Source organism: Rhinichthys klamathensis, unplaced genomic scaffold (genome assembly GCF_029890125.1).
Source record: "Rhinichthys klamathensis goyatoka isolate OS25496 unplaced genomic scaffold, OSU_Roscu_1.1 h1tg000318l_1, whole genome shotgun sequence".
Lineage (NCBI taxonomy): Eukaryota > Metazoa > Chordata > Actinopteri > Cypriniformes > Leuciscidae > Rhinichthys > Rhinichthys klamathensis.
The window spans coordinates 1,424,015-1,492,500 of record NW_026606834.1 but is presented as its reverse complement, the minus strand read 5'-3'; the positions used below and the strand labels follow the sequence as shown (position 1 = coordinate 1,492,500).

Sequence of the window (68,486 nt, the reverse complement as noted above, 5' to 3'; positions counted from 1 at the left end):
CCTCACCGTTTTGTACTGCCTTATTCTCAGCCTCGGCATTGTGGGAAACAGCGTCACCATTCACGTCGCACAGGTGCTTCAGCGAAACGGATACCTGCAGAAAAACGTGACGGATCACATGGTTAGTTTGGCTTGCTCTGATTTGCTGGTGCTGTTGATCGGGATGCCGGTTGAACTCTACAGCGCCATCTGGTTCCCGTTCTCGTCCTCGTCCGGCGACGCCGCCTGCAGGATCTACAACTTTTTGTTCGAGGCGTGCAGTTATGCCACCATTTTGAATGTGGCCACGTTGAGTTTTGAGCGTTACATGGCCATTTGCCATCCGTTCCGGTATAAAGCTTTGGGTGGAAGCCGTACGACGAAGCTCCTGTTGTCGGCGTGGCTTTGCTCGGCCCTCGTCGCTCTTCCACTTCTCATCGTTACAGGAACCGAAGGACACGTTCCCGAAGGACGCCGGATGCCGGTGCAAAACCTGACTTTCTGCACCAATCTGAGCCAGCACTGGGTCATGTATCGCACTAGCATCTTCACAGCGTTCGTGCTCTATCTTCTCGTCCTGGTTGGTGTTGCGCTCATGTGCAGAGCGATGATTGTCGTTCTTCGGGGCCCGATGGGGCCTAATGAATCCGGCACGAATGGAGCCGGACGGGACGTTCCCAAACACGAGAGCGCCCGTCTGAAAGCCTCCCGAAAACAGTCCATCCTCTTCCTCGGTAAGACACCGTGACCTCTCTTCATTAATACATTCATTGTTTGTCTCCTCTCAGGTCTGGGTCAAGCTTTATTTCTACAGCGCTTTATACAATACAGATGTTTCAAAGCAGCTTCACTGTAATAAACAGGAAAATAACACAATCAATGATGCAAACTTCATCAAATATGAGGCAAATACAAATTCAGCTGTAAAGAAGCTCTAAAAAGACAAGTGTCATTTTTCAGCTCTATTAAAAACGAGTTGTTCTCATCTGATAGTGTCTATCAGTGATTCTAATTTAAAAAGGTTTACCTTTAACCTGAGCTAACCTTACACAAACATCCACTGAGCTCATTCTCTCTGTCAATCAAGTCCACTGAGATACTATGGGAATAGTGACAGGAATTCAGACTCATTTTAGTGAGCCAGATCATTTGGCTCTTTCACTCACAAAGGGCTCTTCATTTAAATCAGACCCTAATAGCAATTTCCTTACAAAATGAGTGATTATTAGACATTTTCGAGTGCTCTGGAGTAGGACTGAAAAACACAGTGAAAAGTTGCATCAGATAATTTTTCTCGAGTAAAGATCTTTGCAAACTCAAGGGAACCTTGCCTACACTTTATTTGTAATTCTACATTTGTATTGTACCTCTCCTGGATCCTGACATTGATTCTCTTCTCACACATCAATCTGTTGTCTCTCCTCCATGTCTGTCTGTGTATGTGTATCTGTTAGTGCTGATCGTCTGCGCTCTGTTCGTGTGCTGGATGCCAAACCAGATTCGCAGGCTGATGACAGCAGCGTTGCCCAAGTCATCGTGGACCGCGAGCTACCTGAGAAACTACGTGAAGCTGCATCTGGTGGCTGACAGCTTCTTCTATCTGAGCTCGGTGTTGAATCCGCTGCTGTATAACCTCTCCTCACGCCAGTTTCGCTCTGCGTTCTGGCAGACACTCCTGTGCCGTTTGTCTCTCGAGCACGTCAACAGAAGAACACTGGAAAGCAGTCAAGCCTCAAAGAGCTCCAGTAGCACCGTACGCCCCCTGCTGAGACGATCGCTAAACCGCGTACGGACAGTCGCCAGCGACAGATCGACAACTCCATCGTCAGAAGAGAGACAAAGTACTCCGAACCCCACAGAGCGACAACCGGCCAGCTCTGAACCACAGGAGGAGGAGAGAACTCAAGCCACCACACTACCTAACACTAACTGATCAACAAACTAACTGTACAACTGAAGACTGCTGACCACTAAAGACTGCTGGAGATTGCTTTACAGCATGCTGTAGACCACTGTAGATCACTCTAGACCACTGTAGATCACTATAGACCACTGTAGATCACTATAGACTACTGTAGATCACGATAGATCACTGTAGACCACTGTAGATCACTATAGACTACTGTAGACCACTGTAGACCACCATAGACCACTGTAGACCACTGTAGACCACTGTATAACACTGTAGACCACCGTAGACCCCTGCAGACCCCTGTAGACCACCATAGACCACTGTAGACCACCATAGACCACTGTAGACCACTGTAGATCACTACAGACCACTGTAGACCACCATAGACCACTGTAGACCACCATAGACCCCTGTAGACCACTGTAGACCACTGTAGATCACTGTAGACCACTGTAGATCACTACAGACCACTGTAGACCAGTGTATTACACTGTAGACCACTGTAGATCACTATAGACCACTGTAGATCACTATAGACTACTGTAGATCACGATAGATCACTGTAGACCACTGTAGATCACTATAGACTACTGTAGACCACCATAGACCACTGTAGACCACTGTATAACACTGTAGACCACCGTAGACCCCTGCAGACCCCTGTAGACCACCATAGACCACTGTAGACCACCATAGACCACTGTAGACCACTGTAGATCACTACAGACCACTGTAGACCACCATAGACCACTGTAGACCACCATAGACCCCTGTAGACCACTGTAGACCACCATAGACCACTGTAGACCACTGTAGATCACTGTAGACCACTGTAGACCAGTGTATTACACTGTAGACCACTGTAGGTCACTGTAGATCACTGTAGACCACTGTAGACCCCTGTAGACCACTGTAGACCACTGTAGACCCATGTAGACCACTGTAGATCCCTGTAGACCACTGTTGACCCCTGTAGACCACTGTAGATCACTGTAGACCCATGTAGACCACTGTAGATCCCTGTAGACCACTGTAGACCCCTGTAGACCACTGTAGATCACTGTAGACCACTGTAGATCACTGTAGATCCCTGTAGACCCCTGTAGACCCATGTAGACCACTGTAGGTCACTGTGAACCACTGTAGGTCACTGTAGGTCACTGTGAACCACTGTAGGTCACTGTAGACCACTGTAGGTCACTGTAGACCACTGTAGACCACTGTAGGTCACTGTAGACCACTGTAGACGACTGTAGGTCACTGTGAACCACTGTAGGTCACTGTAGACCGCTGTAGGACACTGTAGACCACTGTAGACGACTGTAGGTCACTGTGAACCACTGTAGGTCACTGTGAACCACTGTAGGTCACTGTAGACCACTGTAGGTCACTGTAGACCACAGTAGAAAACGGTATACCACTATAGATCACAGCAGACAGCCGATGACCACTGCAGACCACTGTAAATCACTGCAGACCCCTGTAGACCACTGTAGACCCCTGTAGGTCACTGTAGACCACTGTAGACCACTGTAGGTCACTGTAGACCACTGTAGATCCCTGTAGACCACTGTAGACCACTGTAGGTCACTGTAGACCACTGTAGGTCACTGTAGACCACTGTCGACCCCTGTAGATCACTGTAGACCACTGTAGACCACTGTAGGTCACTGTAGACCACTGTAGATCACTGTAGACCACTGTAGACGACTGTAGGTCACGAACCACTGTAGGTCACTGTAAACCACTGTAGGTCACTGTAAACCACTGTAGGTCACTGTAGACGACTGTAGGTCACTGTAGGTCACTGTGAACCACTGTAGGTCACTGTAAACCACTGTAGGTCACTGTAGACCACTGTAGAAAACGGTATACCACTATAGATCACAGCAGACAGCCGATGACCACTGCAGACCACTGTAAATCACTGCAGACCCCTGTAGACCACTGTAGACCACTGTGGGTCACTGCAGACGACTGTAGGTCACTGTAGACCACTGTAGGTCACTGTAGACCACTGTAGAGCACTGTAGAGCACTGTAGAGCACTGTAGACGACTGTAGGTCACGAACCACTGTATGTCACTGTAGGTCACTGTAAACCACTGTAGACCACTGTAGACCACTGTAGGTCACTGTGAACCACTGTAGGTCACTGTAGATCACTGTAGACCACTGTAGACGACTGTAGGTCACGAACCACTGTAGGTCACTGTGAACCACTGTAGGTCACTGTGAACCACTGTATGTCACTGTATGTCACTGTAAACCACTGTAGGTCACTGTAGACCACTGTAGAAAACGGTATACCACTATAGATCACAGCAGACAGCCGATGACCACTGCAGACCCCTGTGAACCACTGTAGACCCCTGTAGACCACTGTAGGTCACTGTAGACCCCTGTAGACCCCTGTAGATCACTGTAGACCCCTGTAGACCCCTGTAGATCACTGTAGACCACTGTAGACCCCTGTAGACCCCTGTAGATCACTGTAGACCCCTGTAGATCACTGTAGACCACTGTAGGTCACTGTAGACCCCTGTAGATCACTGTAGACCCCTGTAGATCACTGTAGACCCCTGTAGATCACTGTAGACCCCTGTTGACAGTAGATCACTGTAGAAAACGCTATCACAGCAGACCACAGTAGATCACTGCAGACCACTGCAGATCACAGCAGACCTAGATGGTTTAGAGTTTATAAACTTATATCACAATTCAGGACATGAAGCAGTACATGGGTCAAATGTGAAATGAGAGTGAGGGACCAAGAAACTGTAACCATAATGAACCAGGAAAAGGGCAATACTCATAATACAATAATAAGAAATATTAGTGATGTTTCTTGAAAAAGTATTTTGTCAGAAAATTTGGCTATTTCTGAATAACTTTCAGTAGAGAAAGATGCAGTTTACCAGCAGAGTCTAACTGACCCATGTTAACTAGCAGCCAAACCACTCTTTTAAACCTTTGGAGTTAACTGGGAATCTCAGATTGATTGATACGATTATATATCGTATCACTTTATTTATAAAGTCCAATTAAGACACTCTACTAACAACAAGTACGTCAACTTATTCTAATAACCCCGACCCTAACCTAACACTCTACTAATACTGCAATGAAAGTTAGTTGAGATGTAGTTGCAAAGTTACTTATAGTTAGCAGAATGTCTAAAGTGGACTGACTATCCATCCATCAATCCAAAAATGATTTTTCAAAGTTGTAAATAAAGATTATTGGAGTATGACAATTGTTTTTTGTTGTTGTTTTTTTAACAAGAAAATACAATTTCAGTCTTTCTTCTTTAAATTTTGTTTCGTGGCAACCAATACAGTGAGACTATAAGACCCGGTTCTCAGGGATTCAACGGATAAAGTCCTGAAGCCGGACGCTCCGCCACATCCAGCTCCGAGGGTGGTGGAGGACTCAACAGGCTTTCACTCTGGAGAAATATAAGCACACGGTAGGACGCAGCAAGCCGACAGAGCCTATTTACCCATTTAGGGTGAGAACATGGCAGGAGATCAGCTCTACATGTAGGCTATAAAACCTAGAGAATGTGTTAGGTGTCGCCAAGCCCACAGCTCTACAGATATCTGTTAGCGAGGCGGCACGTGCCAACGCCCAGGAGGATGCAACGCCTCTCGTGGAGGATAAGCCAAGGCGATGGCATCCACTATCCAGTGGGCCAACCTCTGCTTGGAGACAGCCTTTCCCTTCTGCTGGCCTCCGTAACAGACAAAGAGCTGGTCTGAGGTCCTGAGGCTTTGAGTTCTGTCCACGTACAGTCGCAGAGCTCGGACAGGACAGAGCAAAGCCAGGGCTGGGTCTGCCTCCTCCAGGGGCAGCGCTTGCAGGTTCACCACCTGGTCCCTGAAGGGAGTGGTAGGAACCTTGGGCACATAGCAAGGCCGGGGTCTCAGTACCATGTGGTTGTCACCCGGCCCAAACTCTAGGCACTCTTGATAGAGGCCAGTGCAACCAGTAGCAAAGTCTTCATGGACAGAAGCTTTAAGTCTCCTGACTGCAGATGCTTAAAGGGAGCATCCTGAAGTGCTCGGAGCACCAGGGAAAGGTCCCAAGAGCGTAAGGAGAGGGATCGAGGAGGATTTAACTGTCTCGCCCCCCTAAGGAACCTGACAACCAGGTTGTGCTTCCCCACTGATTTGCCATCTATGTGGTCGTGATACACTGAAATGGCGGCAGCATGTACTTTGAGGGTGGAGGGAGACAGCCGGAAGGAATGCACAGACCCTATCAAACATCTTCGGTGGTCCTCTCGGTGAGAGGAACACCACTCGACAAACAGGTTCCACTTCAAGGCGTAAGTGCGTCTCGTAGATGGTGCTCACGCTGAAGCGATGGTGTTAAGTACCTAACGATGCTTAGTCACCTAGAACCTCCGCGTCCCATCCAGGGACCAGACATGGAGTTTCCAGAGGTCCGGACGCGGGTGCCATAGGGTGCCCCTTCTCTGAGAAAGAAGGTCCTTCCTCAGAGGAATGGGCCAAGGAGGGGCTGTCACAAGGAGCTTGAGTTCCGGGAACCACGTCCGGGTGGGCCAATAGGGACCTGCACCTCGTCCTCCCTGACTTTGCACAGGGTTTGTGCAAGTAGGCTCACTGGGGGAAGCTGTGTGCCAGTGCATACGTGCCGAGTGTTCCCTCGGTCAGGAAGTAAAACAGCTGGCAGTGGGAGGTCTCTGGAGAGGCAAACAGGTCTATATGAGCCTCCCCGAACTCTCTCCAGATCAGCTGAACCGCCTGGGGGTGGAGTCGCCACTCTCCCGGGAGCGCAGCTTGTGATAGCTCGTCGGCCACACGGTTACGCACACGACCTTAGACCACACGAATGGCCCGAAGCGACCTTAGATATTTCTGACTCCAGAGGAGGAGATGGCGGGCGAGTTGCGACATGCAACGGGAGCGAAGACCACCTTGCCGGTTGATGTACACAACGGTCGCAGTGTTGTCTGTACGGACCAGTACGTCCCTGCCCTGCAGCGGCCTCTTTAAGCGGCTCAGAGCGAGACGTACTGCCAGCAACTCGAGGCAGATGCATCTGTGAACACCACAGCACGCCTGGACACCTGTTCCAAAGGCACTTCTGACCACGGGCTGAAGGTCACGACTCGGCCGTGAAACCAGTGCTGAAGCAGTCTCATATGGAGCAACCCGAGCGGTGTTACCGCTGCCGTCGCTGCCACATGCCCCAGGAGCCTCTGAAAAAAAAAATCAGTGGGACCGCCGTTCTGCCTTTGAACGGGTCCTCTGTGAGGCGCTCTGTTTGTGTGACCGAATCCAATTCCACACCGAGAAATAAGATCCTCTGCACGGGGGAGAGTTTGCTCTTTTCCCAGTTGACCTGAAGAGTAAAGACCCAAGTGGCCGAGGTGACTGAGCACCAGATCCCTGTGTTCGCATAACTGATCTCGAGAGTGTGCCAGTATGAGCCAGTCGTCGAGAAAGTTGAGAAAGTGACCGACTGATATGGAACTGAAATATATATATATATATTTTAAAACAATTACATGAAATAAAATATAAAAAACGTATTTTTATTTCATCTAGTTGCCAAGACAACATTTCTCATTTTCATTTAAGTTGAAGTAGTAAAATAACCTAAACTAAAACTGAAACTCAATAAAAAACTAGACATTTTAAAAATGCAAAAACTAATATTAATAACAACTGACTAAAAAACGAACAAAACTGACTTAAAAAAATTACTAGATAAGCTTGTGTTTTGTTTACAGCTATCAATCTGTTCAATTCTCTTACCAAAGATAGTTGCAAAGTGATTAAAGACCATAACAAATATTAAAGGCTTTAAATATGGCTCATTTTCATATGGATGCCTTCATTGTTTGATCATTCCAAATCATTGGCAAAAGTGCCCAAACATCGGTTAATCATTAATGCTGCAGCCCATGTAGATAACTTTTGAATAAACTTTATTTTAATATATAGTTAAAATACAATGCTCTTGCAATGCATGATGTCATTTATTAGACACATAACCTACTTAATAAACTTCTTCTGTTCCAGTCATAAATGCATTTTAGGAAACTTAGGTTTTGTCATAATGTTATTTTAAAGAAGACAATGAGGAGATATGATTGATATAATCAGTACAATCTGAAGAAAAATCTGAAGAATCCCACAAACTTAATAACATGTATATAATAAGTAACGCTTCTCCTCACTGATTCAAAGTAAAACCTGATTGTTGGTGCAAACACTGCAAAAATTATTGTCTTTCTGTCTTGTTTTCCAGTACAAATATCTCAACATTCTTATTAATAAACATTCTTGTTTTCCCTTTGAATTAAGTTTATTTTTCTGACCCCCGTGGCAGTTATTTGTTCTAGTTTGAACCAAAAATACAGAGGAAGAGCATTATTTTTGCAGTGTACTGAAAACAACATTTGGCCCTCAGCTGGGCTTTTCAATGCCGTCCTCAGAGAAGAAAGCCGTCAGCTCCTTTCCATCAGGAACGTATTTTATATTCTCAACCTCTCCTCCATAGTTACTGGGCTTCTGGAAGTGGATTTCTAGATGGTCCTGAAGATCTTCTTCATCCATCAGCCCCTGAATTCCCCCCAGAAGTACGGTGCGATTCGGGGCCCCTGAGTACGTCTGCAATGTGACAGCAAACACCATCAATCAAATGCATGCTCTTCCTCACTGAACACCTGTTTATGATGTAGAAAATGAACGCGTATGTGTGTTGTTGAAAACATACTTGAAATTTCTTGAGCTGGTAGTCATACAGAGGAAGCACGTCCACCACCACGTCGCTGCCGGTGTCTACACAAAACTTTCCTCTGAGAGACAAATTCTCCGCGACTGAAAGTGAAACCAGAAAGACTGTCGTGAAGAACTATGAATCTGACAGATAATAAACTTCATAACTGAGCGGAAACATCCAACCACAGATACAACAGACTTGCAAAACCTACAGTGGCTGAATTATGACAAAAGTTAGTGCAGATCAGTATGGGACATGTACTGGGAATTAATTATAATTTAGTTTGAATGATGATATCCCTTCATTCTAGAGATATTCCCATTCAGGGACTGTGGAAAAACATCTTCAAATAATGTGAAAGTCTAGTTGTAAATCATCGCCATCTCCGTATGAACGACAGAGAAAAATGCACATAATGGATTACATAATCAGAGAGTAGCCTATTTCTTTTTGTTTTGAATTGTTTCGTTTAAAGAGATTTCGAGCTTTCTATATATTTCTCATGTCTGTGAGGCATACGCTGAGTTTCGGCTAATTTATGATGAGGTGCGCTCCAGTTCACGCGCAACAAGTGACTGTTATCTGCTATATTTGCTTGTTATTTATTAAATCCAGGCAATTGGTTGATAAAAAAATTATTAAAATTAAGATACAATTTATACAAAACGAAATTCACTTTAAAGAAAGGCTTTCTTCAAAACAAAAACTTAATGAAGTGGTCAAAATCATGTCTCCCGATATATTGCGCATCCATCTTACTCATGCTGTTCACTTTTCAGAATCAACATAGATGGAAAAAAAATAACATTATAATATTTTAACAAATATGAAACTAAATGCGCTTATTTAATGGCTACAACATGTATAGTAGGCCTAGACTCTCTATTTAAATTTTTGCACATTCATTTAATTCTGAATTTTGCACACAAGTTGAAAGGCATTTGTTTACGTGCATAGTAAAATATATCTGCAACATTTATCAAGTTCACGGATAATTGTGCGCGCATTTATTAATCATTATGATACTAAAATCATAATAAAGTAGGCTGTACAAAAAAATCAGATGAGCCCAGAATATGAACACAACGTGTTTAATTACACGTTAAGCATTTTCCTCCCATAGAAAACCATTATAAGAACGCTTAATTTGGCTTAATGCAGATTAGAATGTCCCCTTATTATGTCGAAATAACAAGATAAGTTTTAATTTTTTTTCTTTACCATGCGGTTCAGGACTTCCATAGAATTATTTTTGGGGGTGCTAACGGGGAGCTTTGCTCTTTCTTGGGGGCTTTCTTTCTCACCCATGCATATGCCTATCCATTAACGGGCATTTCTTCATAAATATTAAAATTTTTGATAAATGCATTATGCATTTATGGCATTATATATGGCATTATGCATAGTAGAACTTTATTTAGGCCTACACATTTAGGAACAGATATTGGGTTGTGCCCAAAGTCAAGCAACATAAAAGTAACGTAAAAGTAACTAGTAACGTAAAAAGTTACTTTCCATATGGGGTAACTAAGTAAAGAACGGATTACTTTTTTTAAGACTTAACGAGTAACGAGTTACACTACTTTTTAAAAGTAACTTCCCCAACACTGTACATTACCCAGTAGGGGTGTGCAAAGCAGCCGGTATTTGTATCTGTATTTGTATTTGTTGAGGGGGGAAAAGTATTCGTATTTGTATTCGTATTCGTGTAAAATTCAAAATAGGCCTAAAAATCTAGTTTGGAGTTGACTGGATTGTTGGGGTTGGGGGGGGGGGGGGGGGGGACTAGCTTTCATAACGCACACACGCAAGGTCTCTCGCTCTCTCCCTCTCTCTGCCATGCGCGCGCTTCACGGTTTGGAGCACAGTATGTTCTCTCTCGCATGCGCGTTAGATTCCGGGAGATTTGAACTAATTTCAGGGAGCCGCTATCAATAGAGACTTGGGATGTCTGCGTACCATATAACTCCCACAAGTGCATACAATTCGACACAACTACACAAGCATTTTTTAACCTTTTTAACCGAACGTTAACGTTACTCTGTCAACAGCCTATTGTCTAAATTACCGAGCTAACAGAGCTACGTAAACAGAGCGAACATGAGAGCATCCGACTGCAGACGTCAATAATGCAGCGTAATGGAATAATCTCCCGATCAAACTCCGCTTCCCGAAAGTTATAAACTGCCTCCGGAACCCAGTTAAGGTACAAAAATCTATTAAACAAAAATAGTGGTGCATTTAAGTGTTTTTTCGCTCAGCCGAGCCCTCTCTGTTGCTGTGTGGAGCAGCCTGTGTCAGTCACCTCTTCCTGAACGTCACTCACTCACTCACTCGTGCATGCACTGCGGTCTCGTGAGGAAACGCAGCTTTTTGATATAAAGTTTTTCTTGTTCCCGAATACAAATATTTTTTTAAGTATTTGTTCGAAATAACTATTCGTAAAAAACACGTTATTTGTACCTTTCCGAATACCGTATTCGGGTTCGGCTCCACCCCTATTACCCAGCTAACAGGGATCGTTCTCAGAACGTTCTGGCAAGGTTTAATCAAAGTTATGAACAAACTTCCAGCTTCCAGTAACATTAATAGACTGTTAGTTCAAAGTAATCTGGTCTTTAATAACGTTCTGAAAACATTAGCACAAAAACATTATTTAAGCATTATTTTGTTTTTTAAACGCTGTTTCAGAATGTTCAGAGAACTCTCCAAAGTAAACATTCTCTGAATGAAAATTATTTTTATTTTTTTTATTTAATGTTCCCTTAACGTTCGCTCTTAAAAGAATGAAGAAAAAAAAACAATAGATTTGAACGATCAGGAAACATTTAAAAAACAATTTTATAACTTAACAGGAATGTTAGCAAAACATTCCTAGAACATATTTTTGTTAGCTGGGTATGTGCTTCCCAATTTGCATACTTGTGCACTATTCTAAGCCATTTTGCAGCATAAATAGTCTCACGCAATCGCTCTCTCACTGATGCATTCATACAAATGTGTTCTTTACTGTGCTACTTTATCTGTATCTCATTTAGAACGAGACGAAATCTGTGAGAAATATAACGAGCCAAAGACAAACGAACTGATAAAAATAATCTGTTATTGGAGCACTGTGTCAAATGCCATAGCTGTGCACAAGACAACCCGTGTTCACTCTCAACTCAGGCTTATTTCTTCATTATTAACGTAATCTGCGACTATTCGACTCGACTTTAATCACATAAATGTCCAATTAAAAAAATTCAGAAGTAATTCAACCTCTAGTACATGAAGTATGAAGTGTATAGTACGGCATTCCTATCACAACTTCTATGATGAACACAAAACACACAATAATAGTATAGAAGTTCAAAACAACATCATGTGAGGATAAAGACACACCTCCAGTGTTGACGAAAGTTACGCGGCCTGTGCCGTTACTCTTGTTGTACTCCAGTTTTTCCACTTCACCTCCACCTCGACTGGCTCTAGAGAAGGACAGCTCCAGCCGGTCTCTCATTCGCTCCTCGGGTAAAGTGGGCGGGGCGTTGCGGAACTTGATGGTCTTCTTGGATACCTTGATGTGAACCTGCATGGACAGAAGTGATTCACGTCAACAAAGAACACATTATTCTGAAACAAATCTGTGATACTAAGGATATGAACATTTTGGCCAATGCCGATAACGGATAATTCTTTATATTTGAAAGCCGATAACCGATATATTGGGCGATAAATCCAAATCCAAATTTTTATATAATTTTTAAGAGCCTGATTATAAAAAAACAAAAGTCTCCATGTCCCAAGCACACAATTATAATGATGTTTTTATTATAATTTTATAGCCTATATGCAGTGATGGGAATACTAACGCCATTACTTTTTCCAGTAACGAGTAATCTAATTGATTACTCTTCTCATCTTAATAACGCCGTTCCCGTTACTGCCAAAAAATGCGGCGCGTTACTATAACTGATGAAGCTGTATTTTTTTCATCAGACCAAGTAGATCTCTGAGTGAGAGGCAAATACTTTTTTTTATTGTTCTTCCTTGGTTAGTGGGCAGAGCTCTACGAGTCAAGCACATAAATGCTGACGACTGAGGTAGAGTAAAATGTCATTGTAAGCCAATCAGAGGTAGAGTTGGGCGGGTGTTCGAAAGCACGCATAGTAGTGATGGGCATTCGGCTCTTTTGACTCAGCTCACTGAAAAGAGCCGGCTCTTTTGGCTCACAAACGGCTCTTTAAATGACTTTGACTATAATATTTCAATTTTTATTACATAATTATTTAATTTCTATAGGCTAAATTTGTAAAAATAGAGTCGGCTCTCCAGATATGCGAGCCAGCTCCCGACGTTCACCTAAAAGAGCCGGCTCATTCGCGAATGGCGAACGACCCATCAAAAGCTCATTCGCGAACGAGTCGATCCATCATCACTAACGCTCATTCGCGAACGACCCATCATCACTAACGGCTAACGCTCATGAATTGCGAACGACCCATCATAACGCATAGTCAGACAGGGTAGAGGTGGGGTCACATTTGAGCATTTAAAATTTAATTTTACTTGAAAGTAACGCAATAGTTACTTTCTTAAGTAACTAGTTACTTTTAAAATTTGTAACTGAGTAACTAATTTAGTTACTTTTTGGAAGAAGTAACTAGTAACTGTAACTAATTACTTTTTAAAAGTAACTTGCCCAACACTGCCTATATGACAGACTTGCACTGCACATGTTGTACCTAACCGTAGCAATTCCAATCATAATAATCCATTATTGGCTGTAATATATCAATTTTTTTTATGTGATATATCGATCATTTTTTTATTGGGCTGATAAGGATACCATTAAAAATGAACAGCTGATACTGATATGGTGGCCGATATATCGTGCATCCCTGTGTGATACAATCCCTCATTTCAGCTCTGATGAAAAAAACTCAAATCGCTCTACCTCAAACTTCACGGAAGGATCCAGAGATAAAGAGTACGGCTTCACATCCATCTTGGATTTGTCACAGGTCACCGAGCACTTCGCCAGTCTGAGGATCTGCTCTGCCACTGAAAGACACACAACAGAGACAGTGTGTCCACATTATGAGAAACACACACTGAACAAAATTATAAACGCAACACTTTTGTTTTTGCCCACGTATTTCATGAGCTGAACTCAAAGATCTAAGACTTTTTCTATGAACACAAAAGGCCTATTTCTCTCAAATATTTTGTTCACAAATCTAAAGGCCTTTTATTGTAGACAGCCTAAGGCACACCTGTGCAATAATCATGCTGTCTAATCAGCATGTTGATATGCCACACCTGTGAGGTGGATGGATTATCTCGGCAAAGGAGAAGTGCTCACAAACACAGATTTAAACAGATTTGTGAACAATATTTGAGAGAAATAGGCCTTTTGTGTACATAGAAAAAGTCTTCGATCTTTGAGTTCAGCTCATGAAAAATGGGGGCAAAAACAAAAGTGTTGCGTTTATATTTTTGTTCAGTGTGTATACAGTAGTGGCAAAAGTAGTATTTGTTTTTATTGACTTACAAGTTCAGTTAAACCAGTGTTTCTCAACCTCTCCTGCAGGGACCCCCTGACAGGCCATGTTTTTGTTTTAACTCTGAAATGGCACACCTGATTCAAGTAATTAAAGGCTTAATGAGTAATTAGAGTAGGAATAGTTCAATTAATCAATTAGTCAACTACTCATTAAGCCTTTAATGACTTGAATCAGGTGTGCCATTTCAGGGTTAAAACAGAAACATGGCCTGTCAGGGGGTCCCTGCAGGAGAGGTTGAGAAACACTGAGTTAAACCATCAAAATATGAGGAAAATATTAGAATTTTTCCACCCAATATTTGTAATATGAGGGAAGAACAAAACACTACACTTAGTTAATGTATTTATCTGACAAAATTATTTGGCAAAAAGGCAAATTACAGCTACAGGTTTTATTTTACTATGCATTGAAAAACATAGAAAACATAAAATCTCACAGGAAAATCAAGTAGCAATGTTAGGAAAACTTCCTACTTGCATCCCTATCTCACTAATAAATATATCACTGTTGTTGATGGATGTTCCTAGAATTGTCGTTTTCATTCATCTTTGATATATTTGTATTGTATTTGTTGTTTAAATTGTGTTTTTATGTGAAACTTTATGTCGCCATCTTGACCAGGACTCCCTGGAAGAAGAGATTTTATATTTTAAATGGGACCTTCCTGGTAAAAGAAAGGATAAATAAACATCCAGCAGAACCCACGACACCAGGATCTCTCTGTTGCAACTCTTACATAAATGGATCAAAGCAAATAAAACCAGAAAAAATGCACAGATCATGAAAAAATGTGATTTTGTCGATCTTACCCTTCTCCTCCTCAAACGTGATGAGAGCCTGGCCGCCCTTCAGGCGAAACGAGGGTCTTTGTGTGACCGTGAACACAGACGCCACGAAATCCTCTCTCTCGTCTCCCTCTTCCGCCTCAAGACCACGAGTAAACTTCACTGTTTTCACTGGGATTTTGGCTTGTATCTGCATTCAGAGAGAATGAAGAGTTATTGGTCAGTTACAGACAAGTATTCATATACATCACTTTAGATTCTGGGAAAGGACTATGGGCCCTATCTTGCACCCAGCGCAATTGACTTGGTACACCGACGCATGTATCATTCGTATTTTGCACCCGTGCAAAGCGGACTTTTCCCTCCACAGACGCACGCCGACAAACTAGGGAATGAACTTGCGCTCCCTGGGCGGTTCAGCGCAAAAAAGGAGGCGTGTTCCGGCGCAAACAATCCCTGGTGCTATTTTGCAGTTCCAGAAAACGATTGCGCCACTGACCAGAAAAACCCTAGTCTAAAGTCAGTGGCGCGTTGCGCGTACATTCAGATGCTATTTTAAGCGCGCATGCTTGGCCATAATACAGAGTGTGAACAATGCGCATACACTGTAGATGATTCTCGCATCTACACAGATGCATTTTACTTTTTGCAAATGATATATTATTATAAGGAAAAATATTAAAACACGAGGGAAATCATTGTTGTGTCCATGACGATGGGAAAAATAGGCATAAAGCTTACACATTTACCCAAATTATTATATACATGTTTAACCGAAGCTAATTTGGGTGGGTTTGTCCCGTCCCCAATGTCACTTCTCTTTCTTTTACGGCCCCGACGAGAACATCGATCTCCTCGGCTGTGAACCGATTCTGGTAAATACGCCGTTATAATAGTATTGCGCCATGGAACAAGCGCACCTCGTTCATCATGCTCTTAAAGGGAATGTTATATGACGCTCTTATTGGTTTGTTTCCCGTTACGCCCAAACCACACCTATGAATAATGAAGCTACTTCAGACCAACTCGTTTTAGATTTGCGTCGAGCGCAAGACTCATTTTTTTCCCGCCAGTTAAATAGCAACAGCGCCGAGATCCGCCCACAAAGTTACTTGCGCTTTGCGCTTGACACGTGCGTTTTAGATCGTTAAAATAGGGCCCTATGTCTGAGTTGAGTACGCTTAGAGTTTTAGGCTAAAAAAATGTATTAAAGAAAGATGTGACATGGCAATGAGGCACTACATGTATCACTACACTTCCATGAAGAACCTTTAACATCCATGGAACCACTAAGGTTCTGTCCGCAGTTTTCCCTCTTTGTCGCCATCTCTGTTCGAAATCTGCAATTGCAGTTATTATCTGAATCATCAACTTTATGTCAAGTCAAGTCATCCTCATTTATATAGCGCTTTTAACAATGTGGATTGTTTCAAAGCAGCTTTACAGAGATAAACATATAATTTAAGGTAAGGTTTTATAGCGGTTCTTGAATAATGTTATTTTCCAGCTAGAGTTAGTTTTGATTGATTCACTTCCGTCGAAATGATCATTTGTTATTAAATTAGCGGCCGCTAAGACGACACCGTTCTCTCTAAACAGACTATAAACTGAACCTGTGATAAACGCTGATGGCGTTCACATGCGCATTAAGAGTTGATTCTATAGTTATGTGCGTTTGAATATATGTGCGCAGGATTGTAATTTCCTACAAACCATGCCTAAACAAACTACTTGTCTTGCCTATAAATTTTGATACAGAATTTTATTTTATTTTATCACTTCGGGGTACGCAAACCGAAATTTCTTACTTACTTCTTGTACTTGTTCAGATTACATTTTCCGGTACAAATTCTTATGTTGGTCATACTTCCGAAAAGTAGAACATGAGTTGTGCTTCGGCACGGCACAGCGAGGATGAATCCGATGTTTTGAGGAGAGTGTGAGGCTGTCAGTCGCCGCGCCGGTGTGGATCATAAACTGTGGATACTGGCATTCAGAATCACAGATTATACTTTTTGGAAGTATGACCAACATAAGAATTTGTACCGGAAAATGTAATCTGAACAAGTAAGTAACATCCACTTTTGTTCTGACCAACTAAGGGGAAAAAGCATAGCAGTAAATCGCGCTGATTAAATATAACGATCGCTTATCTTATCACGTCAAACCGTGCAAATTATACTTTGTTCTCAAATTGTTAATATTCAACGTCAGCATTGCGTGACTACATGTAATGCCCTTCCGATATTATCCTTGTCTTCGCATGGGTCCGGTTGCAGTCTCTTTTCTTCTGTAGCCGATCTGAAGTCTGAACGAAGTCTTTAGCATTTTACAGCGGGTGAATCTGTTGTCGCTGGTGATCGTCGTTTGAACCTTTCTGGATCCGCCATCAAATTGATGTTTAATTATATCAAGTGCTGTGAGAAAAGGCTATAAATCTCCACCTCCAGCATCCTCACACTCAACATAGCTTATACTAGCCGAGACTCTTCTTTATGTGTACAGATGTGTGTGTGCAGATGTGTGTGTGCAGATGTGTGTGTGCAGATGTGTGTGTACAGATGTGTGTGAACAGATGTGTGTGTACTGATGTGTGTGTACTGATGTGTGTGTACTGATGTGTGTGTACAGATGTGTGTGTGTACAGATGTGTGTGAACAGATGTGTGTGTGTACAGATGTGTGTGTACAGATGTGTGTGTACAGATGTGTGTACAGATGTGTGTGTGTACAGATGTGTGTGTGTACAGATGTGTGTGAACAGATGTGTGTGTACTGATGTGTGTGTACTGATGTGTGTGTACTGATGTGTGTGTACAGATGTGTGTGTGTACAGATGTGTGTGTGTACAGATGTGTGTGTGTACAGATGTGTGTGTACAGATGTGTGTGTACAGATGTGTGTACAGATGTGTGTGTGTACAGATGTATGTGTACAGATGTGTGTGTACAGATATGTGTGTGTACAGATGTGTGTGTGTGTACAGATGTGTGTGAACAGATGTGTGTGTACTGATGTGTGTGTACTGATGTGTGTGTACTGATGTGTGTGTACAGATGTGTGTGTGTACAGATGTGTGTGTGTACAGATGTGTGTGTGTACAGATGTGTGTGTACAGATGTGTGTGTACAGATGTGTGTGTACAGATGTGTGTGTACTGATGTGTGTGTACTGATGTGTGTGTACAGATGTGTGTGTACAGATGTGTGTGAACAGATGTGTGTGTACTGATGTGTGTGTACTGATGTGTGTGTACAGATGTGTGTGTGTACAGATGTGTGTGTGTACAGATGTGTGTGTGTACAGATGTGTGTGTGTACAGATGTGTGTGTACAGATGTGTGTGTACAGATGTGTGTGTGTACAGATGTGTGTGTGTACAGATGTGTGTGTACAGATGTGTGTACAGATGTGTGTGTACAGATGTGTGTGTACATATGTGTGTGTACAGATGTGTGTGTGTACAGATTTGTGTGTGTGTGTACAGATGTGTGTGTGTACAGATGTGTGTGTGTACAGATGTATGTGTACATATGTGTGTGTACAGATGTGTGTGTGTGTACAGATGTGTGTGTACATATGTGTGTGTACAGATTTGTGTGTACATATGTGTGTGTACAGATGTGTGTGTGTACAGATTTGTGTGTGTGTGTACAGATGTGTGTGTGTACAGATGTGTGTGTGTACAGATGTATGTGTACAGATGTGTGTGTACAGATGTGTGTTTACAGATGTGTGTGTGTACAGATGTGTGTGTACAGATGTGTGTGTACAGATGTGTGTGTACAGATGTGTGTGTGTGTACAGATGTGTGTGTACAGATTTGTGTGTGTGTGTACAGATTTGTGTGTGTGTGTACAGATTTGTGTGTGTGTGTGCAGATGTGTGTGTGTGTGTGCAGATGTGTGTGTGTACAGATGTGTGTGTGTGTACAGATGTGTGTGTACAGATGTGTGTGTGTACAGATGTGTGTGTACAGATGTGTGTGTACAGATGTGTGTGTGTACAGATGTGTGTGTGTACAGATGTGTGTGTGTACAGATGTGTGTGTGTACAGATGTGACGTAATGATGCAAAGACATGCTCGAATCTCCCGTGGAAATCCACCAGTCCCACTGGAATTAAAAACATTATTACAAGCTTACCGTTTTGAGTCGAGCTACGGCAAGCAGAGAGTTTTGAACACTGGCTGGATATGTATTTAAAATTAAAAATTTATTTTGGATAATTTTTAACCCAAAAAAGCTACGGACTACAGCTTTAAATTATCAAGACGTTAATTAATTAATAAATAATCCCATCTAGGGCAACAGTAAAAAAATAAATGTGCACATTGTAACCCAACCTTGAATTTGCGTTGCAGAGAGTCACTTTCGTCCCTCTTGAGTTGAAGCTTATTTCGAAAATCATCACGTTCTCTCTTCAGATCCTGATTGACCCGATCAAGACTCTTCATCTCCTCCTAAAATGATGAAGGATAAACATAAATTCTCATCAGCTGCTTTCAGTTAAGTGTGCTTACCCAGCTAACAATAATACAGGTGAAACTCGAAAAATTTGAATATGGTGCAAAAGTTCATTTATTTCAGTAATTCAACTTAAAAGGTGAAACTAATATTTATTTGTTATAAATTTGATGATTATGACTTACAGTTATGAAAACCTTTTCACAATATACTAATTTTGAATTTGGGGTTTTCATAACTGTAAGCCATCATCACAATTATAACAAATAAAGGCTTGAAATATCTCACTTTGCATGTAATGAGTCTATATAATATATTAGTTTCACCTTTTAAGTTGAATTACTGAAATAAATGAACTTTTGCACGATATTCACATTTTTCAAGTTTCACCTGTATAATTAAATAATGTTTTTGTGCTAACATTTAAATATCATTTTTAAAGGCCTGATAGCTCTGAACGTTGGTTCCTAACTTTGAGAGAACCTTGCCAAGTAGGGTAACATGAGGGATGATGACCCCCGGGGCAAGATGAGCCACCCACCCACTTTATTTTTTCTCCTCACCATAGATGACAAAATCTCATCTCAGCACTTTTAATAAATGTCTATGCTATTTAAAATTTTGACTTTTCATCTCAGTGTTTCCCCTACCATTGTTTTAGGGGGGCGGCCCGCCCCCCCAAAACGACCCCCCGCCCCCCTAAAATGCTGACGAAATCCAGTCATAAAAAAGGAATTTACGCGGAATTTCACGGAATTTGTCAATCTTTTGAGGAATAAATAGAAAGCAGTTCAGTACACTTGAAATCAAATCGCGATGTAGACTAGTGTCTGTGAATATTAAACCACAAAGACAATTTAAATATGAATCCTGCTTGTTCTCTGTGAATGAATGGTGCAGCCGACGCGCAGTTTCATTTACCGCACACACACACACACACACACTGGAGCACATGTGACGCTTGCGCTGTTTTTTTTGCCTATATAAAGACACAAATGCATAAACTTCCTCTCCAGGCTCTAGATCCACTCCGAAAGTCACTTCGTGATCATTTTACCGCTTCATTTGAGAAAAACTATCATTATGACATAAACACACACAAACTCAAAAGGTCTTCACGGCAACTCGTCAAAATAAAAGTTCGGTTTAACTTGACAGAAATATATTACCGTTGTACAGTAGAATTTAGATATGTCCCAATGTAATAATACTAACACTAATCCAAATAAATTATCATCAAAACTGAATTTTTTAAGGAATAATCCATGCTTTAATTTTAACAGTAAAGCTCATTGTGCAGCACGTTATTTGACAAAAAGTTTATTTAATTTCATATGATTAAAATTGATGATAAATGATAAAAATTTGTGTTTTATTTCTTCATTTTATTACCAGAAAAAACACAACACAGAGTTAGTGTGAATTTTTTTTCATATATATTTTTTTAAATGTTGTATAAGTTTAATGATTCATAATACATTATTTCACTCAATTAGACACTCTTTTTGATTGCTAAAAAAATGACACAACGTATCCGTAACACGCCCGCTCAGCAACACTAGCAGCCCAACCTCAAACCCCCCCAAAAAAAATCCTAGGGGAAACACTGCTGAATATCAACATTTGTGAGATTTAGTCAGCTGAAACAGTTTTGAGGGCAATTGATCAAACAAAAAAATTTCTGGAAAATAGTGTTTTATGGCATTGTATTATGTTGAATGTCAAAGTCTTTTGTGTCTATTTGTTAATTAGGGATTTGAGGACATATTAATGTTTATAGATCTGTGGAGTAAAAGTTATAGTGTTTAGTTTGAAGTAAAGAGATCAAATTAGGCCCTTGGGGTAAGATGGGTCATCCAGAATTGGCGCAGAAGGCAACAGGTTGTTTTTAGTGTTATTTTTCAATGTAATACTTATTGTAACTATTGGTGTTATTATTCAGCATTTCTATGAATTACCGTAGATGTACATTTCAGACATCTTTATTTCAACTTTCATTAAAACCTATATGTTAATTGAGTGAAATCATTTAATTAGATCTCTCAGTGTTTATGACATATTTTTTATTAAAATATAGGCAATTAAATAAGTAAATATTCATATGCCTGTATATAAGTAATATCATTTACCTTTTTTAGATAAATCTCTTTTACTGGTATTCTGCTTTGTCTGTCATCGGTTATTCAACTAAATTGTCAAAATAAAACTTTAAATACAATAGCTGATTTAGAATTTTACATTAATGACACTTTAAAAATATATAAATATTAATAAGAATTATATCAAAAGTAATTTATACACTGTGTAAAATTGTATCCAGTAGGGGCAGGCTTACCTCTTTTAATATTTGACATGTTGTGCTATAACAACTAGGCTAAATTAGCAAATATTTCAATTTATATTTATTTCCTTTAATAACTCATGGTCTGATGCATCATCATCCTGCACATGCTAAACTTATATCTGAATATGTTGCTGTTTAAAAGTAAACCCACATAGTTCTTGAGGGAGTTATCTTCCCCCATGTTACCCTAAGTTTTGAGAAAGTTCCATGTTATTGGTTATTATAGCATCGAAATTCACCTGTACTTCTTGAAAATCTCTCTTAAATTGCTCTCCCAGTTCTTCTTCAGAATCCATAAACGCCTTAAGTTCTGCCTCGGCTTTTCTCTTTTCGTCATCAGCTGCAGCTTTTTCCAGCAGCAATCTGGATCTTTCATTATCAGCAGACTCAACGAGATCCTGTGTGGACATAATTAATAATGCAAATGTTCGATATAGATAATTTATGATGAATTGTTCGTGAAGTTTGTGTGTGTTTTTAACCTTGTATTTCTGTAGCTCCGCCTCAGCAGCGATCATCTCGTCGTCCAGGCTGCGAAGCTGTTCGTTTTGAACACGATTTTAGACAAGTTTTTCACTAAAGCATTATAAAATGTTAAACTGAATTCACATCAAAAAAGTGTGTGAAACGGACGTACCTCGCCGTTTAGGTCTTCTGGGTTGTCAGACATGTCTCAAGCGAAATCGAAATAGGCTAACTTATCTGAAGAAAAAAGAAGAAGAGACGATGAAATACTTGTCCAATGACTAAATTATCATATATATATTCAGTGAATATTATTCACCATCACCACGTATTATTTACCTCCCAACTTCCTGATTGCCTTGTAGCTACTTGATCAGAAGTCACGTGAGCGAAAGTGAAAGTATCTGAGGTAAAAAGACGAATCAAACCACCAAATACTTGTCCAGTGACTAAATGATCAGATTTATATTCAGTAAATATTATTAGCCGCTTATTATTTACCTCCCAACTTCCTGATCCCAAACTTGCCTCGTATTGATAAGAAGTCACGTGAGCGATCTGAAGTAAAAGCGAAAGGACCGGTTGAATCGACTCGGTGCTTTCTTGAAATTCTTCATTTATGAATTGTTGTGAGTGTCTCCGTGTGACAATATGCCTGACAGTTTACTTTTGAGCGTTTTTGTCACAGTTTTGTGACTTTAAAAGAAAGTTAGACTACTTCTCAACTCTTTGGTGCGCAAATATGGAAGAGAAAAGTCTGATTCTCGAGGGTTTGCCGGATGATTTTGACCGTGTGAAATCAAAGGTTGAGCTTTATTTTAAAAATAAAAGAAGATCTGGAGGAGAAATCGAGCAGATTCGAGAACACCAAGACGACAAACGAAAAGCACTTCTTATTTATATGAGGGAAGAAGGTGAGTCTATATAGCAACATCATAATTGATAGCTAAAACAAAAACTAACACTGATACACTTAAAGGAAGCTTAGGCTATTTACTGAACTGGAAGCTTAATTATTTCCTCCACGGAAAAAATAAATAAAAATAAAGGTAATTGCCATGGTTTATCTGACTTTTCTACAACACTGAGAAAATTCAGAATTACGAAATATTATAAACTCGCATGTTTTTTTAATTTATCTGTAATGTATTTCTATGTGTGTTTACTTATTTTTATTGTATTGTAGCCTACTTTATTATTAGCCTATTATTATTATTATTATTATTATTTTTAATTGTTATTGCAGCCTAAACCTACCTTTTCCTACGCCACATAACGCTTTTCCCGAATTATGTGAGTAACTTCCGTTAAAATGTAAACAATCAGTGAAAGTTTCGCTCTATAAGCATTTTCAAAACCTGGGTAGCCTACAATGATATGAAATTATTCTACTCATTTGGGTAGAAAAACGAGAGATTCGTATTGCATTCCAGTCAATTAAATCGGGCCACAAATGCGCAATTATTGTATTTTTTCATACAGCGGAATAAGGAAGGAGAGAAAGAATGCAGCGTCTGAAAAGAGCTTGTCATACATCTTGGCATGTCACATTTAAACACCAAGTATCACGTTATTCTATGTATCTAGGCTATATGACAATAGTAGATGAAGTAAATTTGTAGTTACGTTAATTCAGTCAAACTGATTGACAAGTAGGGTAGTATTTGTAGCCTTATGATTTTAAATGATTGTTTTCTTTTTGAGTGGAACTTCCCCAAACCGGAAGTCCCTCCCATAATCTGAAATGCAGTAGGCTCGTTTTAAGAATTTTCCTTTTTTTTTAATGTTACATAGAGGATTTACTTTATATTTGTTATGAATGCTAAAGAAAGTGAGATATAAACTCGCAATTCTGAAGAAAAATATGAGAATTCTGAGATTTGGAATTGTGAGATCAAAACACGCAGTTGTTAGAAAAGAGCATTGTGAGATAAAAAGTCACAATTATATATTTTTTGTTCAGTAGCACAAACAACCTTCCAGCTTCCAGCTCAAAACAAACCTTCCACAACGTTACATAACATACATGATTAAAAAAGAACTGAAATAGTTTGGGAAATGAAAGAGTTTTACAGAGAATTCCCCTGTTTTCCAGATCTGAAGAAGGTGCTTGACAAAAGAATCCATAAAGTTGATTTCAAATCTAAGGGAACAGTTGAAGTGACAGTGAAACTACCAGAAGACACGAAAAGCAAAAAGATCAAACCACAAGTTCTGCCAAAGCCCAAGCTGGAGAAAAGCGCTCTCCTCAAGTCACTGCCCGCTCCTGCAAACCAGGTGATTCTGTTTTCTGTTATTAGGCTATTTATGAATTATCATCATTAATACATTTGCATTACATTTAATCACTTAGCAGACGCTTTCATCTAAAGCGACTTACAACTGAGCAGAGCAATTGAAGCAATAATTTGGAGCAAATTATGTGCCATAATTAAACAAACAAATCCAGCATTTTGCAAACAAACTCGATCTGCTTTGCAAAGGAAAACTCGACTCGCAAACAAACAGAAAGCAATTTGCAAAAACAAAGGTCAATTTGTACGGAAGCGTTAATTATCTCAGAATTACGAGATCATTTTTCATGGAAAAAAGTTTTTGCTCTGTTTTTCTGAATTAATGACTTAATTATTTCAAAATTATGAGTAACTCATTAATTCATAAAAACAGAGTGAAAAAATGTTTTTCAAGAAAAATGTATCTCGTAATTCTGAGATAATTAACTCGTAATTTCAGAAAAACAGAGCAAAAACTTTTTTTCCATGAAAAATTATCTCGTAATTCTGAGATAATTAACTCGTTAATTCAGAAAAACAGAGTAGATTTTTTTTCTTCAAGTGAATGCAAAACGCTTCCGTAAATTTGAGTGAAAATGCAGTGGAGTAACCAATATGTTTTACAAATATAAATAAATGAGCCTAGATAATATTTCACAAATAAATACAAAACATCCTACAAATTGCATGTAACCTTTGAACAAATACCAAATCTAGGACAAATGCCTGGACACATTTGTGAGAAAATCAAGCCGAGAGATCTCACAATCGTAACAGACAGATATGCATTTGTATGCACTAGATTTGGTATTTGTTCAAAGGTTACATGCAATTTGTTGGATGGTTTGTATTTATTTGTGAAATAGCCTGTTATCTAGGCTAATTTATTTATATTTGTAAAACAAAATATTGGTTATTCCACTGCATTTTCGCTCAAATTGACCTTTATTTTAGCAAATTGCTTTCTGTTTGTTCGCGAGTCGAGTTTTCCTTTCCAAAGCAGATCGAGTTTGTTTGGAAAATGCTGGATTTGTTTGTTTAATTATGGCACATAATTCGCTCCATACCAATCAAACCAACAATAGGGCAACAATATGTAAGTACTGTGACTAGTCCCAATTAGTCTTTACATTTTTTTTAATAGATATATAGAATAGTAATTCTGGCTGGGATGAGAGGTAGAGTGTGTTAGTGTAGCAATTAAATGAAAAACCATGTTTCTGAGTGACAGATCCATGTAGATGAAGAAAAGAAGTGGTCCAAGCACTGAGCCCTGATGCACTCCAGTAGCTATATGATGCGATTTAGACTCACACATTAGACTACGAGTTTCAAAATATCATGATTTATGCCTCTTTTGAAAGACAAGGACCCAATGGTACATTTACGCAACACTCCAGCTTAATATGGGTCCCAATCTTGATTTAAAATATCAAAGAAACATAAGAGAAATACAGTTAGGGGTGTAACAATACCCTCATGTCACAATTCGATACATATCACGATACTGAACTCACGATATTATTGCGATACACCAAGACATGGTAAAAAGTTAACAAAAAATGCAGTTGATTAAAATGCTAAATTGTATATTACATTGGTGTGTAAGTGAATTGGCTTGGACTTGGTGCTGGAAACCCAAAGCACAGGGCAATAGAGACGCCAGAATAACAATATTCATGATTCTGAAGCTGAAAATAGTTATTTTAGACGAATATGCTTGCATTGTTTCACGACTAGATATATTTAAAATAATGAAGGCTAATTTTTACTTGTAACATGAGACATTTGGCATTATCAGGACCCACAAATATCCCCCCTGTAATTTAAAACTAGGTCAGATGAATGTTCATATGCTCACACACTTCCTCCTTATTGTACAAAGGTCTCTGCAGTAGGACAGCCTGCAACAGAAATTAAAGATCATAAAGGTTTGACTATAATGCTTTTACTTTTAGTGTTTAAAAATATTCACAGATTTCAAAACATTAACAATAAGACCTTGGTCACATGTATATATTTGTTCATAATACAGACAATGAGGAGGATTCAGAAATACCAGATCTTCTAATTACCACCCCTTCATTAACTTCGGTTGATAAGGAAACACTTCAGATGTATTTTGAGCAATTTACAGAGCAATTTGAGCTAGCAAAGCACGGAAATAACAGCTGGATCCTGAAACTCTACAGCCAGTCAGGTATGATTTAAGACCAATGTTGCACTGGGAGTTTGTTTACTAGCCACTCATAATGTAACATGAAACCAGTTTTGCAAGTCTATTTTTGGTGCTTTACTTACACACGATGTAGGCCTAATTCTGTTTCATAGAAACTATCATTAAACAACTAGCACTAGCTTAGTCAGACTCAGAGCTTACCTTAAAGAACATTAACAAAGCAAATCATGATGATTAGTTGTCATTTTTTAGATCAAAATTAACAATGTTGACCCTTTTCTCAGACTTCAAGGAGATTTTTGGCAAGGAAGAACATGATATTGGTGTATCTTTACAAGTGTATAATGAGGGAAGTCTGGGAGAGAAGTCAGACCCCCGTCGCTTCATCTTGACGGGGTTTGATGGCGACACAGACTGCAAGAAAATCTCAGTGTTCATTGGCAGCTGTAGCAAGACACCAGAATACACTTGGGAGACACTTGATGATGATGATAGGATTGTTGTCACCTTCAAACAAGATATTGGTGGGTTTGGAAGTCATTATGGGTGTCTGTTATTGTCACTCTCTGCAATGTTTTGTCCTCTTTCTGGGACGCCTGCTTATTTTCCTTTGTCTTTGGGGTCTACTATGTAGCAAATTAGCTCTATGAAATATTAATAATCAATCATAACTTGTTATAATTGATTATGAATATTTGGATCAGTTAGTCGGGTTAACTTGATGTAGCTACATTAACATTACAACCAATTACTCGGTTAATCCCGTGAACACTCAATATTGGTTATTAATTAATGAATAGAAATGTACATTTCCGGGTCATGAGAAATGTCTTTCTAAGTACTACTAAGAGCAAGTAGCCAAGATCGACATGTACAATACACTGTGTTACATGGAAATAAAGTCACCTAAGCATATAATCTGAGCCGTCATTAATATTCACAATAATGCTCTTCAGTTAAAGCCTTTTGCAAATGAGTAAAACAGAAATCAGAATCAGAAAAAAGACTTAATATCTTAAGTCATTTTGCTTCTCCAGTAAATGTATCTTGATTTAAGAACGTCTAGACATTTGTAATAGAAAACAAGACAAAAATACAGAGGAAGAAAATCATAGTTTTGCAGCTCATTTTAATAGTAATTCACGATTTTAATACATGACAGATTTTCAGATCTAACCTCTACAGTTTGTGCTAAATCTTACCACCTTTCATCATTGCAAATAATCTGAAAATGAATCATTAATGACATTAAAACCAGAGGACATTGAGGAATAAAAGCAAAGATTTATCACTATACACTCTCTCTTAAAAATAAAGGATCTTTATGGTTCAGTGAAGAACCTTTAACATTTATGAACCACTAAAGGTTCGTTAAAGTGGAAAAACGATTGCAAAAATAATTCTGTAAATGTTCTGTTTTTAATCAATAGGAAGAAAAGTGACCTACATTTGACACCATCTTCTGTCTCCACGCTCCACCGTTGTGTTTTATATTCTCATGAAACGCTTGTTTACGATTCAGCAACTTTGATCAATACAAGTAATGTTAGACAGACTGGAATCAATTAATAAATAATCTCATCCAGGGCACCAGTAAATATATAAATGTTCACATTGTCAACAGATGTTCACACTTCACTGTTTTACACTCTTAAAAATAAAGGTTATTTATTGTCATTGATGGTCCCATGGAACATTTCCAATGCACAAAAGGTTCTTTATAGTGTAAAAAGGTTCTTTAGATTATTAAAGTGTTCTTCACACGAAAAAAATAAATAAATACATAAAATAAAATTCTTTGGTGAACCAAAAATAGCTCTTCTATGGCTCTGCTGTGACAAAAACAAACACTTTCGCAACCTTTATTTATAAGAGTGAAATCTCAGAGTCAAAATAAGATACACCGGTGTTTTGCCAGATGAGAAGTTTATTCTATGTATCATCTTTTTACTATTTTAATTCATTTTACTCTAATTAACTGTATCATTTATCTCCTTTAATTCCTTTTATAACTGCTTTAATTCCCCCTGCTTTTATTTTGTGTCTATTTTCTATGAATTGCTATAGTGTGATTATTATAATTCCTTTCTATGTAAAGCTGTTTGAATTTTCCTTGCTTTTATTTTGGGATTATTTCCTCTCTATGTAAAGCACTTTGAATTACCATAGTGTATGAAATGTGCTATATAAATAAACTTGCCTTTAACTGGAGAAAATGAATGACTGCCGGCTGTGGTCAACATTCAAATAAGAAATAAAACTGAGTTAATGACGACATACTTGTGAATTTCACATTTCAAAAGAACATGTAAAGCCTAGATAATTTTTTTTCCTTTTTCATTTTATCAACAGACGTGAAATCATTTATAAGAAAATGCACCTCAAAGCAACTGCAGGGCCGAGACATCGGAGTGACGCGCATGGAGCGGACGGACTCGGTCCTGGTCCAGGGAGATCTGGAGAAGATCAGTGAAGACATTCTCACCCTTTACTTCAGCAACAAGAAGAAGAGCAGAGGAGGAGATATCCAGAACTTCATATGGATCAACAGACGAATGAGCGCCGTCATCACCTTTGGGAACTGTGACGGTAGGTTTTCAGATTAGCTGCAATAATGAAATCTTCGTTTAACACAGTACACCGCAAAAAAATATATAGGGATGCACGGTATATCGGTACAGGCCGATCTATGTTCATTTTTAATGTTATCCTTCTCGGCGCAATAAAAAAATGTGGCCGAATCCGATATATTATTATATATACAGTGCCTTGAGAAAGTATTCGGCACCCTTGAACTTTTCGACCTTTTGCCACATTTCAGGCTTCAAACATAAAGATATAAAACTGTAATTTTTTGTGAAAGAATCAACAACAGGTGGGACACAATCATGAAGTGGAACGAAATTTATTGGATATTGCAAACTTTTTTAACAAATAAAAAACTGAAAAATTGGGCGAGCAAAATTATTCAGCCCCTTTACTTTCAGTGCAGCAAACTCTCCAGAAGTTCAGTGAGGATCTCTGAATGATCCAATGTTGACCTAAATGACTAATGATGATAAATAGAATCCACCTGTGTGTAATCAAGTCTCCGTATAAATGCACCTTCTCTGTGATAGTCTCAGAGGTCCGTTTAAAGCACAGAGAGCATCATGAAGAACAAGGAACACACCAGGCAGGTCCGAGATACTGTTGTGGAGAAGTTTAAAGCCGGATTTGGATACAGAAAGATTTCCCAAGCTTTAAACATCCCAAGGAGCACTGTGCAAGCGATAATATTGAAATGGAAGGAGTATCAGACCACTGCAAATCTACCAAGACTTGGCCTTCCCTCTAAACTTTCAGCTCATACAAGGAGAAGACTGATCAGAGATTCAGCCAAGAGGCCAATGATCACTCTGGATGAACTGCAGAGATCTACAGCTGAGGTGGGAGACTCTGTCCATAGGACAACAATCAGTCGTATACTGCACAAATCTGGCCTTTATGGAAGAGTGGCAAGAAGAAAGCCATTTCTTAAAGATATCCATAAAAAGTGTCGTTTAAAGTTTGCCACAAGCCACCTGGGAGACACACCAAACATGTGGAAGAAGGTGCTCTGGTCAGATGAAACCAAAATCGAACTTTTTGGCAACATTGCAAAACGTTATGTTTGGCGTAAAAGCAACACAGCTCATCACCCTGAACACACCATCCCCACTGTCAAACATGGTGGTGGCAGCATCATGGTTTGGGCCTGCTTTTCTTCAGCAGGGACAGGGAAGATGGTTAAAATTGATGGGAAGATGGATGGAGCCAAATACAGGACCATTCTGGAAGAAAACCTGATGGAGTCTGCAAAAGACCTGAGACTGGGACGGAGATTTGTCTTCCAACAAGACAATGATCCAAAACATAAAGCAAAATCTACAATGGAATGGTTCACAAATAAACACATCCAGGTGTTAGAATGGCCAAGTCAAAGTCCAGACCTGAATCCAATCTAGAATCTGTGGAAAGAACTGAAAACTGCTGTTCACAAACGCTCTCCATCCAACCTCACTGAGCTCGAGCTGTTTTGCAAGGAGGAATGGGCAAAAATTTCAGTCTCTCGATGTGCAAAACTGATAGAGACATACCCCAAGTGACTTACAGCTGTAATCGCAGCAAAAGGTGGCGCTACAAAGTATTAACTTAAGGGGGCTGAATAATTTTGCACGCCCAATTTTTCAGTTTTTTATTTGTTAAAAAAGTTTGAAATATCCAATAAATTTCGTTCCACTTCATGATTGTGTCCCACTTGTTGTTGATTCTTTACAAAAAATTACAGTTTTATATCTTTATGTTTGAAGCCTGAAATGTGGCAAAAAGTCGAAAAGTTCAAGGGTGCCGAATACTTTCACAAGGCACTGTATATTAAAGCCGATAAATAATGGATTATTTCCTTCAGCTGAGACACTTCAGATGCACACTGTTCGACGTGATGGTTTTGAATTGCTTGAAATATGATTGGAATCACTATAAAAAAGGAAAATACTGTTAAGTGCTGTTAGGGGTAAACCGTTAAAGACCCAGAACCAGATATGATGAATCAAGACCCGGAGTCATAATTATAATAAATTAAAGAAAAGTTTTACTGAAGATAGTTTGATTCAGCAGAAGTCAGCTTCAAGACTCACACGGGAGTTCGTAGGTTCGTAGGATCATAGCAGTTATACTCTTCACCACACACACACACACACACACACACACACACACACACACACACACAGTAGTTATACCCTTCACCAAGGTCTAAGCTACGTCCTTGCTTCAGGTTGAATGATTCTCATTGGCTAAGAAATAGATAAACATAGTAATTTTCCACACATATACAGATAGACTGAAGCATATCTCCATGGATTATGCAGCGGACACTCGGACCCTGAAGTTAGGCACGTCGTGACCTTCCAGGCCACAGATTTGGGTTGCTGGACGCCAGCATGTCCAGAACAACAACTCAGTCAATCTCCCATAATGCCAGTGGTTCCTTAACCTGTAACCAAAAGGACTGTTCACACACACCGACACACAGCTTTTCCAAGGTTGGATTTGGCCAGGCTCTAACTATAAACAGGAGAGTTTTCTCAAAACATCAAGATAATACGTTCTTTCTCTCAAGGAGAGCTACACTGTAGTCTAACTGGAAAGTAAGGCGTAAAGACAAAGAGATGGTCCCTTAAACTATTGGCTTCAATGACCCCTATATGTTTTAACACTTTGAAGACCTTTCTCAAACACAAAACAAGTCCATATTTCATTATTGGAAGCCGGGCTAAATGAGCGAGCACTGATACTGCATTCATATCAAATGCAGACAATAGAGAATACATGAAAAGAACATTTCAGTGATCACACTGGTAACTTCTATAACAAAGTAAAATCTCACAAGCGTAGAGAAGTCATTCAACTCATTTGATATTTAGAAGGAAAAATATTGATTAATACCTTGATTATAATCACTCATTCATTACATATACATTGAAGCAGCAGTTAATTCCAATCAGGGCAACAAGCGCATCACAAATCTGTCATATATGCTATAAAACTAACTACAATATAAAAGAACATCATTATAATTGTGTGCTTGGGACATGGATTTTAATGATGAGACTTTTTTTTTTTTTTAATCAGGCTCTCAAAAAATATATAAAAACTTGGATTTAGATTTATCGGCCAATATATCGGTTATAGGCTTTCAAATATAAATAATTACTGTATTGGTATCGGCCAAAATGTTCATTTCGGTGCATAACCTAAAAAAAATAATTTTACTTGTATTCCATACAGATATCTAAACATTCTTAAATCAAGATACAAGCAAAATGACATAATATATTAAGTCTTGTTTTCTGAATAATGTGTCAAAATGAAGTGAGTTTTTGCTTAAAACAAGAAAAAATATCTGCAAATGGGGTTAGAAAAATAATCTTAATTTAAAGGGAAAACAAGATTTTTCTGACCAAATTGGCAGATATTTGTTCTTGTTTTAAGCATAAAGTCCCTTAATTTTGATACATTCTTCAGAAAACAAGACTTAATATCGTATGCATTTTGCTTGTATCTTGATTTCTACTGGAAAAGAAGACAAAAATACTGAGGAAATAAACAAGCCTAATTAGAGTAATTGGTAACACTTTACAATATGGTTTATTAGTTAACATGAACTAAGAATGAACAATACATTTATTAATCTTAGTTAATATTAATTTCAACATTTACTAATACGTTATTAAAATCAAAGGTATTATATGTTAACATTCGTTAATGCGCTGTGAACTAACAATGAACAGCTGTATTTTTATTAACTAACATTAAGAAAGATTTATAAATACTGTAACAAATGTATTTCTCGTTGTTAACTAATGAACCTTATTGTAAAATGTTATCGAATAATTTGATTGTCTCTTCTGTTTTAATAGATGCACATGCAGCGGTGGAACAGAAACACAGTGTTTGCGGCACAGATGTTCACGCTTCACTGTTTTACTCAAGTTTGCAAAAGGCTTTAACTGGAGAAAAACACACCCCGACTGACATCGCCACAAAAGTCAACATTTCGGTCAGCGAAGATTTACTCCTATTCTTTGAAACCAATAAGCGATGTAGAAAACAACTGGAGAGCGATGCCAAACTGCTTCATGCTAAGGTTTTCATTGACAGCACTGCTTTAGCAAGTGAAATAATTCTAGAGATGGACGTCAATAAAGAGTCTCTGACCGCCAAGCAAATCGCACCAACTTGGGAGTCGAAGATAATGAGAGGAGTTCAGTCGTTTTTGAGTGGATTCGACACAGAAGAGCTGAAAGTGGAGGAGGACGTCTGGAGGAGAGTTGAAAAGGACTGTGACGTTCTTGTCACGGTTGATACAGCGTTCTCCTTTAAGGAGCGCAACTCTAAAGTTGTAATTTCTGGAGTGAAAGAGCATGTCAGGATCCTTTCGGATAAAATCAGGATTCTCCTGAAGAACGCTGCGTTTGAGGTCGAAGTGGAAAGAAACACGATCGAAGCAACAATTCAACTAGACTGCAGAGAGACATTCGATCTAATAAAAGAGCGCGTACAGTCCAAGCTAGGAGAGGTGAGTTTATCCCATGATGAGAAACGGTATATTATTTCCCTCAAAGGTTTGAAGGAGAAAGTAAATCCGGTGGAGATGCTCATCAGAAACGCACAGAAGAACATAATCACGCACCAGCTGAAGCTTTCTTCTCATCTGATTGACTTTCTAAAGTCGCTGGATCTTTTAAAGTTTGAGCAGGACAACCACATCCCAGCGAGATTCCTAAACCGAAAGGATTTTTTGGGGATTTTGGTTGAGAAGGAAAACCTGAAGGGAGCTGAAGATAAAATCGGTGAGATTCTCAAAGAGGAGGTTATACAGATTTCTCCCAATCAAACCGGTGTGATGACGCGCTTTCTCGGGAATCTTCAGGATGAAATCGAGAAAGCGAACGACATCAGGATCGCACAATCAAACATGCAGGTTATAATATGCGGGCTTTCTAACGCAGTTGCGGATGTTACAGGAAAAGTGAGGAGATATCTAGAAAACAAGGAACCAACGACTGAAAACGTCATTCTTAAATCTGTGCGAGAGCTCGAGTTCGTGGACTCCTGCCTGAATCTGTCCGATCTCCCTGAACTCAAGCGGCTTGGCGCGTCGATACTTGCTTGCAAAGCGGCGAATTCTCCTTGTCTGAAGGTCACAGCGCCGAAAGACAACATTAAAGATGCCGTGGATGTCGTCCGGCACAAGCTGTCATCCATAGTCGTGGAGAAGCACAAGTATCGCAAAGCAGGAGAAGCCAAGGTTCTGGAAAAGCACGAAGACAACCTGAAGACCAAAGCCAGAGAGAAGCAGTGCAACCTGTATTTATCACAACAAGAACACACAGTTGCTCTTCCGAAGAGCTTCACACACAAAATAGGCGATTTCGCGACTCTGAGCATCGTTGAGGGAGACCTGCACCACTTTACAGCCGACGCTTTGATATGCACGATGAATGGAAATCTCGATTTTAATAACCCCGTGGCTCGGCGCTTTCTCACGTTTGGAGGCGACGCGATTTCAGAAGTGTGTAAAACTCCCAAGAAGGAAAAGCAGAGTCTGTTACCTGGAGATGTGCTGCTCAGCGACGCTGGGAAACTCAACGCCGAGACGCTAATCTACGCCGTGCTTCCGCAGAAGGGTCAAGCGCTGGACTCGAACTACCTCCAGGCGTCCGTGAGAAACTGTCTCCTGAAAGCCGCGGGAAAGGGATGCGTCTCCATCGCAATGCCAGCTATTGGTTGTGAAACCTTTGGATTCTCCGTCAAAGAAAGTTGCATGGCGATCCGAGCCGCCGTACTGCAGTTCTGCTCCGAGCATCAGGATTCACATCGAAACATTAGAAATATCAGCGTTGTGGATTCAGACGAGAAGATCGTTGAGGAGTACAACGCTCTGATCCAGGAACTGGTATGATCCCCTGCTAGTTTACAAACCTTAAATGTTTAACAACACTGCAAAAAACAATGGTGCTTCCTCAGTGTTTCTACACAAATATCTAAACAATCTTAAATCAAGATATAGCTACAGATGAAACTCGAAAAATTAGAATATGGTGCAAAAGTTCATTTATTTCAGTAATTCAACTTAAAAGGTGAAACTAATATATTATATAGACTCATTACATGCAAAGTGAGATATTTCAAGCCTTTATTTGTTATGATTTTGATGATTATGACTTACAGCTTATGAAAACCCCAAATTGTGTAAAGGTTTTCATAAGCTGTACACCATAATCATCAAAATTATAACAAATAAAGGCTTGAAATATCTCACTTTGCATGTAATGAGTCTATATAATATATTAGTTTCACCTTTTAAGTTGAATTACTGAAATAAATGAACTTTTGCACCATATTCTAATTTTTCGAGTTTTACCTGTATTTACTGGAGAAGGAAAATGATTGAAGATATTAAGTGAGTTTATGCTTAAAACAAGAACAAATACTGTATCTGAAGTCAGAAAATAAACTTAATTTAAAGAGAAAACAAAATTATTTTTCTGACTCCATTGGCAGATATTTGTTCTTGTTTTAAGCTCAAGTATGATGATTATTATTTAAGTAAACAAGACTTAATATCTTCAGTCATTTTGCATCTCAAGTAAATGTATTTTGATTTAAGAATGTTTGGATATTTGTACTGGAAAACAAGATTTATTTATTCATCATTTTACGCCATATCATCGCAAACTCAAAAGTAATAACATTTAAAATACTGGAAAATATTGATAAAATATTGCAATCATTTAAGAATATTATCTCAACAAACAAATAAAACAAAAATATAATAACAATAATAACAATATAAATATATTTTAATTTGATATTTAATAAAAATTCTAATATTTTGCCAGGAGAAACCTTTTTAAAAATGGCCATTAATGTACTTTCAGAAAATAAAAATGGCCTAATATCATTTAAAGCAGGAAATTCCAATAAAATATGCAAGGAACACTTACAAAAATCATATAACGGCTTTCAATAAATATACATGGACTCGCCGATGTATATTTATTGAAAGCCGTTATGATTTTTGTAAGTGTTCCTTTCTATGGGAATTCTTATTGTGTGACCAATTTGACATCTCGCATGTCTGGTCATTTCTATTTTCTAAATGTAAACAATGGTAAGGACTTTCATTTATAACTGGATTCACTTCATATAATTTGTTATGGACACTTTTTGGAAATGTACAAACTCGGTATGGGTTTAATCCTGGAAAACAAGACTAAAATACTGAGGAAGAGAATCTTTTGTTTGTTTGTTTGGTAACACTTTATTTGAAGGGGTGTGCATAAGACTGACATGACACTGTCATAAACATGACATAACACCTGTCATGAACATGGAGTCTTTATGAATGTTTATGACTGTTGTCATAAAGAAGTTATTTAGCTTTGCGTTAACATTACATTACCCTGTCATACTGTATGTTAAAGCATTTGTCATATGTCATATGTTAAAGCATTTGGCAGTGTAATAACCCTTAATGACATCTTTATAACTAGTACAATGTGTTCCACTTTACTTGAGGACAAGTAAAATATTCATGACACAGTTATAATGGTGTCATGACGGCCAAAGTCAAAACCAACCACATATGACAGGTTAATGTAATGTTAACGCAAAGCTAAATAACTTCTTTAAGTTTGATAATTAGACCTGTTATGACATATTTGTGACAGGTTGACAGGTTATGATTTCTTGGTTAATGTCAAGTTGTCATAACAAAGACATTTTAAACAATGTCAACTTTGCATTAAAAGTGTCATAATTTACCGAATGACACTTAATGACAACAGTCATAAACATTCATAAAGACTCCTTCATGTTCATGACCGGTGTTATGTCATGTTTATGACAGTGTCATGTCAGTCTTATGCACACCCCTTCAAATAAAGTGTCACCGTTTGTTTTTTGCAGTGCATCTTTTTTTTTTATTGATCACCTATATTTTATTATTAACAGGGATTTCCTGACATGTCAACAAAAATCCCCCTTCAATCCCGGAAGGTTAAACACGGATCAGACAAAAGAGGTACCATATATATATATATATTTATGCCTTCCTGTAGCTCAAATATTAACATCAAGGTCATGGGTTCGATTGCAGGAACTAATACAATGTATACCTTAAACGCTTTGGATAAAAGCATCTGCCAAATGCATAAATGTAAATGTAATTTCACGACTCCTGGACTTGGAATTGCTTATGTACTTTTCTTTTCACATGACTGGGAATTCAATCAGTGCGGATCAATGGTGTGCCAATATCCCTGAAAAAGGGTGACATCACCAAAGAAACGGTGGATGTCATAGTGAATTCATCCAACCAAAGTTTAGATCTTAACACCGGTAAGTGTTTCTTTGCTATACACTGCAAAAAAAATGCTTTTCTCAGTATTTTAGTCTTGTTTCCAGTCCAAATATCTAAAAATTCTTAAATCAAGATGCATTTGCTATATGAGTAAAATGCCATAAGATATTATATCCAGTTTTCTGGGGGAATTTGTTCAAATTAAGTGAGTTGATGCTTTAAAAAAAGCAAAATTTTCTGCCAATGGGGTCAGAAAATTAATCATAATTCAAACAGAAACAAGATTATTTTTCTGACCCCATTGGCAGATAATTTTGCTTGTTTTAAGCAAAAACTCACTTAATTTTGATTAATTCCCCCAGAAAACAAGACTTAATATCTTATGTCATTTTAAAACTTTAGTAAATGCATCTTGATTTAAGAAATATTTGATATTTGGACTGGAAACAAGAAAAAATACTAAGTAAGAAAAGCATTTTTTGCAGTGTAGCATCAATACTAAACAGACTTCCATCATCATCATCATCATCACACTTTTACCTTTCATGCAGTGTTTTCCACTCTTGTTTCCATCTAATCATCATCATTTTACAGGCGTTTCTGGTGCCATCTTAAAAGCTGCAGGAAAATCTGTTGTTGATGAGTGCAAAAAGCTAGGTATCATCATCATAATGGCAGTGAATATTGAGCAATGCTTGTATTATAATGGCAGTGCTGAGTGACGTGTGTTTGCACTGTAGCTCCTCTGAAAGCAGGTTCAGCCGTGATGACGAGTGCTGGAGCGCTTCAGTGTAAGAACATCGCTCAGATGGTCGGGCCGGTCAACATCGCAGACATCACAGCCTCTCTGGGAAAGGTTTTGAACCTCTGTGAGGGAAAGATGGCCACAACTCTGGCCATTCCTGCCATTGGAACAGGCATGACAAAAAACATAATGTTTGATATCTACACATATTCTTTTTTAGAGCAATTATGAAAGCCCATTTCTGCCACGTAGGGAAAAAAAATCATGCTTTGGTAAATCATAATTATGACAAAAAAAAGTCATGAAAATGTCATAAAAAGTTGAAATTATGACATATTAAGTGTAATAATTGACATTATGATGCATGTACTAAGTTATAATTTTGGCTTTTTATCTCATAATTGACAAAATGTCATAATTATGACATTACTGTCATATATTCTAATATTTTGCCAGGAGAAACCTTTTTAAAAATGTCCATTAATGTACTTTCTGAAAATAAAAAATTGCCTAATATCATTTAAAGCAGGAAATTCCAATAAAACATGCAAGGAACACTTACAAAAATCATATAATGTCTGTCAATAAATATACATGGGTGAGTCTTGTGTGACCAATTTGACATCTCGCATATCTGGTAATTTCTATTATTATTATTTCATAATTATGAGATAAAAAGTTGAAATTATGACATACGTCATTATGATATATAGTCATAATTATGACATACTAAGATATAATTATAAGATAAAAAGTCGAAATTATGACATTAAGTCATAACTATGTACTAAGTCATAATTTTTACACTTTAAAAATTAAAAATTATTACAAAAAGTCAAAATTATTACAAAAAGTCAAAATTATGACATACTGACAATATGACTCAAAACTGACATAAAAAGTCATACTAATGAGTCATAATTATGGTGTACTAAGTACTACCTTTATCTCAAAATTATGAAAGAAATCATAATAATGACATGCTTTTATACTGTAATTACGAGATAATAATGACAGTCAAAATTATGACTTGTCATTATGAGATATAAAGTCATAATTATGGCAGGCTAAGTCATAATTATGAGATAAAAAGTAAAAATTAAGACAAAGTAAAAGCTGACATAAAAAGTCATAATTATGATGGCCAAATTAAGACATTAAGTCATAATCCTAATGTAATAAGTCAACATTTTGACTGTTTATCTCATTATGACAAAAAGTCATTATGATAGTCAGAATTATGACAAAAAGTTCAAATTGACAAAGTCATCATGAGATGAAGATTAAAATAAGACATAAGTCATAACTATGATGTACTAAGTAATTTTTTTTGATAAAAAGTCAAAATTATGACATTCTATTTAATACTAGTTTTTCCTTTTTTTTTATAATTATGACTAATGATATTTTAAATGCCATAATAATAATTTACGAAAGCATGTATTTTTTTCTTATGAGGGGCTTCCATAAGAAATATGAAGTTCTGAGCAATAATCCTGTTTTCCGCAGGACGAGGCGGCTTTGAACCGAAGGAATCCATCAAAGCCATTCTCACAGCGATCGAGAAACATTTGAAGGAGCCGAACTCCTCCTGCTTCCGGAGCATCACTATCGTGGCGTACGAGCAGAATCAGAAGGCCTTTGATGACTTTCGGGAATACTTTAAACAGTGGAACAAGGTTAATACCAATGATTTAACAAAAATAGTTTCCAGATTTGTTTTCATCATATTCAATTTGTTCAATTTGTTTTCCTACAGCCTGCATGCAACAAGATGCCCGAAAATCAAGGTTTTCACAACCTCCTCATGCTTACTTAGCAAATAAATATGGTTTCAATGTAATAGTTCTGGCATTTCCAGGAGTGAATATTTTAAATCTTTCTCGTTCGTCTATAGTCAAAATCGGGGGCGTCAGAATTGAGGTGAAGAAAGGGGACATCACTACAGAAACTGTCCGAGGGATCGTAAACACCACCAACAGAGACATGAGCCTGAGAGGAGGTCTGTATGATCAGATATAACTCAAAATACACAACACTTTCACATGAACACATCATTTACTCTGAAATAAGCCATAGATCTATTAGGGTTTGATAGATAGATCTATTACTCTTTATTACACTGTGCCTCGTTTACAAAACAATCGACAGTCAAATGCTCCGAACAAACTTATAATCCTCTTAAAATAATATCAAAATGAGCCGTTTTTGGAGCTTGATTAAATAAATGCTTTGTTTATAACGAGGACGACGTTGTGGACTATGAAACTTGCATGTTTTAATGGTACAAAGACCTCTGATATGTCAAAAGAACAAGGCATATTTAATTTATCATGTCATGACTCATATCTAAAAATTCTTAAATCAAGATGCATTTACTAGATGAGTAAAATTACATAAGATATTATGTCCTGTTTTCTGGGGGAATTAATCAAAATTAAGTGAGTTGATGCTTAAAAAAAGCTAAATTATCTGCCAAAAAACAACAACAATTCAAACAGAAACAAAACATTATTTTTCTGACCCCATTGGCAGATCATTTTGCTTGTTTTAAGCATCAACTCACTTAATTTGTATTCGTTTCCCCATAAAACAAGACTTAATATCTTATGGCATTTTACTACTTCAGTAAATGCATCTTGATTTAAGAAATGTTTGATATTTGGACTGGAAACAAGACCAAAATACTAAGTAAGAAAAGTATTTTTTGCAGTGTAGCATCGAAATATGATGTTTTAAACATGATGTTCAGTGTGTGAAGCTGAAAAGCTCGTTGTTCTTCAGGTGTATCGGGTGCCATATTTAAAGCAGCGGGAGCGTCTGTGGAGCAGGAGTGTCAAAAACACGGTGAGAGAACGTTACACAACACATAATCAAACCTGGATAATAATCGATCACATGAGCAAGAGATGTCAGGTGTGATTGGGCCGAACTGAGACTGAATGACAGGGACTGGTTATGTTAAACACATTGAAGTGGGAAACTTTCAATCCATTTTTAATGTCTTGATGACTAACAGTATGTAAATAATTCAATCATAGACACACACACACACAGACACACACACAGACACACACACACACACAGACACACACAGAGACACACACACAGAGACACACACACAGAGACACACACACAGAGACACACACACAGAGACACACACACACAGACACACACACACAGACACACACACACAGAGACACAGACACACACAGAGACACACACACACAGACAGACACACACACACACACACACACACACAGACAGACACACACACACACAGAGACACACACACAGAGACACACACACAGAGACACACACACAGAGACACACACACAGAGACACACACACAGAGACACACACACAGAGACACACACACAGAGACACACACACAGAGACACACACACAGAGACACACACACAGAGACACACACACAGAGACACACACACAGAGACACACACAGAGACACACACAGAGACACACACAGAGACACACACAGACACACACACACACAGACACAGACACACACACACACAGAGACACACACAGAGAGAGACACACACAGAGAGAGACACACACAGAGAGAGAGACACACACACACAGACACACACACAGACACACACACAGACACACACACAGACACACACACAGACACACACAGAGACAAACACACAGACACACACAGAGACACACACAGAGACACACACACACACACACAGAGACACACACAGAGACACACACAGAGACACACACAGAGACACACACAGAGACACACACAGAGACACACACAGAGACACACACAGAGACACACACAGAGACACACACAGAGACACACACAGAGACACACACAGAGACACACACAGAGACACACACAGAGACACACACAGAGACACACACAGAGACACACACAGAGACACACACAGAGAGACACACACACACACACAGAGACACACACACACACACACACACACACACACACACAGACACACACAGACACACACAGACACACACAGACACAGACAGACACACACAGACACACACACACACACACACACACACACACACACACACACACACAGACACACACACACAGACACACACACCAAAAAGTCAATTCACCTTTATTTCTACAGCGCTTTATAATACAGATTGTTTCAAAGCAGCTTCACGGTGATAAACAGAATAATAACAGAATCGATGATGCAAACTTCATCAAATATGAGGCAAATTCAAATTCTACAGCTCTAAAAAGACAATAGTGTCACTATACAGCTCAATTCAGTTCAGTTCAATAAGTGTAGTTCAATTAGAAACAAATGAGTTAAATTCCACTATAAGCATATCTTCAGAAGACAAGAGTGTCATTATTCAGCTCATTGAAGTCAGTGCAGCCAAATCAATAATATTACTTAATATTAATTGAAAAGTATTTGTATATTTCAGTTACAAAAAAGTATCAAATAAAATATAAAAAGTATTTTAATGCATTAATTATGCACCTTATAATGCATGAATGGATAATTGTACCCACAGTTATAATACATTAAAACACTTTGATATGCATTTAGAAAGTATAATGCATTTAAACATACGACAAACAACCAATTTCAGATGTAACAAGGAATCTGCAAAGATTATGAAAATATATAATGCATTTTAACATACATAATGAATGCCGTCATAATGCATTACACATAAAGGCTTTAAGTAAACTGTTACCGGAAGACTAAATGTCATTAGATATCACAGCAAGAGTTATGATGAAAGATGCACAAACACACTTTACAATCATGCAGAAGTTTGTTGGTTCCACTAAAAGTCCTCAAAACACACTGAGATCTAGTGGTGATGTTGTGAACTGCACCCAACAGAAGTTACGGTGGCCGACAGGAAGTGATGTCGTCGTCTGAGACAGCAGAGAGTAGCCAGTTCAGCAATGAGGTTTCTTTACAAAGATAAAATAAAACGTAACACATTAACAGTTATTCAGCTACACAATAGCATTAAGCACACCTGGGGCTGGGAGGCTGAAAAGGCTAAATTAACATAAGCCAGCGAGTCCAACAAGCAAGTTACCGGTAACCGTATATCCATAATAAAGGCTAGATGTCCCGTCCGCGCTGCTGGCCAATGGAGGTCGACGTCTGCACTGGCGGCCATCTTGCCACAGGCAGCTCGCACACTCGTAACATTGTGTTTTAATGGTGCATGTACTTTTTAAATAACCATAACTTGCTCAATTTTCTACCGATTTTTAAACGGTTTGGTTTGTTATAAACGTCAGAGATGTAGTTATGACACTGCGCACGTATGAATAATAAGTGTATAAATAAATAATAATCCAGAATTATAGCCACATTAATAACGTTTGTAAGAAACCAAACCGTTTGTAAATCCGTCAAGATTTCAACGAGATAAGAGTATTTGTGTTCGTGCTGATCACTCATCTCACGTCAGGCACCACAGAGCCCGCCAGAAAGCTTGCCTGTGACAAGATGGCCGCCGGTGATGACGATAGAGACTCCGCCGTAAGACATCTAGCCTTTATTATGGATATCTATGCCGGTAACAGAGAATGTCTAATATGGGGAGAACTTTCACTCTCAGTAAACTTCCGGGTTCTGAACTGGTTGCAGTTCCACTCTGGGTCCACATGAGGGCGCTCACAGGACGAGTGCAGAATGAATGGAGGTCTATGGAGCTATACCCCTCAAAATCCACTTCTCTCAGGTTCTCATTTTTTGTCTAGTAATTTGAATGTTGTTTTCGAAAGGAGATTACAGATTACTGGGTGTTAGATTTTTTTAGAGTCAAGTCAAGTCAAGTCAAGTCACATTTATTTATATAGCGCTTTTCACAATACAGATTGCATCAAAGCAGCTTCACAGTGATAACATGAAAGTAGTACAACACAGTTCAATAATATTGTTGAATATTAAATATCCCCAACTAAGCAAGCCAAAAGCAAGGCGACAGTGGCAAGGAACCAAAACTCCATCAGATTGGATGGAGAAAAAAACCTTGGGAGAACCCAGGCTAGTCAGGGGCCAGTTCTCCTCTGGCTAACAATCATAGGGTTTTAAAGAAGCTTTACAGTAAGTCCATATCAGAGAGTACCTGGAAAAAATACATTTAGTTAATCATGTAATATTTAGGGGATAACATATCGCCGGCGTTGAGTCGTCTCTTCGCAGGCGTTGAGTCGTCTCTTCACAGGCGTTGGTCTTCTCATCACAGGCGTTGAGGCATCCGAAATCCCCGTGAGAGGCAGGATACCAAACTGGAGCCTACGAACGCCATTTTTCTCGGGACAAGTGTCCCGAGATAACAGCAGAAAGGCAGATGGGAAATAATTAGCATAGCTGATGTTCATAATGATTTCCATTACACGGGAGTAGGTGTTAGAAAACCATAATCTCACAACTCTCCGCAACCCAAACTCTCCGCAACCCAACCGAAAAGCAAAGCAAAAAAGTCACTTATTTGCTTTAAAAATTCTTTTAAAATGTCAATGACGTCATACACATCGTACGACCAGAGATACTGCTTTATGGCAATCCTTCAGTCACTTTGGTGCGTTCGCGCTCTGCACTTTCCTTTCTCTCGAGGCATCAACAACACAGCTGACACGGGTAAATACACGTGCTAGAAGAGTTAAGTCCGCCTTAACATTCTGCTCCGGATGCCACGATCCCATCAAGCGATGTCTCTGGTCGTAATCAGTCCTTCACTGACCAATCAGCGTCCATTAGCAGAATGCTAGCGTGTTATGGGCAACAACAACTCAACCCGTAAGAAATCGAAAGGACATAAGTACTCGTTCATTCAACTTTCGACCTATAACCCATGTTGAACTTGCAAAACTTACAATCAAATCTGAGATTTCTCAACGGCAATCGGGTGAAAGAGACAAATTTAGCCGTCTAGCTCCATAGACTCCCATTCATTTTGCACTCGGACGATCGCCCCCAGTGGAACTCTGGTGGAACTACAACCAAAATTCAGTACAATAGGACTTAAAGGGGTTGTTCAAAATTTTGGACATCGGGCCTCATTTCCAAGTTAGCCTTAGTGTTATTTATCAGTGGAGACAGTTTTCAGAAATGTTCATCCAGTCGTTCCAGTTGCATAGTTCGCCGGTGCTAGGCTAGCGCGAGTCAACGGTAACTGCTAGCCTGCCATTAAAAACAGTTTTACCCACTCCACAGTACAGCAAAAGCGAATAAATGATAACGCCAGACTATAATTTTAATGGAAGGCTAGCAGTTACCGTTGACTCGCGCTAGCCTAGCACCGGCGAACTATGCAACTGGAATGACTGGATGAACATTTTTGAAAACTGTCTCCACTGATAAATAACACTAAGGCTAACTTGGAAATGAGGCCCGATGTCCAAAATTTTGAACAACCCCTTTAATAGGGAGTGGCCAGGCTTTCCGTAGACGGGCTTTGCCGGTAAGCAAGTTCACCAAGCGCTCTCGATCTCATTCCACATCACTGAATCCATTGAGTTCATCATCCTCGGTGTCGCTTCTGAACAACTCCGCCAACTAGAGCGCACTCTCGCGGCTGGAGACGCTAATGTTTTCTCTTGGTTCATCTCCGTCTGAATTAAATTTTATGTATAAGTCGCAGGACCAGCCAAACTATGAAAAAAAGTGTGACTTATAGTCCGGAAAATACGGTAATAAAAACATAACGGTTCATTAAGTAAGGTCTTTATACACCACTGAAGACATAGTTATGTATATGATATTGCGTTTCTGTCAACAGATCCTCCTAAATATTACACAATGCACCTTTAAACAAGCATCTGACGTTCTGGTTTCTTTATCTGTGAAGGTCCGTTGCAGAACGACGTCGCAGCCGTGACCAGCGGCGGGAACCTGCAGTGTGATGTCATCATCCACATGGTGGGCCCGCACACGGCGGCAGAGACCAGATCCCGCGTGAAGAAGGTTCTGGAGCGCTGCGAGGAGAAGCAGATCACCACGCTCTCCTTCCCTGCCGTCGGCACCGGTACGAGCGCCGGCTGTCAGAGGCCCACTGAAATCAAAATTTAAGTTTTTTAGCTCTTAGTATGAATATGATAGCCTTAAAGGGGTCATCGGATGCAAAATTCCCTTTTTATATGGTGTTTGCATATAAACGCGTCTTTCCACACAACCACCATACAATGAAAAAAATCCATTCACTCCTTTTTTTTATCCTCAAAAAGCCTAAACACTCTCAATAATCAAGCCGTTTGGATTTTCTGAGCACTATGATGTCATATTGCTCATGCTCCGCCCACGACCGCTGACGGACTGTCCCGTATTAGCATATTTAGCATATTGCCTCGAGTGAGTTCACGTAGTGTAACAGCGCAGCGCTTCTGTGTTGTACGTCACACACAGGCTCACTATTGGCCGACGCTGGTCATGTGTGTGATGCGTGTGACGTACAACCCAGAAGCGCTGCGCTGTTACACTACGTGAACTCACTCGAGGCCCACAGAGAAGGAAATGAAGAGTTGAATAAAGTCGTTATTTTTGTTTGTTTTTTGCGCACAAAAAGTATTCTCGTCGCTTGATAAACTTAAGGTTGAGCCACTGTAGTCACTCGGACTACAACCCGAATTACCGGAAAAGTTGGGACGTTTTTTAAATTTGAAAAAAAAAGAAAACTATAAGACTTTCAAATCACATGAGCCAATATTTTATTCACAATAGAACATAGATAACATAACAAATGTTTAAACGGAGAAATTTTACACTTTTATCCACTAAATGAGCTCATTTCAAATTTGATGCCTGCTACAGGTCTCAAAATAGTTGGGACGGTGGCAACAGATGGTTGAAAAAGCAAAAAATTTAGAAAGGATTCGGGTGGGAGAACATCTAGCAATTAATTAAGTTCATTTATATCAGGTCTGTAACATGATTAGCTATAAAAGGGATGTCTTAGAGAGGTAGAGTCTCTCAGAAGTAAAGATGGGCAGAGGCTCTCCAATCTGTGAAAGAGTGCGTAAAAAGATTGTGGAACACTTTAAAAACAATGTTCCTCAACGTCAAATTGCAAAGGCTTTGCAAATCTCATCATCTACAGTGCACAACATCATCAAAAGATTCAGAGAAACTGGAGAAATCTCTGTGCGTAAGGGACAAGGCCGAAGACCTTTATTGGATGCCCGTGGTCTTCGGGCCCTCAGACGACACTGCATCACTCATCGGCATGATTGTGTGAATGACATTACTAATGGCGCTTTTCCATTACCAGTACCAGCTCGACTCGACTCGACTCGACTCGGCTCGCTTTTCGCTCCGTTTTCCATTGCAGAAAGTACCGCCACAAATAGTACCCGGTCGTCATAGCGACGCATTTCGTTCCTCGTTGCCCCATCAAGCTCTCGCTGGATCCTCTCTTCGGCAACCAAACAAAGGAATGTCTGCACCTCCTCGTTTGACCACGGCGTATTCTTCCGAGTTGCCATAATAATAGTAGTAAGTTTAGTAACTATCTCTGGCCAAACTATTTAAAAATGGCGGGGTTATTCTCTGGATACTCCATCTGGCGCGTGCAATGATGACGCAGATTCTCTGTGACCAATCAGCAGTCGGCATTGTTTTCACGTCACATTTTAGTATCAGCTTAGCTCGCCTCAGCTCGCTTAGAACCTCGCCGGAGGTGGTACGAAAAAAAGTACCCGAAAGCAGGTACAGGTACAACTTTTACACAGTGGAAAACCAAACAAAGGCGAGTCGAGTCGAGTCGAGCCGAGCCGAGCTGGTACTGTGTAGTGGAAAAGCGCCATAAATGGGCCCAGGAATACTTCCAGAAACCACTGTCGGTAAACACAATCCGCTGTGCCATCTCCAGATGCCAACTAAAGCTCTATCATGCAAAAAGGAAGCCATATGTGAATATGGTCCAGAAGCGCCGTCGTGTCCTGTGGGCCAAGGCTCATTTAAAATGGACTATTTCAAAGTGGACAAGTATTCTATGGTCCGACGAGTCCAAATTTGACATTCTTGTTGGAAATCACGGACACCGTGTCCTCCGGGCAAAAGAAGAGGGAGACCTTCCATCGTGTTATCAGCGTTCAGTTCAAAAGCCAGCATCTCTGATGGTATGGGAGTGCATACAGTATGGGCAGCTTGCATGTTTTGGAAGGCACTATGAATGCTATATAAAGGTTGTAGAGCAACATATGCTCCCCTCCAGACGACGTCCATTTCAGGGAAGGCCTTGTGTATTTCAGCAGGACAATGCAAAACCACATACTGCAGCTATTACAACTGCATGGCTACATCGTAGAAGAGTCCGGGTGTTGAATTGGCCTGCCTGCAGTCCAGATCTTTCCCCTATAGAGAACATTTGGCGCATCATTAAACGACAAATGCATCAAAGACGACCACGAACACTTCAGCAGCTGGAAACCTATAAGGCAAGAATGGGACCAAATTCCAACACCAAAACTCCAGACACTCATAAACTCGATGCCCAGACGTCTTCAAACTGTTTTGAAAAGAAGAGGAGATGTTACACCATGGTAAACGTGCCACCGTCCCAACTATTTTGAGACCTGTAGCAGGCATCAAATTTGAAATAGGCTCATTTATTGGATAAAAGTGTAAAATTTCTCAGTTTAAACATTTGTTATGTTATCTATGTTCTATTGTGAATAAAATATTGGCTCATGTGATTTGAAAGTCCTATAGTTTTCATTTTATTCAAATTTAAAAAACGTGCCAACTTTTCCGGAATTCGGGTTGTATTTTAACAATGTCTTTAATAACTTTTCTGGGCCGGCCAGTTTCGATCCCTTAGAAGCCTATATGGAGGAGTGAGACAGCTCTCAGATTTAATAAAAAATATCTTAATTTGTGTTCTGAAGATGAATGAAAGTCTTACAGGCAGAGCCGGCCCGAGCCTTTTGGGAGCCCTAAGCAGAATTTGATTTGGGGGCCCCCTCCCAATACGCGGAGTCACATGTGCTTGACAATTATTGACACAAATATCACGCAATAATGATACATTATAAATGAATACAGTGAGGTTATGTAGCCTATTAATACAAAATAAATACTTAATAAAAAATAGATAGCCGAATACTTAAATAAAAAAGTTTTAACTTTTACTTGACTCTTTTTCTAACTCTTTGAAACTTCTTAAAACAAACTGTCTCAAAACATATCAAATAATTTATTTGCTAAAATAATGATAAAACTGAGAAATCAACATAATAAGAGGGTTCAACAATGACAATTATTGTTGAAAACTGTAAAAATATTATTATTTCTCAACTGTCTCAATACATTGTAAGTTTTTTTTTTTAATTATTATTGTAACAGACTTGGTTGGATTGTACATGACAGAATCCAACAAAGTCTGTTACTATAATACCGGTAATGATGTACTGGCGCTCGTTGTATGTGCGTATGCAATGTATTTTTCCCCTCGGGGCTTGCCGTAGATAGGAATGGTCTGCACAAAACATACTGTAAATAATCATGCAAATATAGTTTTATCTTGCTCTTTTTTTCTCCTCCTCTGGCCTTTTCTTCTTTCTATTTTCGGCACCAGAGGGATACGTCCTTTTTTGTTACATGACTTAACATTACCGTGACTATACGCAGTTGCGCACGAATTGTCTATGCACGTGCGAGGTGTTTAGATTATGCGCATGACTTAAACGCTGGCAGACGCAGCAGCAGTTGTAGGGAGGTGATATTGATCATGAAATCAGAATTCTCTTGTCTCGAAATATTCATTCATTCATATTCATTCATTCATTCATTCATTTTTGTCACTTGTTTAAGTCATCTAAAAAATATTTTTCGGTTTTTCGACTCGATTGGGGGGCCCCCTGGTGGCCAAGGGGCCCCAAGCAGCCGCTTAGTTCGCTTATGCCTCGGGCCGGCCCTGCTTACAGGGAACAACATGAGGGAGAGTAATTACTGACAGAGTTTTCATTTTTGGGTGAACTAACCCTTTAATCTGATTCTGTTCAGTCATTCATTCATTGATTCACTCATAAAGGTGGTGGAGGAGTTCAGGCTGCGGATGCCATCGCTGCCATGCTGGAGGCCTTTGAGGATCATCTGACTCCAAACATCTCAACTGTGATCAAGCTCATCTACATTGTGATTAACCAGGATAACATTCTACAAGAGTTTCAGAAAGGTCTCAAAACATGGGCTGCAAATGCACAGGTAGTGATGCCAACCATAACCATAACCATAACTATAACCAAGATGATTGAAAAAAGGAATTTTTTTCAGAAAACAAGACTCCAGTAAATGTATCTTGATTTAAGAATGTTTTGTACTGGAAAAACGAGACAAAAATACTGAGGAACAACATTATTTTTGCAGTTCAGTGTAAATGCTTTTGTGCACTTTTAATTAACATCAACCCACAACTAGGAAAGTGAGGATGATGATGAAGATGAAGACGGTGAAGATGGTGATGATGAGTGGGAGGATTTTAGCTCAACGGAAGAAAGCTCGTCGTCTGACCAAGAAGCTGATGCCAGCGGTAATGTGGCTTTTGAAGACTTAACCTTTTGTAAATGTGCTGCTATACTGTAGATGTTTCATATTTGCTTAAAATATTTACCAGGAAACCCAATGGAGATGATAATTGGCCCAATTAAAGTCAAGGTGTTTTCTGGTGACATCACCAAAGAGACTGTTGAGGCTATTGTTAACAGCACGAACACAAGCCTCAATCTGAACTCGGGTGAGTTTGTTTTTAATTAACATGATTATTGAACTGAACTGAATCAACATTGAACTGAACTGATTTAACATTGAACTGAATTAACATCGAACTGAACTGAATTAACATCGAACTGAACTGAATTAACATCGAACTGAACTGAATCAACATTGAACTGAACTGAACTGAATCAACCGAACTGAACTAAATCAACATTGAACTGGACTGAATCAACATTGAACTGAACTGAATCAACATCAAACTGAACTGAATCAACATTGAATCAACATTAAACTGAACTGAATCAACATCAAACGGAATCAACATTGAACTGAATGGAATCAACATTGAACTGAACTGAATCAACATTGAATCAACATTAAACTGAACTGAATCAACATCAAACGGAATTAACATTGAACTGAACTGAATCAACATTGAACTGAACTAAATCAACATCAAACTGAACTAAATCAACATTGAATTGAACTGAATCAACATTGAACTGAACTGAATCAACATTGAATCAACATTAAACTGAACTGAATCAACATCAAACGGAATCAACATTGAACTGAATCAACATTGAACTGAACTGAATCAACATCAAACTGAACTAAATCAACATCGAATTGAACTGAATCAACATTGAACTGAACTGAATCAACATTGAATCAACATTAAACTGAACTGAATCAACATCAAACGGAATCAACATTGAACTGAACTGAATCAACATTGAACTGAACTGAATCAACATCAAACTGAACTAAATCAACATTGAATTGAACTGAATCAACATTGAACTGAACTGAATCAACATTGAATCAACATTAAACTGAACTGAATCAACATCAAACGGAATCAACATTGAACTGAACTGAATCAACATTGAACTGAACTGAATCAACATCAAACTGAACTAAATCAACATCGAATTGAACTGAATCAACATTGAACTGAACTGAATCAACATTGAATCAACATTAAACTGAACTGAATCAACATCAAACTGAATCAACATTGAAGTGAACGGAATCAAAATTGAACTGAACGGAATCAAAATTGAACTGAACTGAATCAACATTGAACTGAATGGAATCAACATTGAACTGAACGGAATCAACATTGAACTGAACTGAATCAACATTGAACTGAATTGAACTGAACTGAATCAACATTGAACTGAACGGAATCAAAATTGAACTGAACTGAATCAACATTGAACTGAACTGAATCAACATTGAACTGAACTGAATTAACATCGAACTGAACTGAATCAACATCGAACTGAATAATGATACTGTTTGTCTTTTTAGAGCTGCAGAATTTGAATTGGTCTCATATTTGAAGAAGTTTGCATTATTAATTCTGTTATTTTCCTGTAAAGCTGCTTTGAAACGATCTGAACTGTTTAAAGGGCAATAAAAATAATGCTGACCATTGTATGTCTTTACACACGCACAGGTGTATCAGGAGCCATTCTCAAAGCTTCAGGACCAACAGTGGTGAACGAGTGCAAAACAAAAGGTACAGCTTTAAAAAATATGGCCATTTCTGGCCCATTATAACCTCTAAGAGAATAACGGCTCATTCTTTCTCTCCTAAATAAAGCGCCTCAGCCGGCCGACGGTGTGATCTTGACCAAAGCGGGAAATCTTTCAAATATCAAACACATCGTTCAAATGGTTGGGCAGACGAGTGAGAAAGGCATCAGCAGCTCCATGTATAAAGTTCTGACGATGTGTGAAGAAAATCACATTCAGTCGGTTTCATTCCCAGCTCTTGGAACGGGTAAGGTCATGCATTCAGAAATACAGATGAGCAAAGTCAAACCAAGAGGTCTGGATGAAAACACAACGTTGAATGTCCTTTAGGAGCTGGAAACTTGGTGGCATCAGGAGTCGCCAATGCAATGACTGAAGCTCTGCTGACGTTCGTAAAGGACTCGCCGAAACATCTGAAGGTCGTCCACATCGTGATCTTCCAAGCCAAACTCCTGCCTGACTTTCAGGAAGCTGTCAAAAAGTGCAAGAAGATTTCTCGGAAGGCTTCTGGTACGTTTCAGTGCATGAAATAGCGTGCGCACATTAGAGGTTTGCGATGTATTTTGTCTATAATAATTAGGGCTGTCACTTTTGTGAAAAACTGTTAGATTTTTGAGACATAAGATGATTGTAAAATCGATTTTCCATGTCTAAAGACATTTCCATTTTCAACACCAAATATAGGCAAATCCACGGACACCTAACAGGCATTAGGACGAGCGTAAAGAGGGCGCTTGAGACGCACAACTAGGGCTGTGTTGAAAAAATCGATTCACCAATCCTGAATCGATTTTCATATTAATTTCTAAAGATCGATCCGTAACTCAGAGGATCGATTTAATAATAGGAACTTTAACTTGCCGCGACTGGGAGATCCCTGTATGCGCATTGAAAGGCTTTCACTCAGCGCGCACACTGTTCCAACAACGGGCTTTGAGTGAGTCATTCGTTCATTCAACGAACACGTTCAAAAAAGCTGATTCATTAAAAGAGATGTAATGAAACAAGGTGTTAATTATTTTTAACTTTGAGTTCCACTTTTCAAGGCTCAGCTGAGCAGCAATGCGTCGCATGGGTAACGCTGAAGCTGATGCTTCACTTATTAGAGACCAATATGGCATTGATTCAATGCGTGACTCGCTGATTTTATTTCCCCGCGGCTTCCTCGCGCTGTGGAATGCTGACCAGCGCTGCTCCTGACGCGCATTTATGGTAAATACCCGTGACGTGAACGCTAAAAGGATGATACGACAAATATTTCGCTTTCCTTTGACACGGCAACCTTTTTCACGAATACATATGACTTCAAAGACAGACGCAGGTAATCCGCACGCGCTCTGCCGATCTCTCTCATTCACTGTCTGTGCGAAGCCTCTGTAGGCTACACATCACCACGATAAACAGTCTTGTTTGCTATCATTATGAACTTGTTTAACATTCAATACACATGCATGAAGTACAAAACAAGCAGTTAAATGTCTATAATAGCCTAATAGTATCAATATGTTGCATAACTACAGTCCTGTAATTCAGGTAACAGCTGGAAAAAAACAAAAAAACTCATATCTAAATCTCGAAAATCGGATCAGATCGGATCGGATCGAATCGAATAATGATAATCGATTCAAGATCTTGAGAATCGGAATCGAATCGATTCTTGAAATTTGAATCGAAACCCAGCTCTACGCACAAGTCAGCAATATTCCTGATGATTTATTGGCGTGAAGTTTCAGCACAATGACAAACAGGAGCGCAACATTCAGGGATTGAGATTAACACCATCGACCCGCCAAATGCGGTAAAAATGAACTTTGGCGGGAAACGCTGTCAAATCACGAGCCAATCTGGCGTGTTTCTGTTTACTCACTTTGCTGGGGAAGTTCGTGTAAGACAAATCTGCGTGGCTTTAGCGCAAATACGCAACTCGTGATCCTCATGATATATTAAATACAGCGTATTGTAGAATCTGCTCATTTCTGGCTTACTTGAACACACACGTCACTACGCAACACATAACGGCGCGCTTGTTCAGTTGCATTGAAGTAATAGCGAATATTAAAAAGCATTTGGTTAACAGAAAAGACATTGTTATTTTCCAACATCCGACATGTTCTGTGTGCTGTATTGATCTGTCCACCAAATGCCAGAAGCTCATTCATGTTTATTTCGCGCTGTAACTGGTATTATTAAGGCAGAAGAGGAGATCATACGTGCTTCTCTTGAGCGGCGCCAGAGCGATCTCACGCCACAGCGCCAAAACGCTATTTATGTTTTTGAATTTCGTAAGAAAAGGGACATAATTTGAAATTTGAGACTTTATTTCATAATAATAGTAACAAAGCACAAAGATTATTGCGATTTATTGGATGGGATGCGCGCTACAATGTTCCATTCATTCATCAAATGAAAACAGGATGACTAATCGATTCTTGAGATTTAAGAATCGATATCGGTTCGTAAAAATGAGAATCTATTAATATCGAGAAATCAATATTTTTTACTCAGCCCTAGTAAAAATCCATTTAAACTTATCGGAAAAGTCATTTATGTCACTGACCAACAAATAGAATATGAAGAATATCAAAAACGTGCTGTCCGCAGCAATCCTTAAGATACCAGCACAATAACACACTCAGCAAAATATTGTTTAACTATCGTTTTTGAGAAGATCCCAGAAAATATTGAGGGATGCAGCGATTACCGGATTTCACAATTAACCGCGCTTTAAAACGTCACGGTTAATTAATCGTAAAGACTATGCTACACCGCGGACGGCACGGAACGGAACTTTTGCACCTAACACAAAACGAAAACAAAGTTACACCAGCGGTGCACCAGCTTAAAGTGTCGTGCTCGTCAACCACTGAGGGACTAAGCAGCGACGCTCTATTTCCACCGAAAAAACGCCTTAAGGGCCTGTTCACAGATCGCGTCTTTTGCGCGCTCAAGTTCATTTCAAATGTAGGCGCACGGACGGTATCCGCGCTCATAATGGAAGCGACGCGCTCGTTTTTTCCAAGCGCGTCCGCGCTGCATCGAGATAAAAACAATCTCAACTTTTCATAATGCCGCAAGCGCACCGTGGGTCAAGTGACAAGAACTAACAGAGCAACGACAGACGCCTGCGGAGCGCAACCGCCCTAGCGCTTTGGAAAAAGGAGAACGCGGCGTGCAACTTTCAGCTTCCAGTGCAACGTAAAAAAAACAACAACAAAAAAACAGCGGAATGTTTTGGTTACGCAAGTCTGTGGAAAACAGAATGTGACGTGCTCTCAAGAGTTTCAGTCAGTGAACATTTAACTTAATATCCTATTGCTTTCTCCTGTCTGTTTTGAGTAAATGTTAGGCTTTGTAGTTTTAATATGCCCACACTAACATAAGATCAGGGCCGTGTAGACTTCTAGGACTACCAATTAACTGCATTTCAGTTATTAATAACACTGCATGAGAGATGTTCTCAGTTTCTTTCTATAATTTGTACTCAAACTTCAAACAAACAAACCAAAATAATGAGATTATAATAGATGATTTCCTAAAGGCACATGTACAATTTGGATTAATAATTAAAAAAAGAGTATTAAAAATAAGTACAATAATATTGGTGGATAACATTTGGACTATATTTGTTTTCTTTTAAAAGAAATACATAGGCCTAATATTTAGCTTGCATTTAATTCAATAGAGCCAAATACTTTGTTTATTCTTATTTTCATTGGGATTTATTATCCCTTTATAGTATTATTTATGTTTTATGTCAAATACCAATAAGATATTGTTTTCATGTTTTCAAGTTTTCTACCTCGGGTTGAAAATAAATTTAGAACAAACTAAACACTTAATAATTTTGTGATCTATTTCAATCAAAGAGTCCTGCAGCCTTTGACTTAATTTGTTATTTTTAAAAGAAAAATGCTGGATGTTTACAAAGCACTTCTCTTTAATTCCAAAGGAAGAGATTGATTATTGTTTGTCATTTTCTAATTTTGTACTGTGTTGTGGCAGCAATAAATAACACATTAAAATCTAGTGTTGAGTGTTCATGTGATATTATACATTAGTAGTGTTGTGAAATTAAGTGATGCATAATAATCGTGATAACCGTTAAATCGTGATTATTTCTCAGACAATAATCGTACTTACAAAATCTGTAATCGTTGCATCCCTAATTGAGATATAATTTTTTTGTCAATATCGCACACCCAGACTTAAAAAAAAAAAAAAAAAAAAAAAAATCAAAGAAATGAAAACCTGCACTGTGCTTTATCTGCTGCAAAACTAATTATTATTTAGTATTTTTGTCTGATTTTCTAGTACAAATATCTAAACATTCTTAAATCAAGATACATTTACTGGAGACGCAAAATGACTGACGATATTAAGTCTTGTTTTCTGAAAGAAATTGATTAAAAAAAAAAGTGACTTTATTCTCAAAACAAGAAAAAAAGTATTTGCAAATGGGGTCAGAAAAATAACCTTAATTTAAAGGGGAAATAAGTTTATTTCTCAGACCCCATTGGCAGATATTTCTCCTTGTTTTAAAGGGGACATATCATGCTAAATCCACTTTTTTAGCCCGTAAATGCATTTTGTTGTATATTTGGAGTGTTTATAAGTACAGAAAAGTTGAAATTAGTCTCTTCAGGTGCTTCGTTGGTATCTTTATATTCTGTTTTGGTCATATTTTGCAACCTGTTCTGATTTTTCTATTCTCTATGACGTTTTTTGAATAATTACGTCACAGTATTTGCAGCGTAACTGCCAAATATTTTTCTAGCACATCGACTCCCAGCCCAACACTTCAAGCAATCCGCCATTTTTATTTCTCGCTGCGATTTTGTAGTCCAAGCTCAAGGATGCATGACAATGGTCATTTAGCTGCTGTGTTTTCTGATGCTTTTCTAAACGTAGCATATTATCAATACAGATTGATGGACAAGTCTTGTTGACATTTTGTGTTAGATAATCGTATCTCTGCTATCAAACTACAAAAATGGCCGAACGGGGTGGAGTTGAACCGAGTGTCACCTCTGCAAACTGGAGAGGGGGCGGGGAATGAAGTGTCTCATTTGCATTTAAAGAGATAGCACCAAAATGAGTTGCTCTCAGACGCACATCAGAAAAGGGGTAGAAAAGAGGCCTGTGGAGCTATAATAATAATGAGGATGCATTGCAGTTACGCTTTATATAGACCACAAATGTATGATTTATATGTAAAAAGGAACGATTTAAAAGCATGATATGTCCCCTTTAAGCAAATTAAGACAATCCAAATTAGGCAAGAACAAATATCTGCTAATGGGGTCAGAAAAATAATCTTGTTTCCTCTTTAAATTAAGTGTTTTTGGCAGATATTTGGCAGATTACCATTGGCAGATATTTGTTCTTGTTTCCAGAAAAAACAGAAAAAATACTTGATATCTGAAGTAATTTTGCTTCTTGCTACCTTGATTTAAGAATGTTTAGTATTTTTGTCATGTTTTCCAGTACAAATATCTATATTTGTGACGACATACAGTGTGAACTAACCTGGTTTCTTGTGTATTCCCAACAGTACGTCAGCAGACACCAGTGAGCCGAACTCGACAACCAACGCTTTGTCTAGCCAGAGAAACGGCCTCGGTCTCGTTCCCCGTCATGTCCGTTGACGTTTACGGGACGTCCCATGCAAACCTCGCCGAGGTCAAGAGAATCCTAGACGAGCTGATCTCTGATGAGTGCGTGAGTAAAGACATCCAGTCAAGACACATCGCTGATCTTCCCGAAACCGACAAGAAGAGCATCGTGGGCCTCAGCCGAGCCAATCGGGTCAGCGTTCTGGTGACCGGTCTGGATAAGCTAACAGTATCAGGGAAGAAAGATGACGTTTTGGACGCCGTGCTGAAGATAAACGGCTTCATCCAAGCGGCGCGAGACCGAGAGACGCGAGCGGGTGAGGTGAAGCGTCTGCGGGACATGTTGTGTTGGGAACGGGCCAGAGGAGAGCGATGGGAGCCGCTGGATAACGCCGTTAGCTACGACATCGAGCTCGCGTTCCACCGTAAGCTAAAGAGCTTTCAGTACCAGGAGAACGGAGAGAGCTACACCGTGGACTTCAGCGAGATGACGCTCACTAACAGCAAGCAGGAGTCCTGCAGGATCAAGAGGACTCTGCTGGGAGACTCGGAAACCGGTACGAGTTAAACATACAAAGGTTTTACAAGAGAATCAGAAGCATTGGTCTCTGTATCACTGCAAACATGCTTTTCTTATGTTTTGTTTTCAGTCCAAATATCTAAAATTCTTAAATCAAGATGCATTTACTAGATTAGTAAAATGCCGTAAGATATTATATCCTGTTTTCCGGGGGAATTAATCAAAATTAAGTGAGTTGGTGCTTAGAAAAAGCAAAATTATCTGCCAATGGGGTCAGAAAAATAATCATAATTCAAACAGAAACAAGATTATTTTTCTGACCCCATTGGCAGATAATTTTGCTTTTTCTAAGCAACAACTCGCTTAATTTTGATTTATTTCCCCAGAAAACAAGACTTAATATCTTATGGCATTTTTTCTTATCTAGTAAATGCATCTTCTTGATTTAAGATTTGTTTTATTTAATATATATATATTTGGACTGGAAACAAGACAAAAATACTAAGTAAGAAAATCATTTTTTGCAGTGGGAAGATATGTATATATCACTACAAATGTATATAAATTTGCACTGGAAAACAAGACACAAAATACTTAAATCAAGATACATTTACTTGAGAAACAAAATTATCTAGTTTTCTGAAAAATGTGTCAAAATTAAGTGAGTTTTTGCTGAAAACAAGAACAAATATTTGTCAATGGGGTCCGAAAAATAAACTTAATTCGAAGGGAAAACAAGATTATTTTTTCTAACTCCAATGGCAGATATTTCTCATTGTTTTAAGCATAAAGTCACTTAATTTTGGATAATTTTTCAGCATACAAAACTTAATATCTTCAGTCATTTTGCTTCTCCAGTAAATGTATCTTGATTTAAGAATGTTTAGATATTTGTACTGGAAAAGAAAAAAAATCTTTAATCAAGATACACTTACTGTAGAAGCAAAATTACCTTGTTTTTTGAAAAATGTGTCAAAATTAAGTGAGTTTTTGATGAAACCAATAATTTTTTTTAAAAAAAGCCAATGGGGTCAGAAAAATAATCATAATTCAAACAGAAACAAGATTATTTTTCTGACCCCATTGGCAGATCATTTTGCTTTTTATAAGCAACAACTCACTTCATTTTGATTTATTTCCCCAGAAAACAAGACTTAAAATCTTTTGGCATTTTTTCTCATCTAGTAAATCTTGATTTAAGAAATGTTTGATATTTGGACTGGAAACAAGACAAAAATACTAAGTAAGAAAATCATTTTTTGCAGTGTGAAGATATATATATCATTGCCAATATAGATACATTTGCACTGGAAAACAAGACACAAAATACTTAAATCAAGATACATTTACTTGAGAAACAAAATTATCTAGTTTTCTGAAAAATGTGTCAAAATTAAGTGAGTTTTTGCTGAAAACAAGAACAAATATTCATCAATGGGGTCAGAAAAATAAACTTAATTCAAATGGAAAACAAGATTATTTGTCTTACTCCACTGGCAGATATTTGTTCTTGTTTTAAGCATAGAGTCCTTGGTTAATTTACTAAACTTAATATCTTCAGTCATGTTGCTTCTCCAGTAAATATATCTTGATTTAAGTATGTTTAGATATTTGTGCTGGAAAAGACAAAAAATCTTTAATCAAGATACACTTACTGTAGAAGCAAAATTACCTTGTTTTTTTTTTTTAAAATGTGTCAAAATTAAGTGAGTTTTTGCTGATAAGAAGGACAAATATTCGTCAATGGGGTCAGAAAAATAAACTTAATTCAAAGGGAAAACAAGATTATTTTCTCTAACTCCAATGGCAGATATTTCTCATTGTTTTAAGCATAAAGTCACTTAATTTTGGTTAATTTTTCAGCATACAAAACTTAATATCTTCAGTAATTTTGCTTCTCCAGTAAATGTATCTTGATTTAAGAATGTTTAGATATTTGTACTGGAAAACAAGACAGAAATACAGAGGAAGAACTTTTTTTGCAGTGTTGTTGTATGTCATGAATGATGGCAGAAACTGTTCTTTTAACTTCACTTGTTTGTTTCTCAGCGATCATTCATCCTCCTCCAACATGGACCAAAATGGATGGACGGGATTTAGAAATAATCACCTTACAATCAGATTCATCAGAGTACAAGAAGATAGAAACAGACTTTCTGAGCTCCAGTGTACACCCCGATGTCTTGCCCGTACAGGTTCAGCAGGTAAAATGATGAGTGAAAAGACCTTATTTCCCAATAAAAACACGTAAACTTTCTTAAATCAAGATACATTTACCTGAGAAGAAAAATGACTGAAGATATTAAGTCCTGTTTTCTGAAACATTGCTCAAAATGATTCGTTTTTGCTTTTTATCAAGAAAAATATTTGCCAATGGGGTCATAAGACTCACGTTACGTCTTTATTGGGACAGGGCTTGACGGATTACATGAGTTGGTCTCTATTTTTTTATTATCAAGCGTTTATGTAAGATATCATTTGAGCATTAATGGCTGTTATGTTAAATAAAGCCTTAATAAATGCCTTATTAACATTTTAAATACATTCTCTCAGTTTTCCTCTGGCCTGAAAACAGCCGGCCAATCAACGAACAGAGGGCGGGCTGAGAGCCGTGACGTAGACGCTAAGCGCCGAGTTTAAGATTGTATTTTAGGTTAGGGAAATCGAAAACGACCGCGGATTTGGAGATACGGGACGCAATTCGCTCAGTTGTGGAGAATATTCCCGGCATTTGCAAACTGAAGCCCGAAAAAGAAGAGTGTTTGTTAAACATTTTGAATGGAGGTGATGTTTAAGTTGGAGAGAGAGGTGATTGCGTTATGTGATTGGCTTACGGGTAACCAATGATTTTATACTTCAGCCCCCCCCTCCCCCCCCCGCGAGAAAGAAAACCCTTTTCAATTATGCCATTCCAGACTCTGTCTACGAAGTAAAGCGAAGTAGCAGAGTTTGGTATTACCAGGCTAGTAGTCACTTGGACTATTTTAAACATTGTCTTTACCAACGTTTCTGGACCAGCAAGTTTCAATCCCATAGAAGCCTATGAAGGAGTGATCCAGCTCTCAGATTTAATCAAAAATATCTTAATTTGTGTTCTGAAGATGAACAAAAGTCTTACGGGGAATAACATGACGGCGAGTAATTACTGACAGAGTTTTCATTTTTGGGTGAACTAACCCTTTAAATATCAGTAAAACACATTATCATTCGATCTTCTCCAGTAAATGTATCTTGATTTAAAGCAACACTAAGTAAGATTTTTTTACCTTAAAATAATGTTTCCAAAATGGTTTCAGTGGTTCATTAAGTCGTAACAGGGTGAAAGGCACTTCTGGATTGGCTTTGCGCTCCTATATCTGCTATAGCCACGCTGTGTGAGATTGCCAGATCGGGTCGCGTTTCTGTAGTTCTAATGAGACATAAGAAAACTACAAATTTGACTTGCTTTACGTCAAGCGTTACAATAGTCATTATTTTGTTTTTCTTCGTTTCTGATGTCGCAATACATCATACTTTCATGAAATCATGCAACATACTCTAGCTTGTCTGTGGACATCGTTCATTCCAAAGCCGGCGCTGGATAAACAGCGAGTGTGTGTGCGACAGTAGCTGCGCTAGGCTAAAGTATTTACCACAGCGGTAATGGACAATTCCGCTTCCAACCTGTAGGGCGACCGCAGAGGAAAAGTCACTTGGTGTTGCTTTAACGAACGTTTAGATATTTCTTCTAGAAAACAAGACAGAAACACTGTGGAAGGACATTATTTTTGCAGTGTGTGACTCTAGTTTCACTTTGATCGCCTGTGTTTATTAACATCTGAAATGGTTTGTCAGATTGACAGGATTCAGAGTCAGTCGCAGTGGCAGAGATACTGTGTGCTGAAACAGGCCGTGGATAAGAAATATCCCAAACAGACAAACGAGCGCATGCTTTATCACGGGACTACCAAAGATATCTGCCAAAAAATCAACAAGAACGGCTTCAACCGAAGCTTCTGCGGGAGAAACGGTAGGTTGTGTCTCAGGTCCCTTTCTTTTTCTTTTATCAGAGAATATAAAGACATACAGAATGACAGTATGTTACTGTATATGCCAGGGAGCAAGAAAATAATATACCTTTTGAAATGATTTGCACAGTCTTTATTGAAGAATCAGAAGTCAGATACATGTAGAGTCTTCAAGAAAAAGATGAATCTTACTAAATTTACACTTGTGGATAAAATATTTAGCCTAAAACAAGATTACACTGCAAAATATGCTTTTCTTACTTAGTATTTTTGTCTTGTTTCCAGTTCAAATATCTCAAAATTATTAAATCAAGATCCATTTACTAGATTAGTAAAATGCCATAAGATATTATGTCCTGTTTTCCGGGGAATTAATCAAAATTAAGTGAGTTTTTGCTTTAAAAAAAAGCTAAATGATCTGCCAAAGGGGTCAGAAAAATAATCATAATTCAAAAAGAAACAAAACATTATTTTTCTGACCCCATTGGCAGATCATTTTGCTTTTTTTTAAAGCAAAAACTCACTTAATTTGTATTTATTTCCCCATAAAACAAGACTTAAAATCTTGTCATTTTACAACTTTAGTAAATGCATCTTGATTTGAGAAATGTTTGATATTTTGACTGGAAACAAGACAAAAATACTAAGTAAGAAAAGCATTTTTTTGCAATGTAATTAAATTAAATTAATATCAGACTCTTCCCTCTCATAATTATGGAAGCTTGGTTCCAGCATGGAATAAAGAAAATATAGAGAATTGTAACTTTTTACACCACAAAATATGTTCTTCCTTAGTATTTTTGTCTAGTTTTCCAGTACAAATATCTAAACATTCTTAAATCAAGATACATTTACTGGAGAAGCAAAATGACTGACGATATTAAGTCTTGTTTTAATCCAAATTAACCGAGTTTATGCTTAAAACTAGAACAAATATCTGCCAGTGGTAAAAGAAAAATTACGTTGATTCAAAGGGAAAACTTTTTTCAGACCCCATTGGCAGATATTTGTTCTTGTTTTAAGTATAAACTTACTTGATCTTGTTTTCTGGAAAAATCATAAAAATTAATTTACTTGAGAAGCAAAATTACTTGGATATTAAGAATTTGTAGACATTTGTACTGGAAAACAAGACAAAAATACTGAGTAAGAAAATAATTTCTTGCAGTGCATAGTAATAATAATATCTAAAAATTCTTAAATCAAGATGCATTTACTAAAGTTGTAAAATGACATAAGATTTTAAGTCTTGTTTTCTAGGGAAATTAATCAAAATAAAGTGAGTTTTTGCTTTAAAAAAAGCAAAATGATCTGCCAATGGGGTCAGAAAAATAATCTAGTTTCTGTTTGAATTAACATTATTTTTCAGACCCCATTGGCAGATCATTTTGCTTTTTTTAAGCAAAAACTCTCTTAATTTTGATTAATTCCCCCGGAAAACAGGACAGGGCATTTTACTAATCTAGTGAATGCATCTTGATTTAATAATTTTTAGATATTTGGACAAAAATACTACGTAAGAAAAGCATTCTTTGCAGTGCATCTCACAATTCAGACTTCTGAGATTTAAAAGTCACATTACCTTTATTATTGCGTGTTGAAAACGAGCTTTCTTCACAACACTGACCTCTGACCTTGTTTCCAGCGGTCGTTCACGGTGACGGCACGTACTTCGCCAGAGAGGCCTGGTACTCCTGTCAGGACCAGTACTCCAGCGCCGACGACAAAGGGCTGAAGTACATGTACCGAGCGCGAGTGGTGACAGGCTCCCTGTGTAAGAGCCGGCACGGGATGAAGGAGCCGGATCCCATCAGGCCCGGTGACCCGCGGGCCGGCCTGCACGACTGCGCCGTGGACAGCCTACAGAACCCCTTCATCTTCGTGGTGTTCTGTGATGCCGGAGCGTATCCAGAGTACCTCATCACCTTCAAATCTATATAGTCTGCGCATCTCTATCTCACAAGCACACGGTCAAGTTTACAACAGAACACTGCAAAAACTGAAAACTAAGAAAGTAAAAAAAAAAAAACTTATTTCTAGAAAAAAAATGTCCTGTTTGGATAAAAAAACTCTTATAAAATGCATTGCACACTAGACTATAAATCTTAATTTAAGGAAATTGGTCTTCTTCAGTCTTGGCAAGAAGTGAATTTTAGCTCATTTTGAAGCAAGATGCACTTAAATCTAGGTAAAGTGTCCTAAAATTATGAATTTATTGGGATGTTTTAAGAATTTTCATCTATTTTCAGGTTATTGTGTATCTTTAACAAATTTAAATAAGGTGAATTTAAGGTTAAATATTCTAGTTTTAATGCAACCTTCACTAAAATTACAAGTGTAAAAAAATTACAAATAAAAAGTAAAAACTGCAATTTTAAGCATTTTTGTCTAGTTTTAAGATCCAATAGCATTTACAGGTGAAACTCGAAAAATTTGAATATGGTGCAAAAGTTCATTTATTTCAGTAATTCAACTTAAAAGGTGACACTAATATATTATATAGACTCATTACATGCAAAGTGAGATATTTCAAGCCTTTATTTGTTATAATTGTGATGATTATGGCTTACAGTTATGAAAACCTTTTCACAATATTCTAATTTTGAATTTGGGGTTTTCATAAGCTGTAATCCATAATCATCACAATTATAACAAATAAAGGCTTGAAATATCTCACTTTGCATGTAATGAGTCTATATTAGTTTCACCTTTTAAGTTGAATTACGGAAATAAATTAACTTTTGCACCATTTTTCTAATTTTTCGAGTTTCACCTGGATTAGTGACTAGATAATTTTGCTATTTTCAAGAGTTCTTATCAAGATTCTTATTTTGCGTGATTTTAGTGCACTTTACCTGGATTTAAGTTCATCCAGCATCCAGACAGATGCGAGAGTCTAGATGACTTTACACTGGCCTTGTCACAATGACAAACACATGAACAAATGTTTTCAGACGCAACTTTTATCACCAAAAAAAAAAAAAATCACTAAATTAATTGGTAACACCTTACAATACGTCAAATTTGTTAGCACTAGTTAATGCATTAACTAGCATGAACTAACAATAAGTGAGCAATAAATTTAGTATAGCATTTATTAATCTGTTTAATATTCATGTTTGTTCACAGTGCTGATGCCAACAATACAACTTTTGATCTTAATCTCAACATTTACAGATGGATTTTCAAGATTAATAAATCCTGTAGAAGTATTGTTCATTGTTAGTTCATGTTAGCTTATTAAATATTAACAGATACAACTTTTGCTCTTTAAAATGTAATAGTAATAGTAAATGTTAGGATTAACATCAGGATTAATAGATGCTTTAGAAGCATGTTAACTAATGTTGAAACCTATTGTAAACTGTTACCAGTTAATTACATGATAAGCTAATTTGAGTCTAAAGTCCAATTCTCACTTTTAACTATGACTTTTGCCTCATTAAACTCTTAATTACTGCTTATTAATAGTTGATAAGGTAGTTGTTGAGTTTAGGTATTGGGTGATTAAGGGATGTAGAATATGATCATGCAGAATAAGCCATTAATATGTGCTTTATAAGCACTAATAAACAGACAATATCCTAGTAATATGCATGATAATAAGCAACTAGTTCAAAGTGAGAATTAAACCGTAAACTAAAGTGTAATTTAATAATTGCATTCATCAATATTTACTGAATAAAGCTCCCAAATGAAGATAATTCAAAGACCATAATGTGACAGATGTGTAAATAAGTGAATATGGTGCCACTTTACAATGCATAAACTAACAATGAGCAATACAGCATTTATTAATCTTTCTTAATGGTATTAATAAAAATACGGCTGTTCATTGTTAGTTCATGTGAGCTCAGGTCCATTTAATAACAGATACAACTATAATAATGTATTAATAAATGATACCATTAGGATTAATACATGCTGTAAAAGTGTTTTTAACAACAACGACAACAAAAAACAATATTTTAAAGTGTTAAGCTGAATATATGATTATAATATATATAATTCAGATAATCAGTGACCTCTGATCCGTTCTCGTGTCTGGGTGTTTTTAAGACTTTGTGATCATCACTAAGTTTGCTATATTGAATCCCTCTAAGGTGAAATCGCAGTGTTTTAATCATTCTGAATGTGTGAAACATTGACTTAGTCTGTATGTGAACATTTTGAACAAAAATAAACATTTTTGTGATTTTCCGTGCCCTGTATTGTGATCTCTGTGAGATGATGCGTCATAACTGGAGAAACACAGAAACTGATGATACAGTGAAAGACGTGAAAGCAATGAAAACTCAAAATATGTTTACCTTTAATATGAATTACAAAACATGATCACACTGAGTACAACAGATAATAGTAACTGCAAATTATTGTCAGGTAATTAATCAATTTGAGTTTAACATTTTTACACATTAATGAATTTCTTAAGACAGTTCTACACTGTAAAAAAAAGAAAGAAAAGTTGCTGCCTTAAATTTTTAAGTACAAAGTACTTTCGACTTACATTTAAACTGACTTAAAAAATTAGTTGAATCTTGCATAAGAATTTTTTTTTACTTATTTTGATGAGTTAAAGCAATGGAAAAACAACTTATTGATCATACAGGTGAAACTCGAAAAATTTGAATATCGTTCAAAAGTTCATTTATTTCAGTAATTCAACTTAAAATGTGAAACTAATATATTATATAGACTCATTACATGCAAAGTGAGATATTCCAAGCCTTGTGATGATTATGGCTTACAGTTATGAAAACCTTTTCACAATATTCTAATTTTGAATTTGGGGTTTTCATAAGCTGTAAGCCATAATCATCAAAATTATAACAAATAAAGGCTTGAAATATCTCACTTTGCATGTAATGAGTCTATATAATTTATTAGTTTCACCTTTTAAGTTGAATTACTGAACTTTTGCACCATATTCTAATTTTTCAAGTTTCACCTGTGTGTTTTACAGTGCAGAGGATTAAACCACAACGAAACCAAAAGAGAAGAATGACTTCAGTCGAAGTGTTTCATTGAAAAACATCTTTTATTCTATGGTTAAAGGATCAAGTAGCATGTGTGCTGAACTAGTAGAAAGACATTCTATTGCCGAGGCATTTTATGATGCTGTGGGGGTCAAAACCGCCGTATAAAACGCCACAAAGCCCTCAGGAATTCACAGCTTTATTATTAAATACTGTAACTGTATTAAATCAACCCTGGCAATAACAGAACATCATCCGTGAACCAGTGTGTTTGTCAAGCCTGGAGTCGTCCTGGTTAAAGTAGTCGGCACGCAGAAGCGAGTTACGCTAACCTGATTTGATTTACCCATGCGGGATGGAGCGGGAGGGACGGGGAAATGGAAACCATAAAACCCACCGTGTTAAGACTGAAACACACTCAAATCAAACCGCTTGGGACCGCATCTCTACATCTGCTGCGTGGAGTTGCCGTTCCAGGTGTTGTTGTCGTCCTCGCTGTCTTCTTGAGTCCGTAGTCGGTATATTTTCCCGTCTTTCTTGAAGTCCTCCGGCCTCTTCTCAAGAACCCTCTTACGAACTGCATCTCTGGAGCGGAAAACGAGTAGAACTGAGTAGAAATTCCCTGACACATGATAGTCCAGTCATTTTATGATATTAAAGCTGCGAGCAGCATTTAGCGGGGTTCAAGCATTTAACGCCTTTAAGCACATAAGCATTAAAGACATTAAGTTTTATTTAGCAAGCATTTAACCACTGACATTATAGACGGAAAAGAGCTTTTATA

The 68,486-nt window shown here is 38.2% G+C and overlaps 5 protein-coding genes across 6 annotated transcripts in view; 3 read left to right on the top strand and 2 right to left on the bottom strand.

Annotated features, from left to right (window-relative positions):
* The window catches only part of gpr39 (G protein-coupled receptor 39), a 2,477-nt gene extending 427 nt beyond the window's left edge, over nucleotides 1–2,050 (top strand). The window contains exons 1-2 of the mRNA XM_056271352.1: nucleotides 1–713; nucleotides 1,434–2,050. The exon at nucleotides 1–713 is cut by the window's left edge and continues 427 nt beyond it. Coding sequence (XP_056127327.1) covers nucleotides 1–713; nucleotides 1,434–1,912 — 1,192 coding nt within the window. The 3' untranslated portion in view covers nucleotides 1,913–2,050. The remainder of the gene's footprint in view (nucleotides 714–1,433) is intronic.
* Nucleotides 2,051–8,280: 6,230 nt separating this feature from the next.
* nmi (N-myc (and STAT) interactor) lies at nucleotides 8,281–22,529 on the bottom strand. The gene is made up of 9 exons (XM_056271354.1): nucleotides 22,426–22,529; nucleotides 22,271–22,327; nucleotides 22,028–22,186; nucleotides 19,324–19,440; nucleotides 15,005–15,170; nucleotides 13,586–13,692; nucleotides 12,031–12,217; nucleotides 8,641–8,744; nucleotides 8,281–8,534 (listed from the first exon to the last, which is right to left on the bottom strand). Exons 1-9 carry the CDS (start codon nucleotides 22,456–22,458, stop codon nucleotides 8,331–8,333), a joined length of 1,134 nt encoding a protein of 377 aa, XP_056127329.1. The 5' UTR covers nucleotides 22,459–22,529; the 3' UTR covers nucleotides 8,281–8,330.
* Nucleotides 22,530–22,891: 362 nt separating this feature from the next.
* Nucleotides 22,892–26,597, top strand: LOC130105398 (protein mono-ADP-ribosyltransferase PARP14). The gene is made up of 3 exons (XM_056271387.1): nucleotides 22,892–23,167; nucleotides 24,349–24,530; nucleotides 26,412–26,597. The coding sequence occupies exons 1-3, from the start codon at nucleotides 22,996–22,998 to the stop codon at nucleotides 26,595–26,597; spliced, it is 540 nt and encodes a 179-aa protein (XP_056127362.1). The 5' UTR covers nucleotides 22,892–22,995.
* parp14rs3 (poly(ADP-ribose) polymerase family member 14-related sequence 3) lies at nucleotides 26,548–64,682 on the top strand. The gene is made up of 23 exons (XM_056271345.1): nucleotides 26,548–26,726; nucleotides 26,990–27,229; nucleotides 29,058–29,294; nucleotides 33,146–35,184; nucleotides 37,245–37,314; nucleotides 37,527–37,631; nucleotides 38,188–38,250; nucleotides 38,334–38,510; nucleotides 39,848–40,017; nucleotides 40,098–40,128; nucleotides 40,236–40,340; nucleotides 41,123–41,185; nucleotides 46,181–46,357; nucleotides 50,360–50,532; nucleotides 50,746–50,857; nucleotides 50,942–51,061; nucleotides 52,508–52,570; nucleotides 52,655–52,834; nucleotides 52,918–53,097; nucleotides 58,139–58,756; nucleotides 60,769–60,923; nucleotides 62,554–62,728; nucleotides 64,372–64,682. Exons 1-23 carry the CDS (start codon nucleotides 26,642–26,644, stop codon nucleotides 64,665–64,667), a joined length of 5,634 nt encoding a protein of 1,877 aa, XP_056127320.1. The 5' UTR covers nucleotides 26,548–26,641; the 3' UTR covers nucleotides 64,668–64,682.
* A 3,407-nt stretch (nucleotides 64,683–68,089) lies between these two features.
* Nucleotides 68,090–68,486, bottom strand: part of ubxn4 (UBX domain protein 4) — a 37,722-nt gene continuing 37,325 nt past the window's right edge. For both annotated transcript variants that reach the window (XM_056271350.1, XM_056271351.1), the window contains exon 13: nucleotides 68,090–68,287. In XM_056271350.1, coding sequence (XP_056127325.1) covers nucleotides 68,149–68,287 — 139 coding nt within the window. In that variant the 3' untranslated portion in view covers nucleotides 68,090–68,148. The remainder of the gene's footprint in view (nucleotides 68,288–68,486) is intronic.

Coding starts and splice junctions, on each gene's coding strand:
- parp14rs3 (XM_056271345.1), top strand. CDS start 26,642: ATGTATTTTGAGCAATTTACAGAGCAATTTGAGCTAGCAAAGCACGGA. Junction 37,315..37,526: donor ACACGGATCAGACAAAAGAG/GTACCATATATA, acceptor GAATTCAATCAG/TGCGGATCAATGGTGTGCCA. Junction 38,511..39,847: donor CATTCCTGCCATTGGAACAG/GCATGACAAAAA, acceptor TGTTTTCCGCAG/GACGAGGCGGCTTTGAACCG.
- LOC130105398 (XM_056271387.1), top strand. CDS start 22,996: ATGGAAGAGAAAAGTCTGATTCTCGAGGGTTTGCCGGATGATTTTGAC. Junction 23,168..24,348: donor TATTTATATGAGGGAAGAAG/GTGAGTCTATAT, acceptor CCTGTTTTCCAG/ATCTGAAGAAGGTGCTTGAC. Junction 24,531..26,411: donor TGCCCGCTCCTGCAAACCAG/GTGATTCTGTTT, acceptor TATTGTACAAAG/GTCTCTGCAGTAGGACAGCC.
- nmi (XM_056271354.1), bottom strand. CDS start 22,458: ATGTCTGACAACCCAGAAGACCTAAACGGCGAG. Junction 22,187..22,270: donor CGGAGCTACAGAAATACAAG/GTTAAAAACACA, acceptor ATGTCCACACAG/GATCTCGTTGAGTCTGCTGA. Junction 13,693..15,004: donor CACGTTTGAGGAGGAGAAGG/GTAAGATCGACA, acceptor TGTGTCTTTCAG/TGGCAGAGCAGATCCTCAGA.